General features: G+C 47.5%; 1 protein-coding gene across 2 annotated transcripts; it reads left to right on the top strand.

The window, feature by feature from the left end:
- The first annotated feature begins 28,229 nt into the window (after window positions 1-28,229).
- Window positions 28,230-56,106, top strand: FAM78B (family with sequence similarity 78 member B). 2 transcript variants are annotated; one of them, XM_054038306.1, is made up of 2 exons: window positions 28,230-28,492; window positions 54,780-56,106. In XM_054038306.1, exons 1-2 carry the CDS (start codon window positions 28,230-28,232, stop codon window positions 55,300-55,302), a joined length of 786 nt encoding a protein of 261 aa, XP_053894281.1. In that variant the 3' UTR covers window positions 55,303-56,106. The 2 variants fall into 2 exon arrangements, with proteins under 2 accessions (XP_053894281.1, XP_053894282.1); XM_054038307.1 differs by lacking the exon at window positions 28,230-28,492 and adding an exon at window positions 29,016-29,027.
- The last annotated feature ends 15,588 nt before the right edge of the window (window positions 56,107-71,694 follow it).

Raw genomic sequence — 71,694 nt, forward strand, 5'->3', positions numbered from 1 at the left:
GGGGCCGCTGCACTCAGCGGCAGTATTGCCCGGCAGTGGGAACATGGAGGGTAGGGAAACCCAGGCCCACCCTACTCCACTGGTTCTAACCCAGTGCCTTTCAAAACCAGATACCCTCATCCAGGGTTCAAGTCTCCATATCCCCAAACACATCCCCTGGGTCGCTTCCTAACCTTTTCTCCATCTCCGGCAGCTCTTCCACTGCCATCCTCTTCTGTTCCCGTGACTGGCAGCTGGCTTCCCATGGTGCAGCTAGAAAGCTTAGCCCAGGCAGCTTGGAGTCCTGCCGGAAGGAGGCTGCTGCACAGGATGGCTCTCCTCCTTCATCAGCCCCAACTGAGCTGAGCTGCTCCCTTTTGAATGCTCCCTCCACTGGGAGCTGCCCAACAAGGGCAAGAGAGTTTGGCCTTTTGGGCCCAAAGCAGTTTAACCCTCGCCTTGGTACCAGTGTCGGGTGGTAGGGGACAAGAAGGGGTGTACAGTTAGTGGGGTTTTTTTTCTGCATTGAAAAATCACTCTCTATTGGATGTCAATACTTGTCCACAAAGACACCTCGAGTGACCCCAAAAGTTTCACAATTCGATGATATGTTCCAACGTTATTGCTCTGTCTTTCTGTCACACATGAAGCTGAGAGAAGCATCTTGCTTCACCCAACCAATGAACACAGCCAACACACAGACACAGTTTAAATTTAGTTGATGACAGAACTGTATTGAGTCAATTCTGCCAAATGCAAATGTTTAAATTGTTACTCACCTAAGATGCAAAAGAACCCAAACCAAATAATATTTACAGACCAAGAAAAATCTCTACCAGATCAAGGTCTCCTCTAGCAGGCGAAGAGAGAGCAGTGGAATGTCCTTTAAAAGACCTCTGATGTCTGGTTCCCCAGTTTCTACACAAGACAATATCCTCACAAGCATCTTTACTTGAGGTGTAAATATCAACAGGCATCATGCAATGTAACAACTGGATCAGGAGCAGAGAGTACTAATAAACTGAGACAGGAGATAAAACTCCAAGTCTCCTGACCCCGGTCTCCTGACTAGGGTCAGAGATGCAAAGGATAATACCAGGAGTCAGTATCCACTAATCCCACTAATGACGGACAGCTATCACAGGCGCTGTGTGACAGCTGCCCAGAACACACTGTTAGAGATGGATGCTAAACATGAGTGGGGCAGCAGCTAAGCTGCTGGGGGTGGGGATAGAAAGTAAACCCCGTTCCATGTAACTAGTTACAGGGCCTATTCCCTTTGTCGGTTTCAAAATCCTGGTTGTTACTCAAGTGTTGATGAGCCTGGACATGTCTTCACCTCGGGCTTTAGCACTGCTGCTCCCAAAAGCATGAAAAAGGGATGGCTCAGAGAAACCCCTCCTTATTGTATTGTTGCCCCTTTTTGACCTGAGCTGCTAGTCCAACTTTGGGGTGCTGGATATTTCGGTTGAAAGTAGAAATTGATGGAGTCTGGCATTTTCTTTGATGCAATCTCCTTTATCTACAAGAAATGGATGAAGTCCTGCTTCTCTGAATACAGGAGGAACAACAAAAGGAGCAGTTTCTTAGCTTGCAGTCTCAAGCCTCATCAACCAACAGACTCAAAAGCACTGTCTAGCTTTCCCCAGGGTCATGCTGTGCTCCCAGGCTCCTGCTTGGCTTTCTGGCAGTTTTGCCTCTGCCTCTCTGTTCTTGGCAGTTCTTCATTTCCACGTGTTCTCACAACACCCTGTGGAACCTCCTTGCCCACATGGTGCTAGTTTCTGGGCAGATTCTATTAGGCCTTGTTTTAGGTGTGGCCCCTTAATTGACTCTTTCAACTACCTGAAAGGAAGGGTATGTTCACGCATCAGTCGGAACGAGATTTTAACATAACCCATAACAAGGTTTCACGCAGTGTGCTGACTGCCAACCCTTTCCCGCCCACATGCCTGAACTTCCCACCCACTTGTTCACATGGATTTTTAGATCTGCATCTCTTGAACAAACAGCCAGAGGTGCCCCCACATAGCCAGCTACCCACAGGGCAGATTTTCTATGCAATCAATGAATACTTTTTTTGTGTGTGCCAATCTAAACATTAACATTTCAAAGAGAAGACTTTTGATGATGCTTCAGCCCGCTTCTCAGATAACATCACCCTTATTTGTCCATGTCAAATGTGCAATTAAGGTACCTCAGCCTTTTGCTGAGGCTGGTGGCATTCTGCACTAAGCCCACGACTAGTGCAGGTGAAGAAATAAAAACAGCTGGGCTCTATCTAACCACATGGCTCTTGTGTTGGTAAAGGGTGCCATATTATCAGGGTTTAATCATTAAATGGTATCAATGATAACACTGGTCTACAATTTCTGAGAAGTCGTCTGCTTCAGAGATAAAATGTGCTATTTATTATGTATTTTGATGTGCTGAATTCAAATATGACAATTAAAACAACTGATTGGCTACTGTTTCTAAGATATTTAAGTTTTTACATTTTATGTTTATGTATATTGTGTAGATAGTAGAGTTTTAATCATAAATTGTAAACCTAGGTCTTTTCATGTGTTTATGGTTGCTTTACATGATAATATTTCACCTGTCCTGTTTATGTAACACTTTAAAAATCAGCAAAAGGGTTATATAAATAAAATTTATTATGAAACAAAAGGCGAAAAACTATTATGTACATAGTTTAGTCCTATTCAGTGTCTACTCGGCGCTTCTTGGCTTGTCTCTTGTATTCATTAAATGGAGCATCTCTTGTCACTGTCCAGCAATAGTCTGCAAGCACTGATGGGCTCCATTTGCCCTGATAGTGTTTCTCCATTGTTGCAATGTCCTGGTGAAATCGCTCGCCGTGCTCGTCGCTCACTGCTCCGCAGTTGGGTGGAAAAAAATCTAGATGAGAGTGCAAAAAATGTATCTTTAGTGACATGTTGCAACCAAGGCTTTTGTATGCCTTGAGGAGGTTTTCCACCAACAACCTGTAGTTGTCTGCCTTGTTGTTTCCAAGAAAATTTATTGCCACTAACTGGAAGGCTTTCCATGCCGTCTTTTCCTTGTCACGCAGTGCATGGTCAAATGCATCATCTCAAAGAAGTTCACGAATCTGAAGACCAACAAAGACAGCTTCCTTTATCTTAGCTTCACTTAACCTTGGAAATGTTCCATGGAGGTACTTGAAAGCTGCTTGTGTTTTGTCAATGGCCTTGACAAAGTTCTTCATCAGACCCAGCTTGATGTGTAAGGGTGGTAACAAAATCTTCCTTGATTCAACAAGTGGTGGATGCTGAACACTTTTCCTCCCAGGCTCCAATGACTGTCGGAGTGGCCAATCTTTCTTGATGTAGTGGGAATCTCTTGCACGACTATCCCATTTGCAGAGAAAACAGCAGTAATTTGTGTATCCAATCCGCAGACCAAGCAAGAGAGCAACAACCTTCAAATCGCCACAAAGCTGCCACTGATGTTGGTCATAGTTTATGCACCTCAAAAGTTGTTTCATGTTGTCACAGGTTTCCTTCATATAGACTGCATGACCAACTGGAATTGATGGCAAAACATTGCCATTATGCAGTAAAACAGCTTTAAGACTCATCTTCGATGAATCAATGAACAGTCTCCACTCATCTGGATCGTGAACGGTGTTGAGGGCTGCCATCACACCATTGATGTTGTTGCAGGCTACAAGATCACCTTCCATGAAGAAGAATGGGACAAGATCCTTTTGACGGTCACGGAACATGGAAACCCTAACATCACCTGCCAGGAGATTCCACTGCTGTAGTCTGGAGCCCAACAGCTCTGCCTTACTCTTGGGTAGTTCCAAATCCCTGACAAGGTCATTCAGTTCACCTTGGGTTATGAGGTGTGGTTCAGAGGAGGAGGATGGGAGAAAATGTGGGTCCTGTGACATTGATGGTTCAGGACCAGAAGTTTCATCCTCTTCCTCTTCCTCTTCCTCATCTGTCTCAAGTGAGAATGATTCTGGTGCATCAGGAACCGGCAGTCCTTCTCCGTGGGGTACTGGGCGTATAGCTGATGGAATGTTTGGATAATGCACAGTCCACTTTTTCTTCTTTGACACACCTTTCCCAACTGGAGGCACCATGCAGAAGTAACAATTGCTGGTATGATCTGTTGGCTCTCTCCAAATCATTGGAACTGCAAAAGGCATAGATTTCCTTTTCCTGTTCAACCACTGGCGAAGATTTGTTGCACAAGTGTTGCAGCATATGTGTGGGGCCCACCTCTTGTCCTGATCTCCAATTTTGCAGCCAAAATAAAGGTGATAGGCTTTCTTAACCATAGTGGTTATACTGCGCTTTTGTGATGCAAAAGTCACTTCACCACAAACATAGCAGAAGTTATCTGCACTGTTCACACAAGTACGAGGCATCTCTGCTCACTTGGGCTAAACAGAAATGTGTCCCTTTGCAAAATCAAACACTAACAAATAAGAGAGCACAACACTGTATGATTTCTAGAGCTGATCTAGGGCAATTTGTTCAGCAGAGTGATGTAAGCTTCGTTATGATTGCATCATCCATGACTTCTAGAAATAACATGATGCAATTCATATCATGTATGATGCAATACCAGCTTCCAATTGCATCATTCATTGTTTTGCCTAAAAAGCAAGTACTGTCCAAACCCAGTCATAGATTTATTCATCGATCCAGTCAAAGATGTATTTTAGTCATTTCTGGTTTAAACTGAGATCCCTTCTCTTTATAACTCACTTATCCTCCGCCATTCCCAAGTCAAGGGTCGTATATACTAACCCAATAGCATATCTTGAAAACTAGAGCCAATCAACAATTTTAAGCATCATTTTCGTTCTCAGTGACCCAGAATTAGTAAAGTTTGACTACATTTATTTCAGAAGCATTTTGGCTGTAGAGCAGTGTAATATGAACTGAGCTGAACCTGAGGATCAAGTGATCCCATGACACAGATAAAGGCCAGCTGACTGCTCTGACTTGTCCAGTTGAGTTGGCTAATGTTCCTGCTGAGTTGGCTAATGTTCCCCCTTTCTCCTCTTCATCCCCCAGCCGAGAAGCAGCCCATTCTAGGGGAACAGTTACTCTGAGAGATTGCCCCATCACTGCAATGCTGCGTTCCCCAAACATTCTCCCCTTGTGGGGACAGATTAGTGGCGCTGAGTGCTAAGGACCAATGGGACAGAGATTCTATTATCCCAAAAATTCAGGGTCTTGTATCTTAGGGTACATCTACACTACAGGGGGGAGTCGATTTAAGATACGCAAATTCAGCTACGTGAATAGCGTAGCTGAATTCGACGTATCGCAGCCGACTTACCCCGCTGTGAGGACGGCGGCAAAATCAACTTCTGCGGCTTCCTGTCGACGGCGCTTACTCCCACCTCCACTGGTGGAGTAAGAGCGTCGATTCGGGGAATGATTCGGGGATTGACCATCCCCGGGAGGTCGATTTCTACCCGCCGATTCAGGCGGGTAGTGTAGACCCAGCCTTAGGAGAAATCTCAGCCCCTCCCTGCAGATCCCAGTTAACACAGAAAAAAAATATATAGTTCATCCAAGTGGAGAAGCAACTCTTCCATGATAGCAGTTTTCAGGTATCTAAAAGGGTGTCATAAGGAGGAGGGAGAAAACTTGTTCACCTTAGCCTCTAAGGATAGAACCAGAAGCAATGGGCTTAAACTGCAGCAAGGGAGGTTTAGGTTGGACATTAGGAAAAAGTTCCTAACTGTCAGGGTGGTTAAACACTGGAATAAATTGCCTAGGGAGGTTGTGGAATCTCCATCTCTGGAGATATTTAAGGGTAGGTTAGACAAATGTCTATTAGGGATGGTCTAGACAGTATTTGGTCCTGCCATGAGGGCAGGGGACTGGACTCGATGACCTCTCAAGGTCCCTTCCAGTCCTAGAATCTATGATGTCTCAGCAGACCCTGCCCTGGTGGCTATGCTGTGCTGTTGCTGACATCCTGTTCCACATCTATACCCCCTCCCTCTAACTGTAATAAAAATTCTGGATCATGATTTAATGCTGGAAGACCTCCTCATGGGGTTTTGTGGTGAGACTTATACAAACTTCCAGGGAAAGCTGCTGTCTAGACCTGCTGCTCCCGGCTTTGTCCCTTTCTGGTTGCATACACTGCCCTGCAGCCTCAGCTGTGCACTGGTCTTTTAGGGGGACTTCTTCCAGCATGGGAGAGTGAGGACACATTGGCTCCACTCTTCTTCCATGACATGGCCACAGCAGGCTGGTATTTGTGTGTGTTTGCTCTCCTCCTCCTATTCATGCAGTGGAAGAGAGGAAGCTTGGGGACTGATGGGAGAGATTTTTCTCTTCTTCCTGCCTCTCAGAATAGCCAGCTGGTTAATGGTCAGGAAACAACCACACAAGACCAGTGCCTGATCCACCCCAGTTTACAGACTGTGCAAAGTTCAGTAAGATTTCAGATTCCCTTTTTCTTCTTTGGCTGTCTTCACTGCCCAAATAAGGGTATTTTTACAGCACAAGCGATAACATGAACTAGCCCTCTCAATGTGGAGATGAGATGAGATGAGATGAGGCACAGGTAGCTTTTACCTTGATGTAGCTCATCAAGATCAACCCTACACCCGCCCATCTGGGGCTGGCCTCACCTAGCTATATTGAGGTAAACAATTAGAGTGCCTCGTCTCTGCTACTCACGTAAATAACTGTTACTAGTGACAAGTGACGCCAGTGGACAGGTCTTTAGACAATAGAACTGGGAGGCCCCAATCTGGGGTCAGGGCCTTTTTGTGACACACACACACAATCTGGTAGGTCAGAGCACTGTGATTACCATGGTCTCAGTGTAGGTATCCACGTCTCACACCGTGACAGGGGTGTGGTCTCTCCCCAGCATTAACCGCGCTGAATATGCTCTGTGCTTCCTCGCACTACGGAGCATTAAATATCTACTTCTGAGCTGCCGGCTCCCAGTCCTGTCCCTGCCATGTCAGTCCCATTGCAGTCATTCTCAAGCATGTGTATGTTTCAGTCAGTGCTGCGCTGCTCCCAGCCAAGGGTGGGGACAGGGAATTCCCAGGATTAGCTTTGCTTGCCTCAGGATTAAAATCAAAGCTCCTGTGTCTTGCAGAGCAGATGGGCTGCTCCCTGCCTTCCTCCTTGGCGATGCAGTAGTGCAGCCCTGGCAGCTGCTGATTGCTCTAGGTGTGGAAGTAGAGGATATCTACGGGGTTTGTTAAATTACCCTTGTGGCATTTCATACACTGGGCTTCCCTCCCAGAAATCCCACTGCATTGCATGTGGTGCAGACACCCTAATGTTCTTTACGCTGCTGAACTCCTCGAGTGGTCACCTGATTCTTTGGCCATATGCTAGTCTAGTCTCACTCCAGTTCCTAGCAAACATGTGTTCATCAGGGCCAATCGGGGGGGGACAGGAGGGCCATTTGGCCTGGGCCTCAAGCTCAAAGAGGGCCTCAAATTTAGACACGTTAATTTTTTGGTATTTGCTAAGTTTCACAACTTGTTTTTATGCACATCCCTATCGGATCAAAATGTGACACTCTCAGCTTAGAGCTGCACATTTATGCAAATAAGAGATGTGATTTGGTAAAAGACATAATTTTTTTGTTAACTGATATAGATTTTGTCATTCTAAAGAGTTAATGTTCATAAATATTAATAAAAATATATTGGTTCTGATGGCACAAGATTTGACTGTGATGAATGTGTCCTCTCAGATCAGCTGATTATATAAACAAACCACTACTAGTGGCTGGTGCTGGATCTAGTGCGTGTTGAAAGGTAGAGAATTGTTACATTTTAGTGTCTTTATAGTTTTACGTCTAGTTGACTAAGGAATTATTTATGTGTCAGAATTCCTCATTATTATATTCATATGGTAGATAAAAGAGGTGACTGGCTGGTTGGTTGAGTCTTAAGCTTGGCCATCATCATAAGCTTTAGTAGTCTATAGGCTAGATTCAAGGTGAAAATTCGTGAGGATAATCTCATGCAGCGAGTTTCGGGAAGACACACGTTTGAAATTTTTGGACATTATTCCTCTGTCTGTATTCGTGTCTGCATTTACTATATATCATATCTTTGTCTTCAGCTCGCCCTGTTCTATTATACCTTGGGTGCTTGAGCTTTGATTCAGTGATAAGGATAATAACCTGGTGACTGTTTCATTTTGTGTTCTTAATTAGTATTCCTTCATTTTAAGTCTTTTCAGCATGTAGGTACCATTCAGCATTTGTGTACATGTTTACAGCAGAATATTTCAAGTGTGGATCGGCTACATAGTGAACAGATAGATCACTATGAAGTGTAAGCCCAAGGCCTTCGTCTGCAGCCAGATTAAAGAGCAGCCGAGCAGCAGCCATTAGCTGAGAAGCAGGAAGTCACATCCTCACATTCCATCTAAATTACATTAAAACAATGTAATATCAGGCTTTAAGAAGGAGACCCCGTTCTAATGGTACCCACTATTACCAGATAAAGAAACAGCTCTTAAGATGGTTAAAGAAAACTTAGTTTGATAGCATCCTGTCTGTCAAAAAAATCACTTATCAATAGTTGTAGTTGTGAAATCCTCATTTCTTTATTGTTTTGTCATTATGGTCCCCACTTCCCTATTGTTTATCTGTAGGGTCTCTGTCTGGTTCTTTAATTGTTTCTGTCTGTTACATAATTAATTTTGCTAGGTGTAAATTAATTAAGGTGGTGGGGTAGGATTTGTTAAAGAATGTTGTTACATTACGTCAGGATTGGTTAGTACAATTTCAGTATAATAATTGGTTAAGGTATAGCTAAAACGGACTCCAATTTTACTATATAAACTGGGGTCCAAAAGTAAGTTCTTGGGGATCCAACTTCAGGACATAGCCCAGAAGATCAGAGCTGCCAGACCTCAACACTCTGCCAATGACACTGTGCAGAAACTAGAGTCCCCCAGATGGACCTGATCCTGACTGGCCATCAAGAAAAGTTTATCTGTATTATTGGGAGTGGTGAGCACTGTATGCGTTGTGTGTGCATTCTGTTTTTGGTTGTTAATAAATAGAGAATGAGGATATTACTATGTAAGGCTCTTTCACTGGTAAAAGGTCCTGCATACCTGCAGAAGTAGTATACACCTTATGTATTGGGAAAGGGTGTGGGTACTTAAATCAAGCAGGTTAGTTACACCCTGAGCCCTACGAATTGGGTACAGGTGGCCCTGAGCCCTACGGATTGGATATGGGTAGGTGCTTTTCACCTGGAGCCTACAAATTTGGAAAAGGTGGGGGTGCCTAGATTAACCAGGTTATGCCTGGAGCCCTACGGACTGGGAAAAGGTGGGGTACCCTAATGTGTGCAGGTAACAGAAGAGGAGATTTGAAAGTGGTGCAAGTAAGAGACGGAGAAAACAACTGAGTGAAGCAGCAGCTAAGAGCTCAAAGCCAATAACTTCATTTATCAAACCACTGGAAAACACACCTTACCCAACAAACAATGCTACAGCTACTGAAAACTCCACAACTGCAACAGGTGATATTTCAATGCCAATACCTGAACATGAGGATAGTATCAAGAAGGAGATGTGCCAACAGTAACAGATGCAGCAGAAGATCCTGTGTACGATCAAGAAACTCAACAGCAACAAGAAGATGTAGACCTTATGCAGCAAGAGCAATTCATGAGTATTACAGGTTTGACTGTGACTGACATTGGAATTATTAACAAGAGCAATGCTGCTCAAATGCAATCTTTTCTTCAAATTAGTTGTTTTGAAATTCCAAGGAAGATTCCATGAGATGTTAATAATCACGCTTTCCCTACTTGTCTGCTGACAAAAACTCTTCCAAATGGTGAGACCTGCACAAGAGACTGGTTATGCTGGAGTACTGGAAAACAATCTCTGTACGGTGCACCCTGTTTCATTTTGAACAAAAGTGCTGCAAATGCATCAGTTCTCTCTGATCAATCAGGATGGAGCATCAACAGAGGTTGAAGGAAGTTGAAAGACCTAATACCATCACATGAGAGTTCAATGTCACACAAAGAAAACTATGTTGCATGGAAATCAGCCAGTAGGGCAGCATCAACTGAAAGTTCAGTTGAGAATTTACTCTTGACTGAACTCTCTACAGAAACTAATAACTGGAAAATACTTCTTGAGCACATCCTGAATGTCATCTTTTTTCTTTGGTTCCAGTCAATGTACTGGTGATTGTGCAAAGGGAAACTTTCTAGGCATAGTTGAGTTCCTCAGCACATATGACCCACTTTAATCAGAGCATGTTAAACATGTTCAAGAATCGCAAGAGAGTCAAAAGTTTATGCAAATCCATTATCTCTCCACATGCATACAAAACGAGTTTATTGAGCTATGTGGGTCATTCATACAAACAACAATTCATGATGAGATTCAAAATGCCAAGTATTTTTCAAACATTGTTGATGCCACTCCAGATTGTTCTCACAAGGAACATACTACTATGGTTATTCGATATGTTAAGATTGTAGACAGGTTTATTTTGTTTGATAATTTCACGAGAAAAACTGGAAAAGAAATTGCTGCTCGAGTACTAGCAATTCTAAAAGGTTTTAAGTTAGATTTTCAAGTCTGCATTGTTCAAGCCTATAACAATGGATCTAATATGGCTGGGAAGTACAAAGGTGTACAAGCAGTTCTGCTTGAGCATAATTCAAACTGTATTTTCTCCAGCTCTGGAAACCACACACTAAACCTTGTAGGTGTTGACTGTGCTGAATCATGCAAGGAGATAATTACTTACTTTGGAACTGTTCAGCAAATGTACAAACTCTTCAGTAGCAGTCCACAAAGGTGGGAAATTCTGAAGCAATATCTTCTTGTTTCACTGCATGGGTTGTCCAAAACTAGATGGTCTGCACGGATTGATTGTGTTCAACCAGTTGCGCAGCATTTAAATTCAGTGAGAAAGGCTTTAAATGAGCTTGAATCTCTCAATCTCCCTGCAAAGGCTCAAACTGCTGAGGCTCGCACTGCTGTGCTTTCGCTGTTTCGGGACCCGGGCTGGTCGGATTGAACAGAGCTCACGTGTGTAACCTTGAGCTGCATTACACTCCGTTGTTGCAGTGTAGACATACCCTATAACTGTAAGCCCTCAGGGAAAGGACCATGTCTTGTTTAAGTACCACGCACGCTGATGGTGCTTTAGGAACAAATCATAACATGGAAGGTAAACTTCAGAATGGATGTATAGCTAAATCCAAAAGATCAGGGTAAGATTTTCAAAAGCGCTTAAGTGACTTAAGAGCCATTTCTAAAGTGCTTATTGACTTTCAAGGGACATGGGCTCCTAAGTGCCTATGTGACTTTTGAGAATGGAAGTTAGGTGCCTAAGTCTTTTGAGCATGTTCAAAAATGTTACACTTAGGCCCTTGAGAGTCTAAGTCTCATTGAAAATCAATAGGACTTAAGCTCCCATGTGATTTTTGAAAATGGAATTTAGGTTCCTAAATCATTTAAGTGCTTTTGAAAATTTTACCACAAAACATAAAAATGTCTTTCTTGCTGGATGTCCTTTTATCATCATGAGTTAAACAAAGCCACTGCATTTTTATACACTTCTACTGACATTTGCTCATCACATTTCCAACTTCTGACAACACTAAACAGTTTGATCCACACGAGAATATAAAGCACTAACCATCAGAGGAGTGAAGTTCTGGAACAGCCTTCCAAGGGGAGCTGTGGGGGCAAAAGACATATCTGGCTTCAAGACTAAGCTTGATAAGTTTATGGAGGGGATGGTATGATGGGATAGCCTAATTTTGGCAATTAATTGATCTTTGACTATTAGCGGTAAATATGCCCACTGGCCTGTGATGGGATAGGGTGGGATCTGAGTTACTACAGAGAATTCTTTCCTGGGTGTCTGGCTGGTGAGTCTTACCCACATGCTCAGGGTTTAGCTGATGGCCATATTTGGGGTTGGGAAGGAATTTTCCTCCAGGGCAGATTGGCAGAGGCCCTGGGGGTTTTTCGCCTTCCTCTGCTATGTGGGGCACGGGTCACTTGCTGGAGAATTCTCTGCACTTTGAAGTCTTTAAACCATGATTTGAGGAACTCAATAGCTCAGACATAGGTTAGGGGTTTATTACAGGAGTGGGTAGGTCAGATTCTGTGGCCTGCGTGGTGCAGGAGGTCAGACTAGATGATCATAATGGTCCCTTCTGACCTTAAAGTCTATGAGTCTATGAACTGAACTTCAGTTTATTCAGAAGCACGTGTCCAAATTTGAATGCATTCTGATGTCATCTTTGTGGATGAAGCTACTTACAATGATCCACCAAACTAATCTGGTAATTGAAGCACGCAATGTATCAGAGGGATAGCCGTGTTAGTCTGAATCTGTAAAAAGCAACAGAGGGTCCTGTGGCACCTTTAAGACTAACAGAAGTATTGGGAGCATAAGCTTTCGTGAGTAAGAACCTCATTTGCATCTGAAGAAGTGAGGTTCTTACCCACGAAAGCTTATGCTCCCAATACTTCTGTTAGTCTTAAAGGTGCCACAGGACCCTCTGTTGCCTTGAAGCATGCAATGTTACACTTGATGTTGAGAGGAATAACATTGAAAGTCTTATCAATGACATTCAACAGATTTGTGAACAAATGGGATGTGATTCTGACTGAGTCCAAATTAGTAGCACAGAATATTGGCATTACATCTGAGTTCTCCACCAGTCACAACTTACCTACTGAATCCGATGCTGAGCAGCATTATAGGGTCAATGTCTTCCTTGTCATCATTTACTCTATTCAGTCAGGTCTTACACATCGATTTGAGTCACTGTGACTAATTTGTACCTTTTTGGGGTTTCTTTGGCAGTTCAACAGACTGATGAAGATCTACTTTCTGCAGCTGAACAATTTCAGCAACAGTACAGAGCCCGATATTCCCACTGGCTAGTTTCCAACCAACACTATCTCATTGGCTTTGGCACAAGAACTTGATGCTGGATGGTACTTTTGTTTCCCTGATGTCCACCCCACGATGCACTAGGGATAAGCAAGGTATTTTTAACTGGCAGCTTGAGAAGTGTTGAAAGAGCCAATTGTCTAGGTCTAAGAGAGTGGGGAAGGGGTGGAAGGGTTTGGAGTTTTTAAGATGTCTGGCCCAGTGGCTCTGGGTTATGTTAAGTTGTACTGCCATGCTCAGAGTTGTGTCATGGGTGCCTCCAATTTTTATAAATCAAAATTAATAAGAAGCTATTAGAAATATAGCAGCTGTGGGAGTGGGTGGATGACTAGGGGTCACCAAATGAAATTAATACGCAGCAGGTTTAAAACAAACAAAAGGAAGTATTTCTTCACACAATACACAGTCAACCTATGGAACTCCTTGCCAGAGGATGTTGTGAAGGCCAAGACTATCAAAAAAGAACTAGATAAGTTAATGGAGGATAGGTCCATCAATCGCTATTAGTCAGTATGGGCCAGGATGGTGTCCCTAGCCTCTGTTTGTCAGAAGCTGGGAATAGGCGACAGGGGATGGATCACTTGATAAGTACTGTTCTGTTCATTCCCTCTGGGGCACCTGGCATTGGCCACTGTCAGAAGACAGGATACTGGGCTAGATAGATCTTTGGTCTGACCTTGTATGGCTGTTATGTTCTTATGATGGATGGTGAGATAGGAGAGGAGCTGAATCATGCATTCACCAAAAATAGAAGTGCAGAGCCTTTGACAAAGTGTCTTTTCTCGAGATCCAAGAGCTGCCCAGCCTATTAGGAACAGGGGCGGCTCTAGGCACCAGCAAAGCAAGCAGGTGCTTGGGGCAGCCCATTTGCTGGGGCAGCAGCCAGCTGGGATCCAGCTTGGGAGCTGAGAACCAACAGGGGGCCCTGGGAGCTGTAGGTCCTTGGTTAGCTCCCTGCCTATAGAGCCAGCCCTGGAGCAGGGAAAGAACTACATTTCCCAGCATTCCCTTGGCTGCTATCAACAGGAAAGGGAGGGGGAGGGAGTATGGTAGCTGAAACCTCATACTGCAGATTGCTGTGAATGGAGAGCTCACTGCTAGAGCAGGGTGGCACTGTGAATGGGGAACAAGTATGCCCAAGGAGTAGAAGGCTTTGGCCCAGATATTCCCTTCAGAAGACATCCCCAGACTGGATTAGGTATACTGGTGTGACCTCACCTTGCAGCCCCCAAAGACAGAATTGGGTGGACTAAATGGAAAGTGCCCCTCTCTATCTGAAGCCTAGCAAGGGAGGTATGTGGATCCCAATAGAATTTAAAAGGAAAAGTAAGGGAGGGGAGGCTCTACTGGACCTGGGCAGCTTTAGATACAGTACCAGGCACATAGGAGGATTTCCACTTCTGAGCCATGGAAGCAGAAATTGACTTTTCCTTTCCAGATTTAGCTAATATTCAGAAAGGGAATCTAGCATCTGCCTTCCAGATTTGAACACCTCAAAAAAATTCATAGATTCATAGATTCATAGATTATAGGACTGGAAGGGACCTCGAGAGGTCATCGAGTCCAGTCCCCTGCCCGCATGGCAGGACCAAATACTGTCTAGGCCATCCCTGATAGACATTTATCTAACCTACTCTTAAATATCTCCAGAGACGGAGATTCCACAACCTCCCTAGGCAATTTGTTCCAGTGTTTAACCACCCTGACGGTTAGGAACTTTTTCCTAATGTCCAACCTAGACCTCCCTTGCTGCAGTTTAAACCCATTGTTTCTGGTTCTATCCTTAGAGGCTAAGGTGAACAAGTTCTCTCCCTCCTCCTTATGACACCCTTTTAGATACCTGAAAACTGCTATCATGTCCCCTCTCAGTCTTCTCTTTTCCAAACTAAACAAACCCAGTTCTTTCAGCCTTCCTTCATAGGTCATGTTCTCAAGACCTTTAATCATTCTTGTTGCTCTTCTTTGGACCCTTTCCAATTTCTCCACATCTTTTTTAAAATGCGGTGCCCAGAACTGGACACAATACTCCAGCTGAGGCCTAACCAGAGCAGAGTAGAGCGGAAGAATGATTTCTCGTGTCTTGCTCACAACACACCTGTTAATGCATCCCAGAATCATGTTTGCTTTTTTTGCAACAGCATCACACTGTTGACTCATATTTAGCTTGTGGTCCACTATAACCCCTAGATCCCTCTCTGCCGTACTCCTTCCTAGACAGTCTTTTCCCATTCTGTATGTGTGAAATTGATTTTTCCTTCCTAAGTGGAGCACTTTGCATTTGTCTTTGTTAAACTTCATCCTGTTTAACTCAGACCATTTCTCCAATTTGTCCAGATCATTTTGAATTATGACCCTGTCCTCCAAAGTAGTTGCAATCCCTCCCAGTTTGGTATCATCCGCAAACTTAATAAGCGTACTTTCTATGCCAATATCTAAGTCGTTGTTGAAGATATTGAACAGAGCCGGTCCCAAAACAGACCCCTGCGGTACCCCACTCGTTACGCCTTTCCAGCAGGATTGGGAACCATTAATAACAACTCTCTGAGTACGGTTATCCAGCCAGTTATGCACCCACCTTATAGTAGCCCCATCTAATTTGTATTTGCCTAGTTTATCGATAAGAATATCATGCAAGACCGTATCAAATGCCTTACTAAAGTCTAGGTATACCACATCCACCGCTTCACCCTTATCCACAAGGCTCGTTATCCTATCAAAGAAAGCTATCAGATTGGTTTGACATGATTTGTTCTTCACAAATCCATGCTGGCTGTTCCCTATCACCTTACCACCTTCCAAGTGTTTGCAGATGATTTCCTTAATTACTTGCTCCATTATCTTCCCTGGCACAGAAGTTAAACTAACTGGTCTGTAGTTACCTGGGTTGTTTTTATTTCCCTTTTTATAGATGGGCACTATATTTGCCCTTTTCCAGTCTTCTGGAATCTCTCCCGTCTCCCATGACTTTCCAAAGATAATAGCTAGAGGCTCAGATACCTCCTCTATTAGCTCCTTGAGTATTCTCGGATGCATTTCATCAGGCCCGGGTGACTTGCAGGCATCTAACTTTTCTAAGTGATTTTTAACTTGTTCTTTTTTTATTTTATCCGCTAAACCTACGCCCTTCCCATTAGCATTCACTATGTTAGGCATTCCTTCAGACTTCTCGGTGAAGACCGAAACAAAGAAGTCATTAAGCATCTCTGCCATTTCCAAGTTTCCTGTTACTGTTTCTCCCTCTTCACTAAGCAGTGGGCCTACCCTGTCTTTGGTCTTCCTCTTGTTTCTAATGTATTGATAAAAAGTCTTCTTGTTTCCTTTTATTCCCGTAGCTAGTTTGAGCTCATTTTGTGCCTTTGCCTTTCTAATCTTGCCCCTGCATTCCTGTGTTGTTTGCCTATATTCATCCTTTGTAATCTGTCCTAGTTTCCATTTTTTATATGACTCCTTTTTATTTTTTAGATCGTGCAAGATCTCGTGGTTAAGCCAAGGTGGTCTTTTGCCACATTTTCTATCTTTCCTAACCAGCGGAATAGCTTGCTTTTGGGCCCTTAATAGTGTCCCTTTGAAAAACTGCCAACTCTCCTCAGTTGTTTTTCCCCTCAGTCTTGATTCCCATGGGACCTTACCTATCAGCTCTCTGAGCTTCCCAAAATCTGCCTTCCTGAAATCCATTGTCTCTATTTTGCTGTTCTCCCTTCTACCCTTCCTTAGAATTGCAAACTCTATGATTTCATGATCACTTTCACCCAGGCTGCCTTCTACTTTCACATTCTCAACGAGTTCCTCCCTATTTGTTAAAATCAAGTCTAGAACAGCTTCCCCCCTAGTAGCTTTTTCAACCTTCTGAAATAAAAAGTTGTCTCCAATGCAGTCCAAGAATTTGTTGGATAGTCTGTGCCCCGCTGTGTTATTTTCCCAACATATATCCGGATAGTTGAAGTCCCCCATCACCACCAAATCTTGGGCTTTGGATGATTTTGTTAGTTGCTTGAAAAAAGCCTCATCCACCTCTTCCACCTGGTTAGGTGGCCTGTAGTAGACTCCTAGCATGACATCTCCCTTGTTTTTTGCCCCTTTAAGCCTAACCCAGAGACTCTCAACACTTCCGTCTCCTATGTCCATCTCTACCTCAGTCCAAGTGTGTACATTTTTAATATATAAGGCAACACCTCCTCCCTTTTTCCCGTCTATCCTTCCTGAGCAAGCTGTACCCATCCACACCAACATTCCAATCATGTGTATTATCCCACCAAGTTTCAGTGATGCCAACAATGTCATAGTTGTATTTATTTATTAGCACTTCCAGTTCTTCCTGCTTATTCCCCATACTTCTTGCATTTGTATATAGGCATCTAAGATACTGGTTTGATCTTTCCTCCCAGTTTTGTCCTGACTCTCCTTCCTCTCTGCCAATATAGCCCACACTCCCTCTCGTTTCCGACCCATCTCCCCGGTCTCCATGTTCCCCACTTACCTGTGGGCTTTGCTCACCTGTCCCCGTCGAACCTAGTTTAAAGCCCTCCTCACTAGGTTAGCCAGTCTGTGTCCGAATAGGGTCTTTCCTCTCCTCGAAAGGTGAACGCCATCTCTGCCTAGCAGTCCTTCCTCGAATAGCATCCCGTGGTCTAGGAAGCCAAAGCCCTCTTGGCGACACCATCTTCGCAGCCAGGCATTCACCTCCATGATGCATCTGTCTCTGCCCGGGCCCCTACCTTTGACAGGAAGAATCGAAGAGAATACCACCTGCGCTCCAAACTCCTTCACCCGTACTCCCAGAGCCCTGTAGTCACTCTTGATCCGCTCAGTGTCACACCGCGCAGTATCATTTGTGCCCACATGGATGAGTAGCATGGGATAGTAGTCAGAGGGCTGGATAATCCTCGACAATGCCTCCGTAACGTCTCGGATACGGGCCCCCGGCAGGCAGCATACCTCCCGAGATGAAATGTCAGGGCGACAGATGGGTGCCTCCGTCCCCCTCAGCAGAGAGTCTCCGACCACCACTACCCTACGTTTCCTATTCGCAGTGGTGGCAGCAGACTTTCCAGCCTTAGGGGTACGAGGCTTCTCCTCCTTTACTGTAGGGAGTGATTCCTTCTTTCCTGTATCAAGAAGAGCATAACGGTTACCTATAACCACGGCAGGAGGGTTCGGAGCAAGGGTGGAGCACTGCCTGCTGCCAGAAGTAACCAGCTGCCAGTGTCCACCCTGAGCCATCTCCTCCTCCACCAGTGGTGTATCAGCAGTCCTGTGTACTGGGACAGCTACCTCAGCTGTCTCCACATGGACACTGTGGAGGAATTGCTCGTGGATACGGATGCTCCTCAACCTAGCCACCTCCTCCTGTAGCTCTCCCACCTGCTGCCTGAGAGATTCCACCAGCAGGCACCTCTCACATTGGATGGTCCCCCCAGCCTGGATATCAGTAAGTGGAAATTGCAAGTTACAGTCTTTGCAAAACCACACCAGGATCTGGGTAGAGGCATCCATGCTTAGGCACTCTGTCTGGCTACAGGCACAGGTGGAGGAGACAGCAGCAGTGCTGGCACAGGTGTTGCGGGTCTTCCTAACCATTGTAAGCCTCCCTCTGTCAAACTCCCATCTGCAGCCCCCTGTCAGCTGAAAGGGTTGTTTAAGCAAAAAGTTATGAATGTAGTTGCTTTATAGGTATTAAGGGGAATCAAGAGAAAAACAGATGGAACTGGCAAGGGACCCTCGCCCCCTTCCTGCTCCCCTTCCAAACTCCCTTGCGAAACTCCCTGTTAGCAGCCCCTGGTCGCTTGTGCGCTGCTTTATAAAGCCCTGGCCTGTATGAATGCCCCGCCCACTGATGAAGGCTCAGCCACTTACCAGAGGCTTCTAGCTTTCAAACCTTCCAACTGCCAGCCACAGCACATGGTCCTTCAAACAACCAAAACAAACAAACAGACTGACAAACACAAGCTCAGCACACAGCAAGTAACCCTCAAACACAAACAAACACACACTACAGACAGTCACTTACCCCAAAGGGTGCTGTATTGCTCCTCCTTCACCTGGAGAACTCCCTTGCGAAACTCCCTGTTAGCAGCCCCTGGTCGCAAATATTTATTTATTTATAAAATTCAGGAGTGCTCAAGCTCAATTTGGGCAGCTGTTACTTCATTTCTCCCAAATCAAATATACTGATCCACTGTAACTTGCTGTAGAAAAAGTAGAATAAATTGAGCAAGAAATGCTTCGCAGTGGTTATTAGGACTGGAATTGCTATTTTCAACAGCCATTGCCTTTTTTTTTTTTTTTTTTAAGTTTTATTTGTTTAAAAGGAAGACAGTGATATTGCATTGGCAAATTCCCCATAGAAACAAAGAATGGAACAAAAGAATAATAAAGACACCTCAACTTTTCCTCATTTATGGAGGACAGTCTTATAATATGCATCCAGATATCCTCCAATCACACAAGCTGAAAATTGTTCCACTTTACTGCAGTTCTACAACCATATAGGAGCCAATCCTGTCTGTGTTCTATGCAGATCCAAAATTCCTGCTGAATGACCTGCCCTGGGAGCAAGTTACCAGTGACCCAGGGCTGGGGCGGAAGGAGGGTGCAGGTCGGGGGTGGGGGAAGAGATCCCAGGGCTGGGGCAGCAGGGGGTACGGGTGGAGGGGGCAGAGCCCAGGGCTGGGGCGGCAGGGTGTGTGTGTGTGGGGGGGGGGGCACTGGTGGGGGGAAAGGGGAGAGCCCAGGGCTGGGACGGCAGGGGAGGTGCGGGGAAGAGCCCAGGGCTGGGGTGGGGGCAGCCATAATTTTTTTTGCTTGGGGCTGCAAAAAACCTAGAACCGGCCCTGATTAGGAAACGATCACTGCTAGGGAAGATCATCACTAAGGCAACAGAGACCTTGGTGCTGATATGACAGCACTGACAGCCTGTCCAAACACTGAGTTTGCATCCAGCACTCTAAAGCTGTTTTGCAGCTCCAGCAAAACTTGAAGGAAGCAGAGGCAGGGTGGTAATTAGGCAGTTTGCTGCAAAGGAAATAGAAAAGGCATTTTAATTATTATGTTTCTGCAGAGCTCTGAGGAGTAGACAGCCAGTCAGCTAATCTGTATTATACGATCAGCCACTAGGTGGCACTGTGTGCAAGAGACCTTATTTAAGGTAACCTCAGCCACACTGGCAGAGTATTAATGGGTCTTATGATGAACACGTTTGGTGTGGCTAAGCAAGCCCTGGGCCCAGTCCAGGTCTGGTACAGGGACATGTGTCAGAGCACCGTTTTCTGTGTGCGCCGGGGAGTTTATGTCTCAGTCTGGGATTTGGAGTTAGCCAACGCCAGGGCTGGCTCTAGATTTTTTTGCTGCCCCAAGCAAAAAATGTTTTGTCTGCCCCCCACCCCAGCCCTGGGCTCTCACCCCGCCCACCACGCCAGCCCTGGGATCCCCCCCACCAGTACTGACTCCACCCGCTCCCCCCTCACCTCCAGCCAGTCTGGCGCTGGCAGGGTCGGGGTAAGCAGCGGGGGCTCCCGGGCCACACCTCAGCCCAGGGTCCCTCCAGGCAGGGCTCCCGCCTCCAGGACTGGCTGAGCAGAGCCGGGGGGACCGCCCTGGCAGGGGCTGAGGAGCCAGGGCAGGGTAGCCCCAGAGGGAGCAGAGTCCTGGAGAGCGGGACACTGGCCCCGCATGGCAGCACCCCTCCCTCTATGGCCTCACTGCTGCTGCTTCTGGCTGCCCTGCCGCAGTCCCTGGGCGGCTCGGGCCACTTCGCCCAGCCCCAGCTGCAGCGTTGGGGGGCGGCTGCCCTGCGGCACCTGCAGGTGGCTCCTGTGCCCCCAGCTCGAGTGTCCCCCGCTTGGAGCCTGCCTGGCCCAGTCACAAGGTGTGGGCGCTGCTCCTCCGAGTGTGAACCACGGCGGCCCCAGGGCGGCCCCCCGCACACAGTGCGCTGCTGTCACCAGGGCCAGCTCTAGGCTTTTGCCACCCGAAGCAAAAAAAAAAAAAAAAAAAAGATGGCTGGAATGCCGCCCCTGAAAATGTGCCGCCCCAAGCACGTGCTTGGTTTGCTGGTGCCTAGAGCCAGCCCTGGTCAATGCATTCTAAACTAAGCCCATATCAAGCATACGGACCCTGAATTTACAGGCCAAGGCATCAAGCAGACATGCCCTGGTTTGATTACTGTGCCTGGGGAACCCCTTCTCCAGGGCTGTGGCAATCTGTAATGGTCCCAAGTAAAGATTCAGCATTTTCCAGCAAACACCACCGTGTCCCCCTGTAGTTAGTACAAGAAATGGTTGTAGTAACTGTGGGATGGCTTGGATACCACCGTGCGCTAGTTGCTAACAAATGCTGACTTGCTCCTGGTGATTGCTAGAGCTGGGTCAATAGGGAAAAAAAATTATTCACATCCATTTTGGCGACTTTTGTAGCTCAGTTACGAGCTTAACCCATTATGTGTTATTGGGCAATAAGACGAGTCACTTAACTCCTAGTGCCAAGTCAATAAGAAAATATATCCATATAGTTACAAAATAAAAACATCCAGGGTCCCAGCTCTTGATAGATCAAAATTTCTACTTTAATGTCCATGGTTCCAACCCTCAGGGCTGCAGAAAAAAGAGCTTGAAATAGGGTTACCATATTTTGTGCCTCCCAAAGGAGGACACTCCACGGGGCCCCGCCCCCACCCCCAACCCCGCCCCCAGCCCCGCCCCTGCCCCAACTCCGCCCCCTCCCCAAAGTCTCCGCCTCCTCCCCTGCTTCCCGCGAACATTTGAGTCGCGGGAAGCCTGAAGCAGGTAAGGGGGAGTGTGGGGGGAGGAGGCGCGGCCCAGGCTAGCCCCGGCCCTGGCGTGCCGGCCCCGGGCCCGGCCCCTGGCTGACCACCCCCGGCCCGCCCAGCACTGCAGTCCCCGGCCCGTCCCCCGAGCCCCCGGCCGAGCACCCCCGGCACCGCTGGCCCGTCCCCCGAGCCCCCGGCCCGGCCTGGCACCGCCGGCCCGGCCCCCAAGCCGCCGGTGCTGGCCCGACCCCCGAGTCCCCGGCCCGGCGGAGCCCCCGAGCCCCCGGCCCGGCCCCCGAGCCCCCGGCCCGGCCCCGCTGGCGCCTCCGAGCCCCCGGCCCCGCCGGCCCGGCCCCGGCGGAGCCCCCGAGCCCCCGGCCGAGCCCCTGAGCCCCCAGCCCGGCCCCGGCGGAGCCCCCAAGCCCCTGGCCCGGCCCCGGCCGAGCCCCCGAGCCCACCGCCCGGCCCCGGCCGAGCCCCCGGCCCGGCCCCGCCGGAGCCCCCGGCCTGGCCCGGCCCTGGAGCCCCCGGCCAGGCACCGCACCGCCGGCCCGGCCCCGGAGACCCGTCCCGGCCCGTCCCGGCTCCACTGGCCCGTCCCGGCCTCCAAGCCCCCGGCCCGACCCCCGAGCCCCCAGCCCCCGGCCCGGCCCCCGAGCACCCGCACGGCCGGCCCGGCATGTCCCGATTTTCCCGGACATGTCCGGCTTTTTGGGCTTTCCCCCCGGACGGGGATTTGGAGCCCAAAAAGCCGGACATGTCCTGGAAAATCCGGACGTATGGTAACCCTAGCTTGAAACAATGAATCAAGCATAAACAATGCAGCTATATCTGCCCAAATCTGCAATGAGCCTGAAACACTAGCTGTGGGTGGTGTGAACTGCCTTATGTTCCTCAACCCTGAAACCTGCTGCTCTGGAGTGCCCCAGCCAACACCATCCTTGCACAGGATGCTGTATGTGGGGGTTCTCCTCATTGCTGCTAGCTTATCATGGCTCTGCTAGGATGTCAACGGGGCCCCCACGCAGAGTACTCTGTATCATGGCTGGGTCACAAGCAGCTGGACCTAGTCATGAGACAGGAGTCAGCTGGCCAGGAGACAAAGGAAGCTTGGAGCCACACCGGGTCGGGATGCCAGGGGCTCAAGGAGCAGAAAGCATATGGCAGACACGCTCTAGAGCAGGGTGGATCCCAGTTGTTCAGACAGCTTCCTGTTACTGCTGCTGGCTTAAGTAAGGCCAGCGGCCAATCAGCTACTCTGGGATTCTGTCAATCAGGTCTTGGGATGGAGCATCAACACTGAGGCGGGGTTTCATGGGTCCCAGGAAAGCCATTGTCAGCAGGCTGCGAGGTGGAGGGTTGGAGCATGGCTACTCCCATGAACTTTGTGGGCCTGAGTTTGAGACCTATGGGTCATGACACTCTGCTCAGCTGGGCTGGTGCTGGGTCCTTCCTCCTCCAGAACAGACAGCTGCCGGCCCTCAGAAGGACAGTGGTGATCTGGGGAGCAAGAGGCCCAGTCTGCTCAAAGAGGAGTATAGGCAGGGCCCCTGCAGCCCAGCAGATGGAGTGCATGAGCAGCCCCACATTCCGTTCCCAGGGCATGCCTGGGTACCTGAACTGGCTTATTCCAGCCTTGGGCATCATCGGGCAACGCCACAGCACTAGGATGCTTCCCTGACAAAGGGTGGGTTATGGAGAGCTGTGTGAACGGCAACCAAAATTCAGGGGAGAAAGGATTATTCACAACTAATTGAATAAGAATTTCCTTCTACTGGAAAAGCATGTTCCCAGCTCAAAAGAGCTTGCAATGAAAAGAAAAAAAAAATCAAACTGTACAAGGATCCTAAGGCAAGATCAAAGACATAATAGTTTTCAAATATTAATCACTTGCAAATCTCCACCATAAGCATTTAAATGACGAGGAATTCATGTAATAAGCTGCCATTTGGCTTTTTCAGCAGCATCAGCATCGACACCAGAACAGAGGATAGCTTCATTGCATATATTGGCCTGTCACAGCAAGCAGAAAGAAAAGGTTCTGTGGCTCAGAGAGTGAGAGAGCAAGATGCAAAATCAAAACGTGGCTGAAAGCCTAGTTCTGTGCTTGTCTAACAAAGAGAAGGAAGGGTAACGTTCACCACATGGAAAGGAGACCTGGTAAGCAATACATAGGCTCCTCTTGTTGGATGTTACATGAAGGCAAGTGCCTCATTGGCTATTTGTCTGGGTCGTACAGATACTGGATGGTGGCACCAATTTTCTGCAGTAGTCTGAGCAATTTAAAAGACTAAGTATTTTTGGGGAAAGAGAAAGGTTGGGAGTGGGGCTCTAGGGAAGACACCATATTCCATTCTGGGCACCTCGGTATCAGAAAGATGTATTGGGAGGCAGTTCAGAAAGCCTTTCCTTTTCCCTTGTATTGTGAACAACAAGATGTAAGCAGCTTAAGATTTCTCCACAAACTTGGTGCTCTCTCCCTCCAGGACCACTCTGTCTCTGCTCCTGCCCTCCTTCTGAGAGTCACTCCAACCCCCGCCCCCTTGTGCTATAACTAGACCAGGGGTTCTCAAACTTTTGTACTGGTGACCCCTTTCACATAGCAAGCCTCAGAATGCAACCCCCCCCCTTATCAATTAAAATCAATTAAATGTATTTAATGTATTTAACACCATTATAAATGCAGGAGGCAAAGTGGGGTTTGGGGTGGAGGCTGAAAGCTCACGACCCCCCATGTAATAGCCTCGTGACCCCCTGAGGGTCCTGACCCCCAGTTTGAGAACCCCTGAACTAGACATACCTGATCTAGCCTCAGTGTGGCTCAGCAAAGATACCTCTGCCTCTATTGCCAGGATTTAAGTGCCTGGTATTAGGATGGCCCAGACAAGTGACCCTAGAATCTGCCACCTTGCCACAGTCTCTACATCCCCCTAATCAATGCTGTGCTTGGTTTTTTTTTTTTTTTTTTTTTTTGGGGTGGGGTGGGGTGTAGAGATTAAGAGAAGAAAACAAATGGTCTGGTCAAAACATGCCTCTGGGAAGACATGAGAACTAACAGCACATCCATCCCATGCTGGTGGACAATGACCTGGCCTCCATTATTCACAACTTCAATGCCTCTGGACTAGAGCAATGTGACATACCTGGGCATGAAGTCTTTGGCACTTAAGAAACTCCAACTGGTACAGAATGCTGCCATGCGTCTCCTCGGCAACGCAGCCTATCACAAGCACATCAGAGCCCGTTCTTCCCTCCCTGCTCTGGTTCCCACATAGACTATCAAATCAAGTTCAAGGGGTTGGTTCGCATCTTCAAGGTGCAAGAGATCTGAAAAGATCTAAACCTCCGGGATGAAGACCATGGTCAACAACTCCACTCCTCTGCCCCTATGGATTTCTCAACAGTACGGGGAAAGCTCATCTGTGCAGGCGAGAGAGCTTTCTCGGGGGCAGGTCCTTGTCTGTGTCATGAACTCCCCCAAGAATGAAGGACCATCACAAACCTCACCACCTTCTGCAAGGCACGTTTCTTTGACCTGACTTCTCCAACATGAATATATAGCAGTGTGCATTTGTGTGTATATACATATTATAAAAATTTCAAAAACAGAACTATCTCCTGCACAAACTTTTCTCCTTGGAGAGAGGCTGCGAGAACATACGCAACACGTTTGTCAAGCTGTTTTATGCATTACTGGAAGGTGCTCAGACATTACAATGATGAATATGGTACAAGAACATCAATGGATAAGAACAGTGGTGTGGATAACGAATAAGTGACATGGGGGAGACACTCATCTCTTGTGAGCACCACCTGTTGGCTGGGTGTGATCCTGCACTGCTTTTTCGGTTCTGGGACCCCCGAACGTTGGTGCCCTTACTCAGCAAAGTCCTCAGTGGCTCAGCCCTCTGGCCAAGCCACACAATCAACAATGGATGAACCACCAAGGCTTATCACTGCGCCCTTGTTAGTGTCTTTAACCCTGTCTCTGGGCTCAGTTCTCAGCCCCTTTGGGCTAACTTCGAGTTCATCCCTGCGCTGTTACAGAGCACTGCACCCAGGGCTTTCTCGCAGGATACCCTGTCTTCACCAGTTCTCACTGTCCCAGCTCTCCACCCAGGTCAGTCCCCTTCTGGGGTAACAAAGTCCAATGCACGTCTGGTCCTCTCCAGGCTCTTCAGACCCCTCTCTGGGCCTGTTTAAATGCCAGCCCCTTTCTTGCACTTTCAGTACAGTCTTATCCCCTTCTCAGGGCTCAGGCCACTTCCCCAGTTGCCAGTGAAGGGAGCAAGACCCGCCCACTAGTTTGCGCCCCCCCCCCCCCCGCGACTCTACAGGCAGCATTCAGTGATCCCTTTAACTCCATCAATTAGATCAGGTGTGGGCAAACTTTTTGGGCCGAGGGCCACATCTGGGTGGGGAAAATGTATGCAGGGCCGGGGCAGGGGGTTCAGGTGTGGGAGGGAGTGCAGAGTGTGGGAGGAAGTGCAGTGGGCAGGAAGGGGCTCAGGGCAAGGGATTGGAACAGAGGAGGGGTGCAGGGTGTATGAGGAGGCTCAGGGAAGGGGGTTGTGGTGCAGGAGGGGTGCGGAGTGCAGGAGGGGACTCAGGGAAGGTGTTGGGGTGCAGGAAGGGGAGCAGACTGTGGGGGGGGCCTCAGGGCAGGGGGTTGGGGTGCACAGGGGTGCAGGGTGTACAAGGAGGCTTGGGGCAGGGAGTTGGGGTCCAGGAGGGGTGCACAAGGGGGCTCAGGGCAGGGAGTTGGGGTGCAGGAGGGGTGCAAGATGCAGGCAGGGAGCTTAGGGCATGGAGTTGGGGGGCAGGGTGCAGGTGGGGTTCAGGCTCCAGCCCAGTGCCGCTTACCTAAAGCGGCTCTGGGGTGGCAGCGGCGCACACCAGTACCAGGGCAGGCTGCTTGTATGCCTGCCCTGTCCCCAGCCCCACGCCACTCCAGGAAGCGCTGTGGCCCCTGGGGGCAGGTGGGGGTGGAGGGCTCTGCATGCGCTGCCCTTGCCAAGCCTCCAGGTACCTCCCCCGAAGCTCCCATTGGCCATAGTTGCCAAAGAATGGCCACTTGACAGGTGATGGCCCATAAGCTTTAATGACACCTGGCTAACAGCCTCATATTGGCCTTTAAAAAGAACTTGTGGCACCTCAGAGACTAACAAATTTATTTCAGCATAAGCTTTTGTGGGCTGCAGCTCACTTCTTTTTGAGAAACTAGTTTATGTCCTCCCCAGACTTGTCTGGTAATCATAGACTTTCAGGGTTGGAAGGGACCTCAGGAGGTCATCTAGTCCAACCCCTTGCTCAAAGCAGGACTAATCCCCAGACAGATTTTTGCCCCAGCTCCCTCAATGGCCCCCTCAAGAATTAAATGCCCAATGTTGGGTTTAGCAGGCTAATGCTCAAACCACTGAGCTATTCCTGCCCCCAATTTAGCTATGATTTCAGATAATGTTCATAGCTTTACTGTTACTGCACATGTTTCATCATGATATTATGGTCCACTTTTCAAATGATACTTTACACGGCATAGTTTGCACAAAGATTGTTACATTAGTAGGTAGGGTGTGAATACAGGGATGCATTTGGTCACAGATACCTCCTGGGGTAACCAACCCATCCGCACCCTCAATGTGAGGCACTGCACATGTGCCCTGTGACACCCCTTGCCCCACCTCCACCTGACACACCACATATGAACCACTCCCCCTGCCACGTGAGGCACCACACAGGAGCCATGCAATACAGACTGGCCCAGCCTCCTTTGTGAACACTGGGCATGTGACCTAAGCTATCCCTTGGCCAAAGCCCCACTCTGTCGCGTGTACCCCTGCACCCTGTAGACTCTGCCTCACGCCCGCCATGGCCCCACTGCGATGCAAGTCCCTGCCTGCCTGCATGGCCCCCTCTACTTCTGTCGCTGCCTGGGACTTCCACGTGAACGCCTCTAAACCCCAGACCTCGCTGTGAGCCCTGGTCCCCACATGAGCCCTTCTATAGCCCTGCTGGCTGCCCATATGAGCCCCTCTACACCTCCTACTCCCCTGAGCCCCTCTATACCTCTATGCCCAATTTAAACCCCTCTACACCCCTGCCCCATGTGTGCCCCTGCCTCTTCACCTGAGCAACTCCATCCCTCTGCCCCCCTCTGTACTCCTACCCCATGTGAGCCCGTCCTGCCCCTGCCCCCCACATGACCCTCTCTATATCTCTGCCCCCAAGCCCCACCGTATCCCCATACAAGCCCCTGTCGCCCACCTGAGCCCCTCCATATCCCCCCGCGCACGTGCCCCGCGGTTCCCCGCCCCCGGCCGAGCCGGCGCCGCGTGCGGCGGGGGGGTGGACGGCAGCCGGCGAGGGACTCGCGCGGCGCCGCGAACCGCGCCCGCTCCGCCGAGCATCCCCGGCGGCGGCGGCGCAGGTGAGCGGCCGGGCCAGGCTGCGATGCGCGGCCGGGCGGGGGCGGCCGGCGGCAGCGCTGCGCCCCCGCCCCGCCCGGAGCAGTGGCCGCGGGGAGCCGGGCCGGGGCCCGCCTAAGGCCATGGGCTGCCTGCAGAGCGTCGCGTGCAAGGCGCGCGTGCGGCGCGACAACATCGTCCTGAGCGACGTGTCCGCCACCATCGAGCCGGGCGCCACCGCCATCGAGGAGAGCTCGCCTGTCGTGCTGCGCTACCGCACGCCCTACTTCCGCGCCGCCGCCCGGGGCATCATGCCTCCCATCCCGCGCCGCCACACCTGGGTGGTGGGCTGGGTGCAGGCCTGCAACCACATGGAGTTCTACAACACCTACAGCGACCTGGGCATGTAAGGGACCCCCGGTATCCCCATATCCTCTCCTGCACCCCCACATCCCGTCCTGTACCCCCCTGTAACCACATGGAGTTCTACAACACCTACAGCGACCTGGGCATGTAAGGGACCCCCGGTATCCCCATATCCTCTCCTGCACCCCCACATCCCGTCCTGTACCCCCCTGTAACCACATGGAGTTCTACAACACCTACAGCGACCTGGGCATGTAAGGGACCCCCGGTATCCCCATATCCTCTCCTGCACCCCCACATCCCGTCCTGTACCCCCCTGTAACCACATGGAGTTCTACAACACCTACAGCGACCTGGGCATGTAAGGGACCCCCGGTATCCCCATATCCTCTCCTGCACCCCCACATCCCGTCCTGTACCCCCCTGTAACCACATGGAGTTCTACAACACCTACAGCGACCTGGGCATGTAAGGGATCCCCGGTATCCCCATATCCTCTCCTGCACCCCCACATCCCGTCCTGTACCCCCCTGTAACCACATGGAGTTCTACAACACCTACAGCGACCTGGGCATGTAAGGGACCCCCGGTATCCCCATATCCTCTCCTGCACCCCCACATCCCGTCCTGTACCCCCCTGTAACCACATGGAGTTCTACAACACGTACAGTGACCTGAGCATCTAAGGGACCCCCGGTACCCCCATATTCTCTCCTGCACTCTGACATCCCACCCTGCAACCCGGTACCCCTACCCCCACCCTGCACACCCCCCCCACAACCGCATGGAGTTCTACAACACCTACAGTGACCTGGGCATGTATGGGACCCCCCCTGTGCCCCTATATCCCCCTGCACCCACCCTGCTCCCTGGTACTCCTACCCCTGCCCTGCACTCCCACCCTGTAACTACATGGAGTTCTATAACACAGCAATCTGGGCATGTAAGGGACCCTGGCATCCCTCTGCACCCCACATCCTACTCTGCACCCCACATCTGCCTGATACTCCCCATGCATCCCTCAACCCCCAACCTGTAACATCTACAGCAACTTGGTTGTGTAAAGTCATCCCCTCCGCCTCCATACCATCCCCTACAACACCTACAGTGACCTGGGCATGTAAAGGACTGCAGTTACCCCACCCCCTCCACGTTCCTTTGCCCTTCCAGCCTCGCCCTCCCCATTTCACCCCCCCATCCCTTACAGCACCTATAGTGGCCTGTGCATGTACGGGACACCAACAGCCCATCTCACATCACCCCATTTCCCACTCTGCACCCCAGCACTAGAAGGGAAGGGTTCTGTCACTTTAAGAGCATGGAAGGAGAGAAAGCGCTAACCTATTAACATTGCATGGACAGTGGGAATCCCGCCAGCCATTTATTGCTGTGTGTGTCTCTGTGTGTGTGTTTTGCAGCTCAACTTGGTAGAATAGGGGTGAGCAAAATTGCTTCCCTGCCTGTTGCCTGGGAATGCTAAGGCTGGTTCGGATTCTCTTCTGCCTGCTTGCGTGGAAGGGAGTGGTGCAGGAAGTCTTCCTGTTAATGCTGGGATTTCCAGCCTCCCCGTGAATGCAGAGTATCCGGGTGTCCCATTCTGTTTTGCTTGAAGTGTTCATTGACAAATGTCACCCTGTGGAACCAGAGAGAGCGGAAAGATCCCCACATTCCTCTGAGTGCTTTGTGGAATTGTCATTGTGTGCGTGTCCTGACTGGGAGCTGGCAGGCTCTGCTAATACCCACCTAATCATTATGCTGACACCCAGTTATCATGGGGAACGACTGTAATACTAGTGTAATGTTACTAAATTGGGCATATTGCATAAAACCCTACTGAAAGAACTGTTGGAAAAGGCTTGGGGGCATTCTCTTACAGAGAATGAAGAGCCCTGTACTGGTGTCAGCAATACCCTTTAATCTTCGGGCCTTCCTAATCACAAGTGTGCGCTGCTTTATGGTGCTATTACAGTGCACAGATCCTCACCCTTCTTAATGAGCAGCCTGTTACCTATGCGACACCAAGAAAGAGATGTGGTCTTGACTGTTAGGTGTAGTCGACAGCAGCTGAGATTGCTTATGATTTTATCCTCTGAATTTCATTTTAGGGCAGGAAGTGGATCAGGTGTTAAAGGTGTTTTGTTAGTTTTAGCTGTTAAATGAATACAAACTGTCTCGGCGCAATTCACAGCTGGTGAGAAACAATTCCTTTTTGAACGAGAGATGTGGCTTGCAAGGTTTGTCTTAAAACTTCTATGTAGTGGACTTGTAAGGGCTCTCTGGATTAATAGATGTTAAAGCCAAACAGGGCTGTTATGATCATCTCTTGCATAACACAGGCAGAGAACTTCACCCAGTGATTCCTGAACCAAACCCATATCCAAGTCCCTGATAGCTATCTTGAATCAATCCAAAAGGTAACCAATTAAAATGAAGCCAAGGTGCCTTGTAGGTTTTGGTTCTAGTCTGCTGGGTGCTTAATTGTAATACTAGTCATGCTTCAGGAATTCGAGTCAAAGGCTATAGAAAGACTGCACCATCTAAGTACTTTTTAAAACCGGAGGTGGACTTAGTGTTTTATCAGGAATTGTTGGCACTTATAAGAGTTATTATCGGTTGATGACTCTGGCTAGTGCATCCTTCTCTAGATGCATCTGGGTTGTGGGAATGTAGAGGAGGCTTATTATAGTAGATGAATTGTATCTTTTTTTTAAAAAAAGGAATATTTGTGTTTGTGTTCTGTGTGTAACCGTCATTACAAACTTAATTTTTCCAGGCTAATAAGTGTGTGCTGATAACTTGGGAGAGAGCTGAAAAATGGAGCCATGTGCTTTGTTTGTTGTGTTGGAGTCTTGTTTTCCACAGCCTAAAAAAGGTGATGTGTCTTTTATGGACTTGTATTATACTCCCTGCGCTGGCATTTGGGTGCAGTGCATGTGAAAATGGACATGAATTTATGATTGCTGAGTTTGCAATTGAGTGAATGTGGACTGTGTTGCTGGGTAGAGGTCGTGCCTCGGCATCTGAACATTGCATGCTTCATTATTAGGAACCTTGTTGTCTTATGCTGTGTACCGCGTGCTGCCGCTTATTCCTGCACAAAATGGCGGTAAAATGCTTCCCAGTAAAGTAGTGGTAGGGTTTTATGCTTGCTTTGCCCTTAGTGAAATGAGGACATGATATGTAGGGCAATAGCGAATCAGGCTTTTTGTGTGTGGCTCTATATCATAAAGACTGCTCCGAGTGCTTCCTAAACAAGGAAAATGTTCAGAAAAATCAAGCTGCTCCTTGAAACATGTTTTATTAAGGGACCAATAACACCCCCCCCATCTGAAGTTCTCTGTATTTTGGGGTTTCCTGTAATGTGCATTGTGGTAGTACCCGAGGCCGTGTCTACACTGCAAACTTTGGTTGATGTAAGCTATGTCGACATAAAGCCACCACTGTTGGTATTTAGCTTGTACGCATACATACTTGCCTCTTTGCATTGGTGCTGTGTGTACTCAGTAGGAATGCGTGTGTCAGTGCACAGTGCAGTGCACCATGGGTAGGTATACCAATGTGCAACTTGTCATTTTCCGGTGCACTGTCTTTTGGGAAATTTTGGCACTGCATGGTGAGGCAAAAATGAGTCACGCAGCGATGACTGGGAGTGAGGGGTCAATTCCCATCATACAACTTTCTCCATCCCATAATGCCATTCCTATCCCACAATTTTTGCGCCTTTTTTAAAAATCCTACAAACATGCACTGACAGAAGCATGGAGCCTGCACAGCTCTGCACTATTGTCATGTTCATCTGGAATCTGCAGAGCCACAAGAAGGGCTGCAGCAGAGGGGAAATGATGATTGCTGTGGGATATAGCAAAAACCAATTTAAGATTGATGATGGTGTTTATAGAGCAGCTGCAGACTTGGAGAGCTCCTTCTGGGCCTGACAATTTAAGCACTGACTGGTGGGATCACATCACAATGTAGGTTTGGGAGGACGAGCAGTGGCTGCAGAACTTTTGGGTGCGGAAGGTCACATTCCTGGATGTGTGGTTCGAGCTCGCCCCAGCCCTCCAGCGCAGGGACACCAGAATGAATCATTGAATCATAGAAGATTAGGGTTGGAAGAGACTTCAGGAGGTCATCTAGTCTAACCCCCTGCTTAAAGCAGGACCAACACCAACTAAATCATCCCAGACAGGGCTTTGTCAAGCTGGGCTGCGCTGACAATTGAGAAGCAAGAGGTGATGACACTGTGGAAGCTTGCAACGCCAGATTGCTGCCAGTTAGCAGGAATTCAGTTTGGAGTTGGAAAATCCACTCTGGGGGCCGTTGTCATGCAAGTGCGCAGGGCCATTAATTGTCTCCTGCTATGCAGGACTGTGACTGTCGGCAATGTGTGGGACCATAGTGGATGGATTTGCCACAATGTGGTTCCTGAACTGCAGTGTGGCGATAGCACACACATATCTATTTTGGCACCAGTCCACTTTGGCACGGAGTACACCAACAGAAAGGGCTACTTTTCTTTGGTTTTGCAAGTATTGGTGGATCGCTTCATCGACTTCAAAGTTGGTTAGTCTGGGAAGGTGCATGATGCTTGTATCTTTAAGAACACAGATCTGTTTGGAAAGCTACAAGCAGGAACTTTCTTTCCTGACTGGCAGATTTATCACTGGCAGTGCTGAAATGCCAGTAGTGAACCTGGAAGACCCAGCCTCCCCCTTACTCCTCTGGCTCATGAAGCCATACATCGACCGCCTCAACAGCACCAAGCAAAGATTCAGCTACTGGTGCTTGGTGCAAATTTGGAATTATAATACTGTTTGCTAATGCACCTGTTAATGTTGTGGTGCATGCTGTACTTTTATAATTATTGCACTGTTTGTCACTGATCCCATGAGTTCTGTACAATACCAAATAGCTGGGCACTTTCAGTAATACTAGGCATGCGGTATCATAGGTTGTGAAATAAACATGAATTACATTCTCAAAAATATATTTTTATTGTGTACCAAGACCAGTGCATAGACACTATATACAATTAAAGAACAAATACAAGAAAGACTTTGGAAATAAAGGAAAAGAACCAAACAAGGTGAAGGAACATTCATGTTCATTTCAGTCCATTTCGGCTACACATACAGGAACAATGGCTCTCACTGGTTAATGTATGTGAAGCTGGGTTGTCCCCTGGTGCAGAGTGGTAGGGGTGGGGATGTGACCCTTGATGCCATGTGAAATGTTGATGGAGGCTGTAGGGAGATGATGCAGTGGAGCTCTCCACTGACTGCAAAGGGAGGTGAGGCTGTGATTGTTGAACCTGTAGGTCCACTGGAGTCTGCAGCATCTGTGCTACTTGTAGTACTTCCCCATTATGTCCTGATGCATCTCACTCTCCCATGGGTGGCCGGTATAATAGGTCAGGGAAGGCTGAGTTGCAGGTTTGGCGGAGGAAGTTTTTGCTTATTATTATGCCCCATGCAGGATCTGGGGTGGCTGAGGAGGCGGTATTTGCTATTCAGCTTCCTGGGTTCATCGGTAATCTCCCCAGATTACTGAGTAACAGATTACCTCCTCAGCTGCCCCAGAACATGCATGGGGCATATCAAAAGCTTGGGTTCTTCTCCCAGAAAAGAAGAAACCAGTGCTTTCCCCATGGGGTGGCTTGGGGTCTAGGAAGGTGCGACATGTCTGGGGGGGTGGGGGCGGGGTTGGCTGGCCCGGGGCTCCTCTGGCCGCACCGGGGCGTGTGTGTGTGTGGGGGGGCTCAGTGCTCTGGTGGCGGGAGGGGGCTCAGGGCTCCAGCTGGCCCCTGGGCTCCTCTGGCCGGATGTGTATGTGTGTGTGTCTCGGGGCTCTGGCTGTGGGGAGGGAGGGGGCATGCAGGCAGAAGGGATGGAGCTGGGGGCTGGCCTCCCCAAATGGGGGCTCCGCCCATGCCCTCTCCTTTTCCTGCTGGGACTCCTGTCCACTTCTTCCTTCTCCAGGCTGTCTGCAATGTTCATCCTCCAGGCCCTTAGCTCATGGTCTGATGCAGCCCTGGCTTGCAAGATCTCACTGAACATGTCATCCCAAGTCCTCTTCTTTCTCCTCCTCATCTGACTCAGGTGTTCCATGGGTGCTGCAATGTCAGTAGCTGCAGATAAAGCACACACAGGTACTATTGCCCATAGAGTCACAACGGAAACACAAGGTCAGATTTAGAACTTCCTTCCCTTGCGCCCCTAAAGTTTTAAACCAGACATGTTTATTGACACTTCTGCTTCAGGAGGCTTGTGCACAGCCCCACTTGCAGCTCCAGCCACGGTGAGCATGGCCTGCTAAGGTGGGGGTGGGGGGTGGAATGAGAAGTGAATTGTTCAGTTTCATGAAACTACAAGTATAGAGCACTGAGCACTGGCACTGTTTTCAACCAGCCCTGGTATGTCTACACTACCCGCTGGATTGGCGGGCAGTGATCAATCCATCAGGAGTCGATTTATCGTGTCTAGTCTAGACATGATAAATTGATCCCCGAGCGCTCTCCCATCAACTCCTGTATTACACCGCTGCGAGAGGCGCAGGCAGAGTCGATGGGGAGCGCAGCAGTCGACTCACCGCGGTGAAGACACCACGGTAAGTCGATGTTAAGTACGTCAACTTCAGCTACGTTATTCATGTAACTGAAGTTGCGTAACTTAGATTGATTCCCCCACCCCCAGTGTAGACCAGGCCCAAGGCACAGAGAGCACAGCTGCTGCTGGCATCCTGAAGCTGCCTGGGCCCGTAGGCCGCTAGGCTGTTTACTAGAGTGGTGTCTGCTGAAATTATTGTGGAGTGGCATGGGAAAGCGTCCTACTGCCAAGTAAGAAACTAGGCTGCCGTCCCAAGAAAGTTTTGGGAGAGGATTGCAGAGGACCTCTATGAAGGTTTCATCAGGATCTCTCAGGAGGAGTCAAGGGACTTCCCTCTGTACATAAACAAACTGCTCTGCACAGCCTCTCCTCCCCCTGCCCCACCCCATGTCTACAGGTCGTATTGCTACTTCTTACTAATACGAGTAAATTAATAAAAAGTAATTAGCTGTATCCTGCTCCGCTGGGGCTGGGCACCATCAGTAATGGGAAATGTATTCACACACTTTCTCGAGGCTCCTTCCCCTGCATTGGGTTCATCCGTGCTCAACTGCAGTGGAGACTCAAACAGGTCCTGGCTTGCAGCATAGCTGCCCCCTCCCTCAGTCACATGTCCACCTTCCACCTCCTTGTCCTTGCTGTTCACGGCAGGGGTGTGTGTCTCGGGGTCCCTGGAGGTGTCAGGTCTCGTCTGCAGGCTGGTGGTGGGGGTCTCTGCCATGCATGTAGCTTGTTGAAAAAGTGGCATGTTTGTGGCTCGGCCTCGGACTGACTGTTGCCTTGTGGTATGCCTGGCGTGTTTCCTTTGCTTTGCCAGAAGCTGGGACTGCATGATGGGATGGATCACTTGAAATTGCCTGTTAGGTTCGTTCCCTTGGGAGCCTCTGTTACTGGCCACAGGACACTGGGCTAGATGGTCAATCAGTCTGACCCAGTATGGCCGTTCTTATGTTCACTGCTGCCAATCCCTCTTGTTCCCCTTTGCCCGCATGCCCTGTGAAATCTGCTCATAGAGGTCCATGATTCTTTGGCTGTTCTGTAGCTGTGCCTGCACAGCCTCTTCTCCCCACAGGCCCAGGAGATCCAATACCTCCTGTCTGCTCCAGACCGGAGCTGGGTGTGCTTGCCAAGCTGGGCAATCCAGGAAAGGCATTGCAAAAATTCATGAGGTTTTTAAACAAGGGAGGGTGGCCTCTGGTTTCCATGGCTGCTGGGCAGTGGAGCTCACAATTGTGACCAGAGCAGTCATTGTCAAGCATTGTGCGACAGCTGCTGGAGGACTTTTAGGGTCAACGCAGGTCACGCAGTGTCTACATTTGCACTGTGTCAGCATCAGTACATGGCCGTGTTACTGTGTCACCATGATGGGGCACTCGCATTGGCGGGAGACACACACAAATGTAGACACATGCACAACTAGGTTGACGCGAGGTGGCTTACGTCAACCTAACTTTGTAGTGTAGACCAGCCCTGAGTTTGGGCGTAAACCAGAATGCAGGAGGTTCAAATATAAGGGTGCCTGCTATCTTTGGCTCACTTCGATGTGTAGCTGTATTAAAAACAAACATCAAAGTGTATGTGTTGGGGTGAAGAGGGAAGCATCTGACTATGTTATATCCATTGTTTGGGTACATAATGGGAGGCGGTGTCCTCTAGTGGATAGGGCACTGCACTTAGGAAACCTGGGCTGTCTGCCACTGCTCTGCTCTGTGACCATGGACAAGTCACTCCCCTCTCTGTGCCCTGTAAAAGGGCGATTGTGACACTTGGATGCAGATTGTGGAGATTGTGAAGTATTGTAGGGTCTATGGAGGAAAAGAGCTAGGTATTATCATCTGGAGTAATTCCTTCCTTTTCTCCACTTGGGTCATAACAACATTATTTTAAATATAGTTTGAATTCCCTTGTTTTCTTTTACATGTTTGTTCTGTTTTTTGATGCTACGCGTTTCACAACTCTTTCAGGTACTAAGCCCCCCTTTTATAAAATACAGCTTTGTTTTGTTTTTGAAGGGGGCTTACCCTGAAGGTTACAGGTGCAGAAGTATACAGTAATGCTATTTGCAAATGGGAGTTATAAGGAAAAAAAATCCCATGTAAGTTTAGTTCTTGATACCTACTCTGAGTCCTCCTTACTGCAAAGTGAAATAGAGCATGTGCGTGTGGGCTAGGGTGTGTTTTGTGAAAAGCATGCTTATAAAAGCCTCTCTTACTGGATCTTGTTAGCTAAGCTACTTATATGGCCCCCATTGCCCTAGATTTTGAGGCGCTAACATACTATCTTTCATCTGTCTGAGGTCTTGTCTACATGAGGAAATTTACTAGCATTATTATGCAACATAAGCAAAACTGAAAATCTGCTATTCCACATAAGAGAATCCATATGGGAAGCTATAGCAGTATAATTATACTGATATAGTAATACTGGTAAGTTTTCCTGTGTAAACGAGCCCTAAAGGTTTTCTGTTGTTGCCCATCACCATAGTGTTTGAGAATCTTCTATGTATAATCTATAGCAATAGCCAAGTCCCTAGGGGACTTTTGGTGGCTTGTCTGAACACGGAGTTTGCGCATGGTAAGCTGGGGCGTAAATCTGCCATGTGCTAGCTGTGCAGTAACTGGCTGTGTGGGCCCTGCAACTGCACACTAAGTGACTTACTCGTGTTTCAGAGTGAGGTAGATCAAAGTGCACTTACCTTAGACCTTTGTCCCTCCTGTGCCGCTGACACACCAGGCAGTCCAGTTCTCCCCTGATTATGGTCACTCGCTAGTTGTGGTATTTCTGCCCAGGTGATGCCACCACATTCAGTATCCTCTCTCACTGTCCTCTGCCAGTTCTTCTTTGGCCTTCCTCATAGAAGATTGTAGCACTGTCTGACAGCAACTTGCCATTCCTTGCCCATCTTGTCTCACTGAGGCCAAGTACATTCAGATGCTATTTTTTTCACGTCTCAAGTAGCCTGTGCCAGCTTTCCCGTACTGTACAAAGTATGTACATTCCATGCCCCTGCTCTTGTTACAGATTTGGTTGTCAGGATTCAATGTCTCAAGCTCTCAGCTTCCTTTCAACTGCCACTGAGTTCTGTCGTACTTGGGTTTTGAGTTCCAGCTGCACCTACCGTCCTCCGGTTTTGGTTTAACTTAACGATTTCTGGTGCGGTAAGGTTTTACCCAAGTGGGTCGCAAACCCAATTGCAAAACCCTCCTCTCTTATCCAGGCTTGGCACCCGCACTGTTGCTAACCGTGGCAGAGTTAAAGTGCACTAGTGAACTTTTGGTGCATGCTAGTAGAATCCACACAGTTAGTGCGCTATAGATTTAAACTCCAGCTCACCGCATTAACTAGCCATCTAGACAAGCCCTTGGAGTCTCTGGCTCTGCTCCCTCTTAAGGGAAAAACACTGCTTAGGATTTTTTGTTTTGTTTTTAGATTTTATTAGTTTACTTTAAAAATCAAACAATCTTTAAAGTATTTATGTCCACAGTACTGTTGTGGGGGAGGGGAACATCCCTTCATGACACCTCAGCGAGGTACTATTATCCCATTTTACGGATGGGGAGCTGAAACTGAGGCTAGGTCTACGCTACGGGGGGGGAGGGTCAACCTAAGATCCGCAACTTCAGCTATGTGAATAGCATAGCTGAAGTTGCGTATTTTAGGTCGACTTACCTGGCTGTGAGGACAGCGGCAAGTCGACCGCTGCCGCGCCGCCGTCGACTCCGCTTCCGCCTCTTGCCGCGGTGGATTTCCGGAGTCGACGGCAGAGCCATCAGGGTTCGATTTTTATCGCGTCTTCACTAGACACGCTAAGTCGATCCCCAATAGATCGATTGCTACCCGCCGATCCGGCGGGTAGTGAAGACGTGCCTACAGAGAAAATGAGTCCCAAGCCAGCTTCTAACCCAGGGGTCTGCAACCTTTCAGAAGTGGTGTGCCGAGTCTTCATTTATTCACTTTAATTTAAGGTTTTGCGTGCCAGTAATACATTTTAACGTTTTCAGAAGGTCACTTTCTATAAGTCTATAATATATAACTAAACTATTGTTGTATGTTAAGTAAATAAGGTTTTAAAATGTTTAAGAAGCTTCATTTAAAATTAAATTAAAATGCAGAGTCCCCTGGACCGGTATCCAGGACCTAGGCAGTGTGAGTGCCACTGAAAATCAGCTCGCGTGCCGCCTTCGACACATGTGCCATAGGTTGCCTACCCTTGTTCTAACCCCTGGACCATCCTTCCTCTCCTCTCTGGAGTCTCGTTCTCATTTGGAATTGGCCCTTGGAGCACCTCAGTCATATTTTGCTTCCTAGTTTTCCCCCTGTTCTGGGGTGACAAGTTGGCTGCGCCAAGTGCAGGTACTTTTCCTGGTGCAATGATGCAGCTGTGCTGGGGATGGAACAGAGATGCTGCCCATTCCCCGCTGTTTCTGTCCACTCCCCATCCGTGTGCTTGGACGAAGCAGCATGGAGGCAGCTGTCTTAGGCCAAAGTCAGGAAATGCCAATGTTCCAGCAGCAGGGTGTTTTCAGCCCTGTTCCATGTTCTGTGTTTCAGAGCACGCAGGGCCGTGACAAAACAAAAATAGATTGAGCTGCAAACTTAACACAGAAACCAGAACTAGGAGTTAGCCCGTGTGTGTAACCCAGCTGCAATGACACTGCTGGGGGAAACTGAACTCTGCATTTCCTGATTGATCAATGGATCTATCTTAGGTGCTCGCAGAAGGAAGAATGGCCTGATGGATTGGGCATTGGCTCAATTCCTAGCTCAGCTGCAGACTCCCTGTGTGAACCTTGGGCAAGTCACTGAATTTCTCTGTGAGTCAGTTCCTCAGCTATGAAATTGGGCTGATTTTTCTCTACCTGAATGACTGGGGTGTTGTGAGGATAAAATCCATTCATGATGGTGAGGCTCTCAGGTAGTGTGGTCATGAGGGCCACATGAGAACCTAGATAGACAGATGGCCCTGTGACAGGCTGATCAAGTATTCTGAGGGGCTTTCTGGGTTTTTTTTCATGCTTTTTGGATGCTTTTTTTTTTCTTGTCTTCCCTCAGAGTTTATTTTATGGGTTGGGTGATTATAGCCCATAAACACACCTGGGTACCAGATATTGCTATCAAGGGCCTCTAATGACTGTAACAGGTTAGACTATTAAGTCAATGGGGAATAGTATAATGAGGAGAACAGAGTGTCAGCAGGTATTTCCTGGGACTGGGGCAGTCCATGTGCTAATGTTGCCAAATCCTGGGATGTGTGTTGGTTGCTTGGTTTGGCCCTTTTCTCCCTGCCCTTTCCCAACCTGGATCAGTAAAAAAAACTTTCATCTTTATCTGCCTGTAGCCCCAGTGTTATAAGCCAACCCACCCATTTAGCATCTTTGTCATATGGTGCCAGGGTGGGATGTGGCTTAGATGCTAAACAGAAATAAAACAACCCAGGAAACCAGGGCTGCAGAGTCTCAGGTGGATGCCCAGTGCTTAATGTGCCTGGGCTGAGCCCTGGGGCCTAGTTGCTTGAGCCCTGGCATTTCTTTCATTATAGATTAAGCACTGTGGGTGCCCTAAGCCCTGCTCCTGATTAACAGTGCAGCTTAAAGCTGCACTGACGCAGCCTGTTTTGCGTTTAATTTCCTAGATTTAGTAGAAGGGCAAACAGAAAATCTGTTGCTGATTTAAGAGCTTTGCTGTTGGAGTTGGGATTGCCTCAGGCTGACCAGCGTGCGCTCTGCTGGCTTTGCAGGGTGTCTCAGGGCCTGATCCAGCCCCCGGGGAGTCAATGGAAAGGAGCCCGTTACCTTCGCCAGGAGCTGGGTCAGGCCCAGGTGTGCCCCTGTAGACAGAAGGGGACTCTCTCTTGTGCAGTGTCAATGTGTAGTAGCACATGCTTGTTAAATGAAAGTCAGACCAGGCCAAGCTCGGGCTATGACTTGGCCCAGCCTTTTTGTGCTGTGGCCCTGCCTTAAAAGCATGTGCAGAGGGGAATTAGTTCCACGCCTCTGTAACAAAAAACGCCAGACACCATTCTGCTCACACTGGGAAAACCCTCATCTCTGAGCAAGGTCCCAGCGTAGAACAGGGATGGCTCCACGGTGGGCTGTGAGCCTGTGAAAACTGGGGGAAATGAGGGTCGGCTAGAAAGGAAACCATTTTGTAACTTTAACTCTTGCGGTCATGATGGCTGTAGTATTGTTGGCAGCGCGGCTGCCATGGTCCTTAGGGGATGGTCAGATGCCCCTTTCCTTTTCTGGCTTGCTGTGATACATATGTGCTAGCTGCTTCTGCAGACACTGTCCCTGCCACAAAGAGTTTACAGTGAAAAAGGCAGGGGAGGGGCATGGGTCTCAGGAGGAAAACCAGGTGGTCAGGGGATTAAGGGCACAAGGCATGATAACTCCAGTGCTATTTGGTTGTGATGTAAGCCTGGCCTCTTTTCCACAGTAGGCGATGCTGCAAAGGCAGGTTTTAGGAGCAATTAGAATGAGTTAGGGCGTGATGACTAGTTCATAGAAGGTCACCCAAAGCAAAGGGACAGCACGGAGGCCAGTGGGGTCTGGAATCTGGTGTTCTTAGGAGGCCAGGGAATAGGGTGACCAGATGTCCCGATTTTATAGGGACAGTCCTGATATTCGGGAATTTTTCTTATATGGGCACATATTACCCCCCACACTCTGTCCTGATTTTTCATACTTGCTGTCTGGTCACCCTACCAGGGAGAGAGACCAGGCCAGACGTGTGGGCAGGCGCTGCGCTATGCAGGGGCTTGAAGGTGAGGCTTTGTCCAGAGTTGATAGGCGGCGGAAAGGGGAGCCAGTGGTGAGGAAGGAAGCTGGCTTGGCAACAGGGTTTTGTACAGGGCTGTGAGGGACAAGGTCACTGGCGCGAAGATGCAAGAGGAACAGGCCGCACTGGTGAAGGCGGGAGAGCAGCAGGGCAGAGATGAACGATTTGGCACTGGGATGGAGAGGAGAGGTTGAATTTGAGAGTGGTGGGAAGGCATTGGAGGCAGGATGTGGCTCCATTGTGCGTGTGGGAGCAGAGAACAGCCCCCCTGCAACTGTGGGGCTGGATGCTGACTGGAGGCGTTCTCCGGGGTGGAGCAGAAGGAAAGCAGTGCAGAGGGCCTGTGCGGGGAAAACAGGAGTTTGGTTTAGGTTGTGATAAGTGTGAGATGGGAGCCGGGTCTGACTGACAGGGAATCTGCTGTGAGATGTATTGCAACTGGCATCCCCCAGGGTCCAGCTTCCTGTGTGTGCAGTGTCCTGTGATCTATCTATGCTGGAGCTCAGTGCCCTGCAGGGGTGGCAGTACCCCAGTGAGCATCCCCCACTAGACCCTTCCTGGCTAAGGGGGAGAAGGTGGCAGGCAGGGCGCAAGGTGACCTTGTTTTAGAAATCGCAGACATACAGTTGGGGCAGCATTTTTTATAGGTTCATGGGACCCTAAAGTGCTCAGCATTCTGGTTCCGTGCTTTGATGCCGAACAGCAGAGTTGATCAGAGAGCAACTGAGCTCTGCCTTTCCCCCTGTGCCCCTCTGGCCCTCACTCTTCTCCTCTCTCTGCTTCTGATGGCCGTCCCTTCCTCTCTGCGTTCCCCCAAGCGGGGTCTTGCACTGATTAGACAGGGTCATTGACTCACTGGACTTCTCCTGCAATGACGTGTCATGTTAAGCTTGCGCCTTGTCTCATATGTGCTTCCTAGGGACCTGATTTGAAGCCCACTGAAGTCAGTAGAAGTCTTTCCAGCTCCATGTGAGGACAGCACCATAGAGGTGCACTGAACACTAAGTGGGCTGGCAATGTGTCTGCAACAAATGCTTGGCAGTTATAAAATACCCGATTACTGAGTAATCGTCTCTTCCTCTGCTTACAGAGCGGCAGATGACATGGGCCCGATGTTATTTAGCCCCTTTAAAAGTAATACTGCCATGGCTTTGATCCTTGCTGACCTCTCCTGGCCTTTGGTAAATTCTGTGGGTGATGTGTGGTTCTGTGTGTGGGGAGGAGGGGCATAGAAACCAAGCAGCAAGGTCACCAGGTTTTAGTATTTATGACCTCAGTGACTCTGAATATGTAGCATGGTGCAGGACCATTGCTGGCTTCGGAGAGACAAGTTCTGTCTTCTTGGTCATGAGAATGCAGCTGAGTTATGCATCGCCACGTCTTCCATATGCCCTTGTGCTGTATTCCCCGGTAATGCTCAGGTCACCACTGAATTCCTGCAGGAGAGAGAGAAAAGTCCCTGAGTGAGCAAATAGAAAGGACAATCGATCCCAGTGATATTCCTGTCAGGAGGTGTGCGAGATGCGTAATGCTGGGCTTGCAAGCATACCTGATCTGCTGCCCCCACACAAATTTCCTACAAAATGCACTAAACAAACACACAGGGAATCACCAAATGAAGCCAGAGGAATCTTGCAAGCAGACTTTAAAAGTGCCAGGTGCCCTCTCCTTCCCATTAAAACCTGCCTCCGAGGCCTCTCCAGAGCGGAACAGATGGTAACCCAGGAGGAAATGCTAGCAGCACCTCCCCCTGTAACCAGCTCTAGTTATGAGAGCTGCTCTGATTATATATACACATGAGAGAGACAGCGACTGCAGATCAGTGCCCAACACAGCTAGGTTTGTCCTCAGATTCACCCCTGTTATTAACCAGCTGTCTTTCGGATATCGGCATATGTGAAAACGAGGAATGTTTCCCTGTGGGGATGGTTTGGAATGGTGGGGTGCTGTGCCACAGGTTAGGGGGCTGTTCCCCTGCCTTCACTATTTAAGATTCCCCTTCTTCCACCCCAACCAGGCAGGGGCATTTGGGAGCGATTGGGGGATTTCAGAGTTTATAACAACCCAGCAGTAAATGCTGGCCATCAGCAGAAGGGAAGTGTTTGTGTGGGGATGTGACTAGAACAGGCTTGGCAGGAGACTCTCCACCTTCCCATATCTGTCCAGGCCTCAGGAGAGAGAGGTGAGCTAGGCTCAGTCTTGCATTATCAACCCTTTGCCTTTATTTCCCTTCTTGGCCACTGGTTTGAATCCAGCTCAGGTTGGCTAGTAGAGCTCGAATCTGTACCACCTTCCAGCACTTGGGTGCGAATAAAATCCTGTTTTAAAACCCCACTGTATGTTAAGAGAACAGTTCTTGAAGTTACAAAGTCCAGCACTCGGAAGTTAGGAAGAACTTGTGCCACCTTAATTCGCCCCTTGTGCATATGCATTATGAGTCTCTAATTACATGCTCACATGCTGTTTTTCCCCATAGGACCCTGGCTCATTCAGTGCAAAGATGGACGGTGCTCAGGGAATGAGGCGGCTGTTCAATGTTTCTTTTTATCCTCTTTATTCAATGTGATGCTCCAGGCCTTCCTCACTCCACATTGTCCAAACTGCTCTAAATTCAAAATTATTAATTTCCTCATGGCCTTTTCTGTAGTGCTGTAGTATCGGAGCCTCACAAACAGAACCAAATTTATCTTCACAACATAGCAGAGTATTTTCTCCAGGTTACAAATGGGGAACTGAAGTACAAAGAGATGTGGGACAAAATTTGCAGAAGCCTCCACTGCGTTTGGACTGGGTGCCCAATGTGTCTAGCTAAGGCCTGAGTTTTTGGAAGTGCTGAGCACTTGCAACTTCTATTGGGGCAGACCCTCCCTTGCTGTGAATATCTTAGCTTCATGGGGGTAGGACAGCCTGCATTAGCTGAGCTCCATAGAGCCAGGACCATTTACATGAGCTGAGGGTCTGCCCCATTGACTTGAATTCCATTTGTCCACACTCAGCACTTCTGAAAATCAGGCTTGAGTTTAGTGCTCAGAAAATGAGCAACAGGTTAGATCAAGTAGTGACCATCATTGAAAATTTTGGTCTAAGTGACTTGCCCAGCATCCTATAGGAAATTTGTGCCAGAGGCAGGGATAGAACCCAGCTTCCCCGGGTGACAGTTAATTGCCATAACAATCCATTCTCTTCCTGTACTTACCTGCCTCTCACTTTCTAGGTTCTGCAGCAAATGAGGCAGGGGTCCTACAAACAACAGCTTTATTCACTACACCACTCTGTTCCTCCCAAGAGGACATCCATCCTGTGCACTGAATAAGGCAGAGGTCCTGTGGAAACACTTGCATGTCTTCGTGTAATTAATGACTGTATCTTAATGCATACTCACAAGGGGGCTGAATTAAGCTTGTCCGGGCAACCTTGATTTGAGGGATTGGGGCCAGAGTGATTTGCCCAAGGGCCTAGTTGAGTGCTTTGACCACAAGACTATCCTTCCTCTTGACAAGAAAAGATTTTTCAATGGAGGTGGATATAGACAGTGCTTACACTTTCGTTATGCAGATTTGCAGGGAACGCCCCCTTGTAAGTGGCATGTAAAGGGTGCTGTCTCTCCCTGTCCCCTTCCCCACCGTCCTTTAGGGAGTAGGAGCTGCTGGTGCAGACACAGGTGCTGCAGTGCACTGGAATGAATCCTGTCCTGCTGAGTAATCGCTCTGGCCATGTTTAAACAATTGCTCTGCAACTGGGAAATGTGCTGAACTTGCCCTGCGCTGGTAGGGGGATTTCTCTGCCATACAATGAGGTCATCAATCCTTTCTGAAAAGATTTCCCTCCTCCCCCGAAGGTCTGTAAAGAGCTAAAAACTCATTCGTTGGACGCTGTGAAAACAGGCATGGATTGGCGTTGATTTCTTTGCAGTTATGACTTGATTCGGATTTGATTCTTGCAGCATGCATTGCATGTGCAGTGTGATGGCACTTCCTGAAATACTTTGATTTCTAATAAGGGTGTGAGATCAATAGTGACTAGGGAGTTAGTTAATGATGGTGTGATCTGGTGAGTGACAAGTGTGAGCATGCATGAGTGAGTGTGCACATGCGCAACAGTGCATGGACTGCTCACTTGTCACCTCTGGAGATGTGGGTTCAGATCCAAACTCAAGGTGCAGTTGAAATTGTGTGCACCGGGGTCTTGTGCGGGAAGTGGCATTATAGTACAGGACTAAGATGACTGGGCAGAGTGTGCGTCCTGGGAGTAGGGATGGGGAGCTGATCTCTTTGTTTTGTGAGATTTAGGATAACCCTAAATAAAAGCCATCCCTGAAGAGGTGCTTCCTTTGCTGATTTGTCTTTCAAGCAACAATGCAGACTGCCCCATGGGAGCGGTGACTCCAGGGATGGTTTCTCAGACTGCCGTTAGTAGCAGCTCGGGGTGTGATACTGACAGTGAGCTCTGGCTGAATTGATGGCTTGCCTGTGGAAAGCAGCCTCTCTTGTTATCTCACAGGCTAGAACAGACTGGCTCCCTATTTCTATTCCCCTCCTTTGCACCAAGGACCAAAGCCTGCCCTGCCACTACAAGAAATTCCACGTGGTGGAGAGGAGGCGCCTACGGAAGCAGATGCTGCTTCTTCAGTGGGTCAGGAATCGGGGCAATTGCATTTGGCTCTGGGGATTAGCATGAAGACAAAACAAAGACAAACACACACAAAAGGGGAGAGGAAAGAACAGCAAAGATAGAAAATGCAGCTGCTGTCTCTGGTGTTAACTTTCACTTGCAACCTCGCTGCTGGAGAAACCCAGGCCCAGCACATGGTCTGATCAGCAATGCCGAGACCTTGCAAACTCGTACCAGCATCGGGCTGTTTAGACATTGCATTTAGCTGCTCTTTCTGGTCACAGGCTCACAGCAGGGCTGCAAAGTATACAGTCTTGACTGGCTAAGCCAGATTCTTATTAGACATTAGAAAGACATTCAAAGTTAGAAAGATAGGGAAGAGAAGAATTAATGTAGCGAAGGAAAAGGACACACTTGGGGAGTAGGGGGTGATATTCGGGATTTAGCCAGAGCCAGTGGAGGTGGCAATGTCACCTGGATCCCTTCTCTCTGGCCTGGTCTGGTCAGGGCACCTTTCAGGATTAACATGAAGAAGGTCCAGGGTCCCAGGAGAAGGTGGCAATCATGATAACGAATCTCGTTCTGTCCCCTTTTTTAGCTTCTAGCCAGTGTTGCAGGGACAGCTTTCCCCCTCCCCCTGCCAAGTCTCTCTTTTGAGGACCCTCAAAGGGCAGTGATGGGTGGAATAGCCTATCCTCTCATTATTTTGCCCACCAATTAGGCCTAGTTTCCAACATACCAACTTTGGTTCACTGATTTCTGGTTCCACACTTTTCTTGTTTACAAAGCGTGATCTTAGCACAGCCCTTGAGTTAGATCAGTAGGCCTTTCTGTTTGGGCTAATTCAGTCTGTCTTTTTTGCACCTTTTCCCATCAGCATTTGTTGTTATAGGTTGTTGTGACATTTGATGAACTTTCACTTACTCTAAGTGTGAGCTCAACTGTAAAAAGTAATTTTGTAGGCCTACTTATTACAACAGAGCACAAGCTACGTAGCCTATCAAAAAGAAGGTGAAGAGGTGACTTGATTAAGGTTAGACCTACATAGGAAGAAGCCAACTTGTAACAAGATGCAGGGTCTGGAATCTGATGTTTGGAAAAATTCAAAATTCATGTTTAGCATGTCTGGAACAGCTTACCAAGGGAGGTGGGAAATGGGTCATTACTTGGAAACTTGACATTGAATTTGGATGCCATTCTAAACAATGAGCTCTAGTTCAGCCCTAAGTTATTAGCTTAGTAGAGCCCTGCTCACAGGTTACGTACTGCAGGGACTGCTGGTTAACATTCTGTGGTCTGTGCTATGCAGGAGGTCAGATAAGATGATCACAGTGGTTCCTCCTGGCCTGAAATTCTGTGCATCTCTGCCATTTGAATGGATGGAAGTAAAACCTTGGAGGGTCTGGAGTGCCTGCCCCGAGGAAAACACATTGTGTAATCTGGTGCCTTTCACAGGTTTTGTTTGTTTGTTTTTAAAAGTGCCAAATTTTGTAAAAAGTCACCTTTGTCTAAAATGCCAGAAAAGAAGCAAGATGTAAAAGTATTTTGCTCTTGAATTCTGGCTCAGCAGTTGGAGGAAGTGCCTGCCTGGTGCGCTCTGCAGGCTTGGATCCTGGGTTGTTCAATGGCATCACGTTTGGGTGTGGCATGGTGGGCTCTGTGCCATTCAGCTTTGCGAGGAAAAAGCACAACTCAAGAGGAAAGGGAAGAGCAGCTTTGTGTCTCTGAAGTGCTGCCTACCTGCTGCTGCCTTAGGGAGTGAATGCGTGACCCAAATCCTTGCATTCAATTAGCAGGTCAGAGTATTTTTTGCAGTGACTTGTGAGTGTTTGGGAATGTCAGAGAGAACTGATTTTATCCACATCTCAGGAAAATGTAACCCAGCTGTCACTTGCCAGGAGATGCAGTTGTAGGCAGCTGTTGGCCTCACAACTGTTACAGGCAAGAGCTCTGAATTAACAAGAGACTTCAACAAAAGCCAAGTGCACTTGTATTTTTATCCTCTTCTGACCCCCTTCCCCTTTCTTGGTACCCTGCATTGATAATGCTAACCTTTCAGAGCAAAGATCCTTCAGTGTCCAGCATGCTTACCTGATCTAAGACAGGACAGTAACAAAATGATGGATAGCTGTGTTTTATTGCCTGGTGCAGGGCACAGCTTTTAAAAGTCAGAATAAATGAATTCAGTAAACTAAAAAGAGGAAACATTTTTCTATTTCTGGCAACTTCAGAAGGAGGATGAGAGATCCGGTTCTTGGTCTTGTTATGGGGCATTTTGCAAAATCTAAACTGTCCTTAACTCCAGCAAGATCTGATCTGGACTGTTCTCCCAGGATACTTTGCAGGGATTTGGTTCTCATGACTATTCAAGTACAGTAGTACAATAAAAATATTCCCTACCCAGCCCCAGAACTCTGGCAACTGCTTCCCGGATTATGCTGTCAATGGAGTGGATGAGCGGCAACTGTGGCAGGTAGAAAGGGCCACTTTCCCCAGAAGAGAGCTGATGACGGAGAGCATGACCTAATGGACTCGGAAGTGAAATTTGCCCCAACCAGTTAGACTGCAGTCAAATTAATTTACAGGTGTGTTGGCAAAGCAAAGGCCTCCGTCCACAATGATTCTGAATCTGCAAAGAAACCAAGAATTTGAACTTGGAGGAGGCACTTGATTGCTCCCTGCAGTGGGGAAATGGCTCCCGAGTTGAAGGACCTTTCTTCTCTTTGCGCTCATGTTAGTGCATAGGTGTGACGTTATTGACATGAACTGTGACCATATAGATCATTGTCGCAACCAAGGTCCTCTAGTTGCACCAAATCTTGTACACAGGAGGTCAAGTAAGAAGTCTATGAAAAGGTTGTAATTTGCTGGTTATGCTGTCTGTATGTGTGTATGATTTTTGTATTTGAAGTTATGAATATTGGCTATGTACTTGTATCTCAATGTGTTTGATTCAAAGTAGCATCAGTGAAGCATTTGGTCAGCTTCTTGAGAAAGAATTATTCTGAGTAAGTGCCCAATAAAGAAACACTTAACTGACAATGGACCCTGGAAGACTCCAATCCACATCTGAGGAGCCTTCCTGGGAACATTCAAGCTCGCATGTAAGCAATGGCTGCCGCCTGCAAACTGAGTCATGCATGGACATGTAACTTGCCCATGTGACTCCAAACTCCATCTTGCTGCTGTGATTTTCCACTGTAAGAACAATGGGGTTTCTTTCCACATGGCAGAGGATATAAAAGGCCCTGGAAACCCCTCCATTTTGTCTTCAATCCTGCTTCTGACCTCTGGAGGAACTGTTCTTGAAACTGAAGCTCTGAACAAAGGACTGAACGACCCATCCAAGCTGGGATGTTTGTACCCCAGAGACTTGATTGGTTTAAATCAGCAATATTTCCCCAAGCCTGAACTAAGACATTTGCAATTGTTGTATGTATTTGATTCCATTTAACCAATTTTAACTCATCTATATCTTTCTTTTTATTAATAAACCTTTAGATTTTACATTCGAAAGGATTGGCAGCAGCATGATTTGTGGGTAAGATCTGACTGGTATATTGACCTGGGTCTGGGGCTTGGTCCTTTGGGATTGGGAGAACCTTTTTTCTTTTACCTGGGTATTGGTTTTCATAATCATTCATCCCCATAAGGAGTGGCTCTGGTGGTGATACTGGGAAACTGGAGTGTCTGAGGGAATTGCTTGTATGACTTCTGGTTAGCCAGTGGGGTAAAACCAAAGTCCTCTCTGTTTGGCTGGTTTGGTGTGCATTAGTAGTGAAGGATCCCCAGCCTTGGGCGGTGACTGCCCTACTTGTCCTGAATTAATATTCTCAGTAGTGTCCTGCCAACGGCCACTTTGTTACAATAGGGAAGGAGGTTCTTGTGACTAAGGCAAAAAACTGGACTCCAGGAAATAGCTTTGCTGTTGGCTTGTTGTGTGGCCTTGAGTCACTTATCTTATCACTTGGGTTATGATCACTTAGGCTGAGGTTTTCAAAGCCCACTAGGGCAGGAGTTCTCAAACTGGGGATCGCGAGGTTATTACATGGGGGGTCACGAGCTGTCAGCCTCCATCCCAAACCCCACTTTGCCTCCAGCATTTATAATGGTGTTAAATATATAAACAAGTGTTTTTAATTTATAATGGGGGGGTCACACTCAGAGGTTTACTATGTGAAAGGGGTCACCAGTACAATAGTTTGAGAAACACTGCACTAGGGGATTTAGCCACACAGTTCCTATTACCATTAAATTAATGGAAGTAAATGGTAAGGGGGATGTAATGCAATGCCAGACTAATCTGATTTGCTTCTTTGAAAAATAACTCTTTTTTTAGATAGGGGAAGTGCAGTAAATCCAATATACATGACACAAATCTGACATCAGGAATCAAAATACTCAAAAACCAGTGGGAGAACACTTTAACCTGTCTGGTCATTCAGTGACAGACCTGCGGGTGGCTATATTACAACAGAAAAACTTCAAAAACAGACTCCAAAGAGAGACTGCAGAGCTAGAATTGATATGCAAACTAGACACAATCAACTCCGGTTTGAATAAGGACTGGGAATGGCTGAGCCATTACAAACGTTGACTATCTCCCCTTGTAAGTACTCTCACACTTCTTATCACACTGTCTGTACTCGGCTAGCTTGATTATCACTTCAAAAGTTTTTTTTCTTTTTCTCTTAATTAATTGGCCTCTCAGAGTTAGTAAGACAACTCCCACCTGTTTATGCTCTCTGTATGTGTGTATATATATCTCCTCATTATATGTTCCATTCTATATGCATCCGAAGAAGTGGGCTGTAGTCCACGAAAGCTTATGCTCTAATAAATTTGTTAGTCTCTAAGGTGCCACAAGTACTCCTGTTCTTCTTTTTCCAATATACATGGACTTCAGTAAAGCATTTGACACTTTACCACACTGGAAATTACTAGTTAAGTTAGGGAGGATGGGGATCAGTACAGAATTGTTAAGTGGCTAAGGAACTGACTAAAGGGGAGAAGACAGTGGGTTATGCTGACAGGTGAATTATCAGACTGGAGGGAGGTTACTAGTGAAGTTTGCCAGAAAAAGTAAGAGTGCATTAATGAAATTTGCTGATGGTACACAATTGGGAGGCCTTGTCAATACAGAGTTGTATTGTACAGGTAGATCTGGTTGATCTCGAAGACTGGAATGAGAGAAATGGGATGAAAATTCACTAGTTCAAAGTGCAAGGTCATACACCGAGGGTCTAATAATAAGAATTTCTGCTACAAGCTGGGGCTCATCAGTTGGAAGCAACAGAGGAGAGAGACCTGGGTGTGTGGGTCGATCACTGGGCTATTAGCCACCGATATGATGTGGCTGTGAAAAAGGCCAGTGACATCCTAGGCTGTATCAGGCGAAGCATTTCCAGTAGAGATAGAGAGATGTTCATGCCATTGAACAAAGCATTGGTAAGACCTCATTTGAAGTACCTTGTACAGTTGTGATCACCCGTGTTCTAGAAAGATGAATTCAGACTGGAACCGGTGCAGAGAAGAGCTACTAAGATGATCAGGGGAATGGAGGGCCTGTTTTATGGGAGGAACTGGACGAGCCTGGCTTGTTCAGTCTAGCAAACAGAAGGCTGAGAGGCGATCTGATTGCTCTATGTAAATACATCAGGGGGTAAATACCAGGGAGGCTGAAGAGCTATTTAAGCTAAAGGGCAATACTGGCACAACTACAAATGGGTATAAACCGGCCATGAACGAATTCAGACTGGAAATGAGAAGGTGTCTAACCACCAGAGGGTGAGATTCTGGAGCAGCCTCCCAATCAGAGTTGTGGGCAAAGCACTTAATTAGTTTTAGGAGATAGCGGAACAGATTTTTCATTGTGATTGTATGATAGGGCTGGTTGTGGTGGTAGGGGGCAAGGCTCAGAAGCCCTGGGGCTCATTTCCAGTATATGTCTTATATTTCTGAAGAGCGTGCTTCAGGGTTTCAGCTGCCTACCTGCAGGGGTTAGGAAGGGATTCTCTCCCTCCTCCCCTCCCCCAGTGTATTCAGGGGTGGGATTTTTTGTTTATCATCTTCCTCTGAACTGTCAGGGCTGCTGTCTAGGGTGACCAGATAGCAAATGTGAAAAATCGGGACGGGGGTGGGGGGTAATAGGAGCCTATATAAGAAAAAGATCCAAATATCAGGACTGTCCCTATAAAATCGGGACATCTGGTCACCCTACCATGGCCAGAGATGGGACACTGGGCAGGGCCAGGGCTCTGAGGTGGCTCCGAGCATTCTCTGTCTCAGGTGCTTGGCTGGATGTTTCTTTCTCACGTGTTCAGGGTCTAACTGATCACCACGTGTGGGGTTGGGAAGGAATTTCCCCCTAGGTCAGATTGGCAGCAACCTTGGGGTGTTTCACCTTCCTCTGCAGCATGTGGGTCGCCTGCCAGGATTATCTGGGTCTATCTCACTTCCTCATTTCCCTGCTGTTGCGGGGGCCTCAAGTCCTGCTGCACCTCGGTCCCTCCTGTTCTATGCCTGTGGCACATAATACTCCAGTCTCCCGTGGGCTGTAATACTTTGGTCTATTTTGGTTGTTGGGTTTAGCGTGTGGTGCTGGGTGAGGATGGATGGCCTGTGATATGCTGGAGGTCAGACTAGGTCTGTGGTTCTCAGCCTGTTTACCATTGTGGGTCGCATATGAAGCTATCTGTGTTATGTGGGCTGCATCCACACAATGTATATATACGACCTGTATGGCCCTGAGGATGGGACACAGCTGTGTGCTGATTGGGCCGCAGGTTGGGAACCACTGGACTAGGTGATCTGATGGCTCCTTCTGGCCTTGAAATTTGTGATGAACATGAATATTTGTGTGGCTAAATCTCACTAGTCAGCCTTGAAAACCTGAGCCTGATCTGCTCTGTCACCAGTGTGCTGTGAGGAATTGGTCATTCATTTGAAAAGCAGGGTGGGATTTTGTGATGAAGATGCTGGATAAGTACTAGTTGAGATCTGACTGGGTTGTTCAGCTTATCGTATGTTACCTAGAGTGTGCTGAGCAATTTTGATGATGCAACAATGACTCCTTCAGCAGGATTGCAAGTACAAAATTGTTATCCTCTTATCTGTTTTCTTCTTCTCTCTCCAGCCAAACATTTCATCCTGTGAGTGTTAGCACAGAGCTTCTTGTCTTTAATAATGCCCCCTAGACCAGGGTGAATAAAAATTAATGGCTTTTTAAAAAATGGATTTTTTAATTTAAATTAAATACAAGTTTATTTTTAGAAATCTTATGTGAAATTATGACAGCATGTATTAAGGTCTAAATTTAATCGATTAAAATCATATAAATTACATTTAAAAACATAAGCAGTATATGTTTACTGCCAAAGTTTTCAAGAAAGTCAAATCACTGAACAGATAGAAATCACGGGCTAAGCACCGCAACCAGAAAAGTAGCATTTTCTGCAGGTGCAGCGAGAATGTTTTCTTCATTTCTGTGTATTTAACTAGTTTAGTTCAATGATTAGTTCATGCAGAGTTAAAAACCAGTAGGAAGATGAAAAAGCAGGAAAGCTTGTTTTCCTCTTCCAATCTATTAATAAAAACTAGGTCTGAGAGGATGAGATCTGTCGGAATCTGATACTTTGAAGGACACAGTGATAGGAAACAATCAATTTCATTTACTAACTACAAATAATACTTCCTTGCATTAATAAATCAGTTCTAAATGCAAACCCTGTTTTGATAAACTTTTTTTCTTGTATATCCAGCACATTTAAGGTAGATTTATTTAACTAATTTAAAAAATGAAAATGCTATGGGTTTTTTGCATTTTTAATTGCATTCAAATTCCCATCTAAACAGAATTTGACACTAAGCACAAGTAAAAAAAATTAATCATCTGGTAAATAAGAAATGCATTATCCACCATTTTCTAACATAATGAAAATGTAAAAAATAAGAATCTGTATAAATGTAATTTAAGCGGTGTAATTGCTTAAATAAATGTGTATAGACACAGTGTATCTTCTCGGTTCATAAAAAAAGCACTAAATTTTGCATAAAGGGTATATTTAGTTGCAACTCAACGTGTTTTAATGGTTGTCAACCAGTGAGAATCAACCTTTTTTTTTTAGGAAAATAACTAAAAAGTACAAATGCAAAACACAGTTAAAATGAAGGAAAATCAAGGTTTCCTGCTTGCTGATTTAAATCATGATTAAAATCAGTGATTTTAAAATGCTTTGATTTAAATCAGCTCACCCTGCTGTAGACTACAGAACTACCCAGTAGTTGTTGCTGCAGCTTCATTTATAACCTGGTTCTTTCGTTTTCATTCCCTAGGTCCAGCTGGGAACTTCCTGACTTGCGAGAAGGGAGAGTAAAAGCCATCAGTGACTCTGATGGTGTGAGCTACCCCTGGTATGGGAACACCACGGAAACGGTGACCTTGGTTGGGCCCACTAACAAGGTCTCCCGGTTCTCAGTCAGTATGAATGACAATTTTTACCCCAGCGTGACATGGGCTGTCCCTGTGAGTGACAGCAATGTACCACTGCTGACCAGGATTAAGAGGGATCAGAGCTTTACCACGTGGCTAGTAGCCATGAATATGACCACCAAGGAGAAGATCATCCTGCAGACTATAAAGTGGAGGATGCGTGTGGACATTGAAGTGGATCCCCTGCAGCTCCTGGGGCAGCGAGCACGACTAGTGGGAAGGACTCATCAAGAGCAGCCCCGGATTCTGAGCCGAATGGAACCCATCCCGCCAAACGCACTAGTGAAACCCAATGCCAATGATGCCCAAGTCCTCATGTGGAGACCTAAACGAGGCCAGCCTTTGATAGTGATACCTCCCAAGTAGATGGTGTGTGGGCGTGCATGCATGAGGACGTCATTGCTGTTGGTATGGTGCAAATGAACTGGATTTCTGAGCCAAAGCAGACCTCTGGTGAATGGAAACAGAGTTCCTCCTTATTCAGAAAGAATATGGTACTTGATAGTGGCCAAAGCTATGTCACAAAAGAGGAATTGCACAGCTGGTGGACTTCCGATGACATACCTGGGGGATTCTGTACTTCCAGGGTATTTTGGCTGGAAGAAGCTTTCTTATCTGAATAACTCATATTCCCTTGCCATAACATGCAAGGAATGAGAATATGATTAAACAGTGCCTGTGGCAAATGCTGCTTCCCAACCAATTAGATGTAGAAATGGAGACCATGCACACCAGATGTTCATGGTCTCCCAGTTCGATCCTACTGTCTGACCGATGGGGCGGGGTGTTACCACGTTTTTATACCTATGCAGTTTTGATTGATAATCAAATGATCACCTTGCTCATTGGAACTAAAAGAATGTTTACAAAGGGGGGAGGGGGGAATAACAACCCATACCATCTGTTCCACTTAGCTACAGACAAGCTCTGAGTCCACAAGGAACTGTCCAAGGTGCTGAACTGAAGAACAATGTGAACTACCTTCCTCTTCCCAAGAATAATTTCTTCAAACAGATTGAATTAAGAAATTTTGCATGCATCTCAGTGTGTTTCAAGTAGTTGTGAATGTAGGAGCTGCCATAGGTCTTTCCATCCTTTGAGTGAAATCCAAGGGAAATCTAGATGTAATTTAGTTCTAAGATACACTAATCTTTCCTGGCCCTCCATTTCCCTCTCCCTCAAGCCCTTTTTTTAAAGAAGCAAAAATAATTCTCAGTAAAATGACAAATTATGAGCAACGTCTGTTCACCCAGCAAAGGGAGAACCAGGGAGATGTTGACTGTTTGCATGATGTCCAAAAGGCTTGGACGTCCTCCAGGATTCAAATACATAAGTCCATTGCAAGAAGCTGGGGTTCTTGCTCGTTTTCCATATGAATAGCTGTTCATGTGGAAAGCCACATCCCTAACTGCCTGCAGAGCAGCATAAATAAAGGTCTGCACACAGCGTGCTTCCAGGCCCCAGGCCTGCCTTTGGAGCCATGGCGCTAGGACATGGGGACTGCCTGTGTGTCCGTTTGCTGGGGCAAAGGGAAGCGTTTGCACCACCTTCAAGGGGAAAGGATAGTTGTTCATGAAAACTCCTCTGAGGTGTCCCCTCCTGCAGCAACAAAACAGTAGCTTCCGAGAAGGATGGTTATACGTGCACGTCTGTGAGTGAAATGCTCCTCTAGCCAGGCACCAGTGCATGGCTGAACCTGTCCGGGGAAGGTGCGGGGCTGTTCTCTTTGGGAATAAGCCTGAGCTTCACTCTCTGATGAGGATGTTTGGGGGTGGGGGGTAACAGGATCTTTGCTTTTTAAGGGCCATCACCACTGGGAGTTTCTTTAGCACCTGACTCAATGGCATCCCAGTTGGTTGCTGTGAAGGTGATGGTGATGTCATGACCAGAGTGGGGAGAAATGCTGTGGGTCATAAACTCATGGAGTTTCCTACTCGTTCCTCCTCTCGGGGTGTGATGCACCTCTCCTCTCCCTATCTCTGTCCTCCAGCAGGTTCATCGTGTTAGGCTGTCTTGGAGGATATGCAGAAGGAAAAGGGTGTCTGCATTCCTGCTGGCCCCTGGACAGCATTGCTGCCCCCACGGAGGCTGCCCCAGGAGCCTTGTCAGGGAAGAGCCATAGCTCAGAGTGGGAGCCGTGCAAGGGATTATAGTCATAACTTGTGCTGTTTTCCCCCATGCATACTGACTGGCTCTTTCATCTGGGCCCTCCAGTGTAGGGGAGCTGGCTGCCTGGTGGGTGGAGGTATTCCAGCAAGGAACAGAAGTAGCAGTGCTACCACCTTCTGCGCACAGATGCAGAGGGCAGGGAAGTCAGGTAGAGAAGAAGGTGCAAAGTCTTAAAAGCAAAGCTCCTGGTTTTCCCATCTCAGTCACCAGGAAACAAAACAAACAAGCAAAAAAAAAAAAAGAGAAATGCAGAAAATGTGTGGTTTATAAACAGAATGTGTTTTACCATTTTAAGGCACTGCTAACTACTCAGCCCAGTGTGACTAAGAGATGATCTATAGCATGTTTACCCAGCTACTAATTTAAAAGATATCTCTGCGGGATGTCCAGGGACTCCCTTAGTATTGACTCCAATCCAGAGGAACTCTTATCGAGTCCTAGATATTGTGAAATGATACTGATTCATTCTGCATGGAAACTGCTGTATCTGCCCTTCCAGCATGAGCCCAGTGACTTCTTGAAACCTTGGATTATTGCTCTGAAAAGCAGTTAATCTCTCAGTAATAGGAAGATAAAGTTTCTGTTACGTGAATTTAGGCTTCTGAACAAAGAAACCACTCATCATAATTCCACGGTTCAAAGATCTCCATTATGCCTGCCTTCATTCAGAGCATCTCCTACTGAACACCATTCATGTGCTGTGTGTGTTAGTGTACATGGTGGTAGGTTCTCCTGACAGTTTTGTAGAAAACCCTTGTTACAGTATTAGCCCTGCTTTTCTGAGCTTGATTTTTAAGCCGATTTCAGTGGTGATTTCACTGCTTTGAAATCCAGGGCTCCGCTCTCCTTTTTACGGAGTTGATGTTTTGCTGCATTTTCCCCACTTTGCTTATGAGCCTCATGCTTTTTGCATCACAGGGGTCATACAGGACCTCCATAGGTGCACTTGGGTGTCTGGTACGTTCAGGGCTTCTGTGGTCTCTGTGCAGGCTAAGCCCCCTTTGAGATCACTGGGAACAGTACCTGCCCAATGACGCCAGGGTCTTTTGAGCAAACCTCTCTGGAATTTGAATCTTATGACCAGGGTACAGAGTAGCTACTGAGGACCCACAGAGGAGATGAAGTGAGTGTGAACTGAAATCTGTTGGGGAGGTTTCTTCTTCACCCCAGGAAAAGTCTCTCTGTGCTGTGTCCCCCTGCCCTGGACACCTTGGCCTTCAGCAGAGCTGCTCTGAGTAGAATCAGTGGAGAGAGCGCTGCAATGTCATGCATCCGTTAATGCCATCCCAGTCAGCCTTAATTCACACAGAGTCACCAACTTGCCTCAGCTGCCCTGCATCCCTGTGGTTCCTGTGTACCTCCTATAGCCTATCTCCATCCTTGGGTGGTGCACCGGCAGCCTTTCTCTGCCCATCCCTTGGTAGCACCTGCAGATACACAGGACTGCCAGGCTTCCACAGGGTGAGTTTGAGAACTCCATGCTCTCACCAGTTCATGGGCCCCCGGAGGCCATGCCTCTGCCTGCCTGCTCAGGGCAGATCCTTCAAAGCTGCTGAATTTTCCCCAGACCTTCAGCTTTCTGGTGCGGCTTTCAGGCAGCTGGAGTGCATGACACTATGCCCTTAAAACTGGCATGGAGAAGTAGGTTGTTTTCCAAGCTCTACCCCACACCTATTATATGCAGCTAGTAGACTCTGGTCTTACCCCTCACACCACTGTAGACCAAAAATCCCATGTTCTTGTCTCTCTATTTATTATTCTCAGTAATATTTGTTGTTAGTTATTGATTTCTTATCCTTTTGGACACCAGAAATGTTGAATTCAAAATTCATTTTCAGCTGTAGTGGCCTAGTTTACAGCATCTGAAAGCAGCCTACTTATTTAGGTGCCTAAATATGGAGGTAGCTGTCTAAGAGCTTGCTGAAATTTTTCATACAAAAGTTTTTCAGGGAAAAATTGGCTTTTTTTTATGATGAAACTTGACATGGAAAAATTGTTGGCATGATCAGAATTTTCCATTTTTTGACATTTTTTGTCTTATTTACATTTTAGTTGGAATGTTATCAAAATATTTTTTAAATCATTGTTGATATTTAAAATGTAGTTTTTGAAACATGGAAAATTTTCAAACCAATTTTGGTTAAAAACAAACAAAAAACCCCAAAACTCAAATGTTGAGAAAAATGGAAATGGGATGTGTTCCTAACTCTGTGAAGTGGAAACAACGTCAGCATTTTTCACAAAATACATTTCCCATTTCTCAGTCAGTTCTAGTGTCCAAGTTTGGAAAATTTTAGCCTGAAGTTATAAGGTTTGGGGCCAGAGTCTCAGCTGTTGTAAAGGTGAGACTCTGGAGCTACATCAGTTTGGTGCTGGATCCCGCCCCTGAATCCGTTCTCATTCCAAACTCTCTCGACTCTACAGATTTTGCTCTGCCCCTCATTTTGGGCTTCCTGCCCAATCATTTTAAAGTTCATGTCCTGCATTTTGGTCTGGAAGATTGAGACTGGAATCACAATTTGGGTAACCATTGCTCCCCATTTTAAGGAGAAACCCACAATACCACCCAGCTTCTCAGAATTGCTAAAAGGCCAGAGGAATGCAATTGCTAATGAAATCAGTGTTGTGGGAGTGGATTTAAAATGCAAGCCTTTAGAGGAATTCTGGGAGAGCAATAGTTGCACAGCTGGAATCTGACAGCTGAGAGATTTGGAATCTGTTGTTCTCGAGCTAATATCCCTGACACAAAAGCTGTAAGGTGAAGCTGGTTAAACCTGTTGCTTGTGGAAATGACTTTGCCAAGCATATGTGAAAGCAGAAATAGCGTCAGAGGCAGAGGGGCCAGTGAGGCATTTTGATCTTGCTGGGGTTGCATGGGTTTATTGAAATGGAACAAAACCAATGTCAGACTCTATGCTCAGTGCACAAAGATGTGAATGCACCTGCACCTCTGAGCTAAAAAGATGGTTAATCAAAGCCATAGGAGCAGCTGAAATACCACATTCATCAAGAGCTTTCTTGGATAGGAAAGAAAAGAAGTTAGTTAGTTCAGAGAGATGCTGTTAATTTCACTGCAGGGACATTAGTGCCCATAGGGTCTTCAGGATCTGTAGGCCCCACTGAGCCTGTGCCCTCCGTGGAAAATCTCCTGTTAAAAGACAGGTTTTCACAAGAGCTGAGCACCCTCGCAGCTCCTGTAGTGCTCAGTTTGTGTTTTCCTGTGGGGGACTTTCCAACTGTTCCTAACAGGAGCTGCTGGATGATCTGGAACATTGGCTCCCAAATGTTTAAGTATGGTGGCTCCCTGACAGATGTGTTAAGGCTTGATGGCACCCCACCAGTGAAGACAGTTGCTTTTCCCAACCCAGGACACCAGATGCAAAGGGGACATCAGAGTTAGGATGGTTTTGTGACTTTATTCAATTCTATACAATTTGTTAATGATCTAATCAGATTTAATCTGGGGGTTTTAAACTATAACTGGAAACTACAGCTTTTGGGGTGTGTTGGGACAGAGTCTGAGCTGCTTGTGAGACGAGCAGGCCTGTTTCGAATGGCAGAGCTGCGCACTGTTTGGTTGAATCTCTAATAGCACCAGACGTAAGTTGTTTTTGAAATTTAAATGATTTCTGTTTGGGTTTCACAGGAACCATTGCTGAAAACCCTGGCTCTGAGATCCCTGGAAGTGATTCAGGGATTCCTGGCTTGTTAGATTTGAAAACTTGTTCTTCAGTGCATGATCACTTGACAGTTTTAAGATGCACCTGTCTCTCTATCAACCCCCTTCCCCTCTCTGCTGCTACCAGAGCTGGAGGCCTCTCTTTGTCCTCTGCACCAACAGGGCCTCTCAGCTGAGAGGCTTCCAGCTGCCTGCTTCCCCAGCAAGGAGTCTCTCAGCTGAAGGCCCCCTGCCGGAGTGGAGTGCACAGAGAGGCCACCAGCAGCAGCATAAGACACAGACCCGTAAATAAAACACTGGTGATTTTTAAGCCTAGCTTAATAGTCTTTTAATTAGAAAAACAAAAACTGGCTTAACAATTACATTTTCCCCCCGACATTCATGGCTCCATCATGAACCCCAAAGGATCCCTGGCTCACAGTTTGGGAAGCACTGGTCTGGAAAACCTGGGCCCAGCTGTGGGCGCTTAGCCCATTTGTTAGGAGCACTTGTGGCCAAATGGCTAAGTTTGAGGTTGGCATCTGGTTTACATTGCCCAGCCCTAGTGCTTCGTTTACTTTGCTCCTGCCAATCCCTGGGCTTGTTCAGGGTTGCCTGGTGGAGCAGATCTGGGTGCTGTCAGATAGCTTTGGAAAAGCCCTGTGGGGAATAGGGCCAGTGATTGGCGCTTGGTTCTTAGCTCTTTTTAGGAAGGGGCCTTGTGAAGAAAAAGGTTCCTGTGCATTCTCTGTTTGGGAGAGGCAGCCTCTCCTAGCTGGGCTCCCCATTAGCCATCCAGCCATGCTCATCGCTCCTCTTCTGAGTCAGCCGCTATTGTTTAGCATTGCAGCTGCAGGGAACGATCATGGCCAGATACAGTTTACAGCTTTGATTTCTGCTGCTCCTAGGGTTTGAAGACACTTCAGCACTTGCCATATTGAAAACACAGAGGGATAAACCCTGGCCCCATTGAACTCCATGAGAGTTTTGGCGGTTGACTTTAACGGAGCCAGGATTTCACCCTAAAACTTTAATGATCACAGGTCCCCCGCTAAGCCTGGTCTCACAAGAGTGGTGTAAGGTACAGAAATCTTGCCCTGGTACGGGGAAGAGAATGCTGATCGATTCTATTAACTTATTTATTCAGCTGCTTATTTTTTTAGAGTGGGTTTTCGCTGAGCTTCTAGTATACATGTAAATTAAGGACAGCATGCTCCAGCTGGAATGGGCACAACTGCACAGGGTCTTGACTGTAGAACCTACGAGAGAGACTAAGGCCAGGTCTACACTGCAGAGTTAGGTTGAGGTGAGGCAGCTTATGTCGATCTAATTATGTCAGTGTGACACTACAGCCTTGCTCCTGGAGATGTAAGTACCCTAATACACTGACATAGTAACTCCACCTCTACAAGAGGCGCAGGACGTAGGTTGGTGTAGTTAGGGTGGGACATTGCGTTACTTACATTGGTTGTTGGTTGTCATTCTTATCAATTTCACAGCTCCTGGGCTCACAGCTGGAGCCCCCGCCCTGCACTCTGGGGTTGACAGCCCCAGCTGTGGGCCGCTTGCAGGACTCAATTTCACAGCTTGGAGCCTACCAGCCTATCTTGTCAATTTCACAGCTTTAGCTGTGAGCCCTGCTGCTGCTGGGAGCCTGAGGGAGCCATGAAATTGACAAAAAGGCTGGTAGGCTCCCTGCTGTGAACCTGGTGCCAGGCTCACAACTCAGGCTGTCACCTCAGAGTGGGTGAAGGGCTCCAGCTGTGAGCCCAGCTGCTGCCTGGGTTCTCCGCTCCCTATTCCCCAGCTGGGCTCCCAGGTCCCCAGTGTGGAGCTCCATGTGGAGCTGAGAGTCTGGGCTCTCAGCCTGCCACACTGCCCCTCTTACGTAGGTGCATGCACTCCTGGTGAGGACGCTCACCACTGACAGGAGGGTAGCGTGGACATGAGAAACCACAGTAATTACCATTGTGGCTGGAAGTTGACCTAAGATAGGTTTAGTTTATTGTGTATTGTAGACAAGCCCTGATTCCCCAGTATTGTGTGTCTAGCTTTAAAGTCCCACGAGATATCACCCCATTCAGTCAGAAAAGTATCAGTACTTTAACTGAGCAGGGCAAAAAGCCACCTTTGCAATTTCCTTCTCTGCAAGCAAGGGAGGAATCTGGAGGACGTTGCACTCTCATTGTAGCACATTGGGGGAATTGGAAACAGACCTTGCCATTATAGGCCTGCGTGAATGCTGCAGTGTCCACTCTGCAAGGAGTTACAGCTGCAACCGTGGTGCTCTCACTTTGCCACTTTATGTATAGTTCCCTTCCCCCTCCTAAAGACCGGCTGCTTTCCCATTTTTGATTAATGGATTTTATTATTTGGTTTGATTTATAGATTGACCCCATCAGACATTCCCAGGGTGTATTTACATAGTGAAGCATAATTACTTAACCTCTGATTTGCTGGGTTATTGGGATCCATGTAGCTCCATTGACATCAGTGGCATTGACTAACTTATACCAACTGGGGTTCGGTTCCATGGTGATTCTCATTCCTCAGGCTTCCACCCCAGGGGTCATTTTGCTCTAGTTTCCGCAAAATGTAAAGGGCAGCGACTCAATAAATGGCTGGGTTTTTTGGTTAATTTTAATGTTTATGAAAATCAGAACTGAACTGTCCAGATACAGGTACAATGTCAGTGTCCCCTGCGCTCTGCTCCATGGTTGTACCTCAGTGCTGACCTGAACCACTGCCGTCTGGCCCAATACTGGGTACCACCCCCTAGTGTATCACCACTACTGCTCTCTAACGTGCTAGGCCCCTGCCTGTTCCCTCCGTAGGCCTTTCCAAAGCAGCAGTTTCCAGTCGTGAGCAATTGTGTGGTATGATGTGGACAAATGTCCATTGCGCACCAAGAGTTGAGGCTCAGCAAGGGGGGCAGTGCGGCTGGCCCTGGGGCCGCCTGAGCTGCTTGGGCGGCCCTGGGATCAGTCGCACCTGCCGCTTGCAGAAGTCATGGAGATCCCGGAAAGTCACGGAAGCCTTAATTATAATTACGGAGACCCTTAGAAAAATACCAACCCCCATCCCTGGAACCTTTTGTTTTTACTTGAAACTCTCCGAGTATTCCAGAGCTCTGCACATCCATCAGGAAAAGCACTTCTCCAGAGAGCCCCTCACGCAGGGAAATGAAGGGAAAAAGGCAGCTTTCACTGTGGTGCCCTTTGTGGAAAGCGGGATATTTCTTATAAAAGGATTTTGAAAAGCTTATGAAAGTTTTGCACTAAACCGCTACAGCAAACCTTAACAGAGAACCGGGGTCACAGGCAGAAAGTGAAATACTTTTTTCGCTGGGCTTTACACACCAACTTTGTGAGTTTTTGTGCATGGCACATATGGAACCTGTGTAAGCAATAATGCATGTCCCCTCATCCATATCAATCCCCTCATCCCCGCAGTGTGTTGTGAGGTTGCAAGTGTTTGGCATGACTGCTCCTGCTGGAGTTCTTATTAAGAGGTTAATGGCTAGGTCCTGTTCCTGCCTAGTCACGTCTTCATCAGCCAATCATCTTGCTCTTTTAGAACAGCTTTCTGGGTTAAGCCCAAGGGCGGGGATTTGAGAGACCTGGGATTTGTTCCCAGCTCAGTGGCAAATCACTTAATTTTCCATAGTTTCCCCATTTGCAGTAGGGGGATAACAGTATTCCTGGGGTTTGTAGGGCTACATTGTGAGAATAAATTCATTTGTATGGTGCTGCTTTGAATTCTGTGGATGGAAGATGCTTTGCAAGTGCAAAATGTTAGGATAATAACCATTTTATTGATATGTTCATGTATGTTTCTTAAGGTTCTCTATCATTGGTTTTTCTATCGCATCCATCACCATGTTATCTAAGCATCACACAACAAAAATATTAAAGCAAACAAGATCAGGTTGCAGGGAGCGATCTAGCTACCAACGGATCCAAATCAGTGACAACAAACAGCTACATAATTCATATAATACTCCTGAGCAGATTAGAGAATATTTATCTGGTGCAGTCCAGCCCCTCCTGCATCTCATCTCCTCAAGCAGAGACGCTTCCTGCTTTGTCATTGTCTTGAGCCGAACAGTGTATACAGAACCATTGCAGAGTCATGTTTCAAGTGCATGTGTGTGCATCTGTGTTGCACGTTCAGGACGAGGGATACTTGGTAGTTTGTCTCAGCAGACACTGGTGGGTGGGCATACGGATGGGTTTGATATAGATATCACACTTTGTGCATGGTCAGACATTTTAGACTGGCTGCTAGCACAGCTCTGCCTTTTACTTAAGATATTTTTGAAATCCCATTGGGGGAAGATAATTTTCTTTTCACTCAGCAGAGAAGGTCTGGATTCACACTGGGATCTCTCAGATGGGTCTTTATTACAGTACAGTAGAAGAAGAGCCAGATCAGAATGGGCATGAGATACGTAGAGTTAGATAATTACTAAGTTTCTGATCCGGAGCCCGTTGAAGTCTGTGGGGATCTTTCCATTGACTTCAGTCGGATGTACATCAGGCCCTAAGCAGTGAGCATGCATGGAGGCACAGGCTGTAATCAGCAAAGCCCCCAGAGATGGAATATCACCAGATCAGAGCATTTCCTGCTGGAAACTCTTGGTTTCCTTTCTACTGCCCGTTCTTGTAGCCAGCATCTCGTATCTCAGGGAAGGATGGGGGGATCTAGTTCTCAGAAATAGGAACCTGCAAACTTCCTCCCATTGCTAGAACCAAACCGGAATGCCGGGACTTTCGGAAGGGTCTCAGGTGTTGGGTTACCCTTCCTCCCCTCTGACATTTCATGTTCACAGCCGTGCCTCTGCTTCACTGAGTTCCACTGGCTGCATCAGTTATGCCCCCAAAAGCTGCTCTCACAGCAGGCTCACAGCCAGAAGCCAGAGGAGCTGTAAGCCTCACAAGAGAATCTGTTCTCATGACATGTCCAGGCAGATTTTGCTGACCCAGGGTGGGGGATTAGAAGAAGCATCTGATTCAGCCATCACCAACCAAACGCAACATGCCTGCATGAGACCGCTTTGAGTCACACTGTGGCAGCTGTGCACCCTAAATCCTTAGACACTATGCACAAGGTATTGCCTTTACGCTCTAGAGGAGTTTTCATAAAAAGTGCACGCGTGTGTATTCTGTAATGTCGGGATATATATTTGTGGGTGTGTCTCACACAGCGAAACCCTCCTGTAGGAATGCACTTGCTTTCAGAAAAGCAAACCAACCCTTTGCCAGAATTGCATTTGAAAAAATTTGGGACTTTCCAGTGTAACTGGAAGCTGCTTCCACTTTATGTATGTGTGTATTTATGTGTGTGTGTATTTATTTATTTATTTATTTATTTGCATTTTACTTTTGTAAACCACCAGCCCATTGAAAGGCCTCTGGGCCCTGTGTGAGTTTGAAAAAAACCCTTCTTTTAGGGAAAATGTGTGTTTGGCTGCAGTCGACAGCAATCCAGACACACTTGCCCAGAGTTACCCAATTCCCACACCCTTAGCATTGACTTCACCTGGCCCCAATCTTCCCTGTACAACAACATGATAAAACACGGTGAACAAAAATCAGGTAAACCCCAATGCAAAATAAAACCCCAGGATCCTCCTAGAAACCTGGGAGCAGTTGGCTACTCTGATCCTTTCTCCATCTCTTATTTGTTTATTGCCGCTATCTTCCTTTATTGTTTTTTTTTTTTTTTTTTTCCCTTTTTGACTCATGCTGTATTTGATGTTGCCAATTTCCGGAGATGATGATAAGAGCAGGAGCATGTGGGTGTTACTTTGGAGAAAAGAAAAAAAAATCGGGTATTCTGCTGCAGCGTTGGGAAAATCAGAAGGAAGAAAAGACGAAAGCTGGTTTTGCAGAGTGCCTTAAACAAAAATGACTTTAACGAGTAGGGGGTTCTGACTCTTCTGTCTTTGGATGTTGTTAAAAACTCAAACAGATGTTGCATTTCACTTCTCTGGGATTAAAAAAAAAGTTCAGTATGTGTTTCAAACAAGTGTCTTCTTTGAATGTTTGTGGGTTTTCTTAAAGATGTGGTACCATGTGCCTCTGGGAGTGAACAATACAATGGCAGCAGATGCAAGGAAAATATTCATCTTAAAACAAACTCCCGTGTGGTCTGAGAAGAGAGAATTGTGGTGAGCAGCAAGGAGCCAAACTAAGGGTGCATCTCATTTAGCTTTGTGAAATGTCCTTGGTTGGCTTTTGCAGGTGTCTCCGTTTTATCCCATCTCCCAGCACACTGTTGTTGGTCTAAACAGCAGTTGGTTTACAAGGCTTTCTCCTGGGGAGTTTGATCTTGCAAGACCTAATTCAAAACCAGACATGGCTTGGATCCAGCTCCTATTTAGCCAAAACCTGAAAGTTCAGGTACCAGAGGACTTCAGATGCCAAGTTCTGGTTTTAGCCCATCTCTCATGGCTAATATGGAGCTCTGTCCCTGTCTCTCCGTCTGTTGCACTAAGGGTGGTGGTTATTGAGTTACATGTTTTTCTGAAATGTGACTAGAAAGAAGGCTCTTCGAGCTGAGGTACTCAAAGTGGCTGCAAATTCAAGGAGGGGTTTCATGAATGTAGATCCCATTTGGATTGCAGTGGGACTACACACATGCATACACTGAAGCACGTGTGAAAGTTTTTTTGCCAATGTGGCTACTCATGCTTAATGTTAGCCACGTGCTTAAGTGCTTTGCTGAATCAGGCCCAAATCCTGAGACCTTATTCCTGGGCAAATGGTTGTGGAATCGTGCTAAAGATCTCAAGGACCAGAATTGACTGGGAGGGTCTCAGTTGTAGGCCCTGATGGACAGCCCTCCTTATACTTTTCTGTCCCTCCTCAGGGAAGTCACTGCTCCTAGTCTCCTGCCATAGGCTATTGGAGGCAGTGCCAGGAAGGATGAGGGGGATCCTTTATCTTCTGTCATTCCTGTTCTCCTCTACTGACTTTGGAGAGCCATTGCTTTGGAGCCCATCTGCAAACAGAGGGCCTGTTGGTGAAGAGGTGATTGATGCCCTCAGTCCAGGGAGAACAGGGCTCAAGTGACATGCATACACCATCCCCTTGCTGGCACTGCTGTGCCAAGAGGCTATGTGGCTAGGTGGGGGGAGGTATTGTATGTGTAGAAATAAATTCATTGAATTATTCTTTTCCTGTGGGACGTGCCCAATCCTTGTTTTTCCCTAGGGACTGACCGGGAGGAGAAGAGGGAGGACTATGGGGTATGGACTCTCCAAGCTTTTCTGCACACCCATGTAATAAAATGAAACATGAAGCAGGCACCCCCTGAAGGTCAAAACTCCAGAAGACGAAAGCAGAGCCCAATGTTGATTTAAATCTCCTGATTTCGCAGGCGGGGGGCTCATGGCTCATGATTTCGTACCCTTGGAACTGACAATACTGCTGGGGCAGGTGACCTCCCCACATGCAGGGGAAGGCAGAATCAGACCTGATGCCCCTGATCCCTTTGGACTTTGCTACTGGGGGCATGTTGTGAACCCAGCTGTTTTCCTACATGTTCACTTTCATTCTCTCAGTCACTATTGTGCTTCCCTGGCATCACTTGAAGCAATCTTTTACAAAGGAAGCCCCATTCAAATGGAGACCTGCAAGCCTGCTGGCGAGGTGTGCACTGTATAAGGGGGGGGATGTTGCCCTGTTCTGTCATTGATGTACAAAGCCAGCCCCCGAGGACCTCAGTCTTATTTGTCACTGGGGTTGGCACTGCTCTGTAGGGGCTAGGGAGGTCCACTCCTCTTGCAGGAGCAGTGATGGCAGGGAATGGTACATGCATGTTGTGGAGTCCCATTCTCCTTGGACTGACACTGTGCCATTAATGAGGGTGGGCATCTAGGTCCTGCATAGCTGGGGGCCGAACCTGAGGTCACTTCTGGGTCTGGGCCAGTGGGATTACAATCGAGAAGTGCAATGTGTTGCCACCATCACTGTGCTATTAATGTCGACCCTTGTGGTAAACCTGGAGCTGTAATGGAGCCTCAAGGGCAATCTCACTGGGTTCCTGGGGCCAACTGGAAGCCAGGTCAGCTGGGGAGCCAGATTCTTGAACCCCTGCCCCCAATTTTTGGGCTGGTATTACTCAATTAGTGTCATGCCAATGCACTCTCAGGTGTCCCCTGGTCTTTTACAAAGTGTCCTCTGCCTACATAGGTACATGGTCTCCATGTTGTGAGCCTCATATGACCTCTAGGAGGTAGGAAAGTGCTACTATCCCTGTTTTACAGAGAAGGAACAGAGCAATTAAATGACTTGTCCAAGGTCACACAGGAAGTTCATGGCAGAACAAAGAATTGAACCCCAATCTCCTCAATCCCAAATCTAGTACCTTAGCTACAGCACCGTTCCTCTGCACAAATGCATCACAGCAAAAATCAGGGAAGATGAGCCCAGCCTCTCTCTGGTGCCTCCTACCAGGTGAGTAATGAAGTGGCATAAGATCTGCATCAGGAGAAATAGGCATGCCCCTCTCCTATTCCAATAGAGTGTGGCTCCATGATGGGTCAGTGGGATGGGGCAGATTTTATAGCCCTGACTCCCCTCCAGACACAATGAAAGGCAGGTCCATTTTCCTGGTCTGACGCGGAAGGAATCTCCTAATGGTGGGAAGAAAAAAGCAGCAGATGGATGCATCCTGCTGAGCTGCAGAAATGAAACCTGTTAATTACTGCAGCCTGACTCAGTTATCCACGGGAAAGGCACCTGCTGTGGGGAGGAGGAGTAAGTTAAGCCATGTGGCCCAGGGTAGCAGTGAATACATGAGCTGATTTGATTTCAGGCCCCACTGTGGTGAGAGCAGCTCTGATCTTTGCTTCTGGGATGTTTGCTGGAGTTGTGGCCTCCATCAAAATAACGTTCCTTTAACTACGTAGAAACAGATGGGCCGCTGAGAATGCAGTCGCCACCCAGTCTCACCGTAATGCCATTGCATTCCTCTGAGAAGAGAGACCAACAAATCCTAGAAGGCGTCTGAGTGCTATTAGCCAGGTAATTCACAACACAGCCTCCATGCTGCGTCTCCATGGAGCTGATTGCTCACCTTACTGCAACGATGCATCTCTTTACCTGGAAAACCAACCTGTTGCCCCAGATGCTGCTCTGTAACAAACAGGCCTAGGTGGGCAAGTCAGCCCTATTCTCTCTGGAATAAAGGAGCCAGAAACTTAGAAGGGAAGGTTTGGTCCCCTCTGCTTCTGGCTCTTTAACACTCCACTGAGTGCAGCTTTCATTGACTTCAATGGAGTTTGGTACCAGGGATGAGTTTGGCCCAGGGAGCCCATATCCAGAGGACGCACTGATCCGAGTGGCAATCCGGTTAGTAAATGACAGAGTGCTGCTGTTACAAAATAATTGACAATAAACACAAAGTGCGGTGAGTTTTCTCTGCTTTGGAGGGTAACGCGTGGCTGATTCAGAGCTGGGCCCAGAGGTCAATCTGCTGACTTGCTGAAATGGCTTAGGGGATGAGAGCTGAGCAGCTGAAAGAGAGAAAGGTTTAACAAGACAGTAATGCCGCAGAGTGAGGGTCAAATATTGCAGAAACAGGAGGCCAGATTCTGTCTGGGGAGGGCCCCATCAGAGGTTTGGTGTGAGCATCTGGGTATATCTCCCCAAACCAGCTCCATGCCATTGCAGAGGCCATAGGCTTTAGCGCACCTTGGTCCCTCCTAGTCTCTGCAATAGTGAACAGCCAGGGAGCTGGAATACGTCAGTCTAATCCCGTTTGTTAGGTTCTGTGCAGGCATAAATGGGTGGGGTTTAGGGGCCTGTGCAGTACAAGTCTGACTAGATGATCTGATGGTTCCTTCTGGTCTTAAATTGTGTGAAACTCTTTGTTGAAATTCTGGCGGCCGGCCTGGTTCCCTGCTCACGCAGGCCATGAGCACAGGAAGGATTGGCTCCTCTTTGTGAATAACAGAAGTTGAATACAAACAAGAGGAAAGCTGGCTGGAAAATCAGCAGGGGTTTTCCCATGAAAAATTTGGAACAAAACATATTCGTTCAACATTTTTCCACCAAAAAATGTCAAAATGAGACTAAGTGAAAATGTCTTTCTTATCTCAGCTGTGTCTATTGTTCCATACACAACAACAGCAAGAGGAAGAGACTGCATGGGTCCTAAATAACTGCGTACTGAATATACAAAGACTTGCCAAGTCTGCTACCTGGGGTCTGGTGGCTTCTGCAACGTAGAACACAGTGTGCTGCACTTGAGGGCCTGCAGACTATTGAAAAGGACACTGCCTTAGTCCCATATGCTACAGTTTGGTATTGAAATTCGCATTTTGAATTCCATTTGAAAACTGGAAAATATGCAGCTTTTGTCCCCCTTCTACCACCACCACTTTGTAAAAACCGTTTTCTCCTTTTTTCAACTGGAAAAAATTGGGGGTGAGGGAATAAAAAAGGGAATGAAAGCAAGGAGTACCTCCCAGAAATAAGTTTTGGCTTATTAAACTTTTTCCCCCCCTATTCAAACATTTGAAAGGAAAACTAAAAAAAAATAAAAAGTGAGAGAAAGTAAAACTTTCCCCCCTTTCTTTCCCCACTGGAAAATTGGGACAAAAATTAAAAAAAAACCCAAACAAGTGAAAGTTAAACCCAAAACCTGAGAGAAGGTGGGAATTTCACCAGAATCTTAAAATGAAAAGTATAAAATATGCCCCCCCCCCAAAAAAAAAAGTCTGGTTGTTTTCTGAAATGTTTCATTTGAATTTTTTTTAAAAAGAAAAGTCTGTGAAAAAGAAATGTTTTCACCCAAAATCTAGTTTTTGACGAAGCTCTGATTTTAGATGAAAAATTCTGGTCTATCTATGGAGGTTGGGCAGGTTCTGCTTAGATGCGAATGGCCCGTGAGGGAACGTGCTCTCTGGATTTTGTGTGCTG

Source organism: Malaclemys terrapin, chromosome 8 (assembly GCF_027887155.1).
Source record: "Malaclemys terrapin pileata isolate rMalTer1 chromosome 8, rMalTer1.hap1, whole genome shotgun sequence".
Taxonomy (NCBI): Eukaryota; Metazoa; Chordata; order Testudines; family Emydidae; genus Malaclemys; species Malaclemys terrapin.

Excerpts from the sequence above, each read along its gene's own strand:
- FAM78B (XM_054038306.1), top strand. The coding sequence starts at position 28,230 with ATGGGCTGCCTGCAGAGCGTCGCGTGCAAGGCGCGCGTGCGGCGCGAC. Across the intron at positions 28,493-54,779 it reads ACCTACAGCGACCTGGGCAT|GTCCAGCTGGGAACTTCCTG; the intron begins GTAAGGGACCCC and ends TTCATTCCCTAG.